We start from the raw sequence: 72,089 nt of genomic DNA, 5'->3' as shown, positions 1-72,089 counted from the left end.
CCCCCATCAATGAACCTTCCCTCCACACCTCCATCAGTGAGCTTTCCCTCCGCAGCTCCATCAATGAGCCTTCCCTCCTCACCTCCATCAATGAGCCTTTCCTCCCCACCCGCATCAATGAGCCTTCCCTCCCAACCTTCATCAGTGAGCCTTCCCACCCCACTTACATCAGTGAGCCTTCCCTCCTCACCTCCATCAATGAGCCTTCCCTCCCCACCTCCATCAATGAGCCTTCTCTCCCCACCTCCATCAATGAGCCTTCTCTCCCCACCTCCATCAATGAGCATTCCCTCCCCACCTCCATCAATGAGCCTTCCCTCCCTACCCCCATCAATGAACCTTCCCTTCACACCTCCATCAGTGAGCCTTCCCTTTGCATCTCCATCAATGAGCCTTCCCTCCTCACCTCCATCAATGAGCCTTTCTTCCCCACCCCCATCAATGAGCCTTCCCTCCCCACCTCCATTAGTGAGCTTTCCCACCCCACTTACATCAGTGAGCCTTCCCTCCGCACCTCCATCAATGAGCCTTCCCTCCCCACCTCCATCAATGAGCCTTCCCTCCCCACCTCCATCAATGAGCCTTCCCTCCCCACCTCCATCAATGAGCCTTCCCTTCCCACCCCCATCAATCAGCCTTCCCACCCGCATTGATGAGCCTTGGCACCCCATGACCGGTTTTCCTTCCTTGGACCACTTTTGGTCAGTCCTGACTGTAGCAATCTTGCGCATCAGAGATGGACGCAGATTCCCCCTTTTATTAAAAGTATTAATTTATCCCATATTCTCCTTCCCCCTCCCTTTCTGAGAGGCACAGTAACAGATGTGTGTGTGTTAAAAGTGTCACAGGCCAGATCCCAGCAGGGAGCCACGTGGTGCCACCCTGCCTGGAGAACGTGTGTAAATTCACACCACGGGAAAAGATAACCCACCCTTCCCAAGAGTTCAAGGCAGTCCCAAGAAGCACAAACCAGATAACATTTTTAAAAGATTTAGTTTTCCCCTATGTGTCATATCTTGGAATATGAGAGACATACATAAAAGGCCGACGATTCCTCCCTAAACAGAGTATTGGTCAGTTACTCAGAGCCACCCCCCTGCTGGGGGACTTTAAAAAACAGGCTAGCAGGCCTAAAGAGTTAGTTGAAGACATCTCCTATCTTTCCATCGTAACATATGGAGATCAAATCTTGCTTCTGCTCTGCAACTTGGATCTGCTGACCCAGGGCTTTGGCAAGTACTTTAACTCTTCCCTTTCTCTCTGATATCTCTTTGCTGTGCTATGGCTCTTTGTGTGTATATATATATATCTTAGTTACATCTTTTTCTGTAAATGTTTTATTGCACCTGTTTGACTCTTTTAGTAATAAATCGTTCTTTCTGAAAGTGTTAAACTGTTTCTAAAGCACTTAATTGCAATTTACGAATTCCTGCCTCTAAAGAGACGCTACTGTGTTTGTTTAATCCTCTGCCCAATCGGCCTGCGGCGACCGTATTGGACAGACGACTTTTCATCCATTACAGTGTTTATTTGATAAAGAGAGTTTCCTCTTTCTCTGTACAAAAAGGAGGTGGTGGCAGTGAAGGGTTAGTTGCGTAATTAACCCGACCCAGTAACAAGTGCATCCAGGCTGCAGGCACAGGTTGAAATCCATTAGCTGGAAAATCGCTGTGTAGGGTGCAGCTGGGTGTGGCATTGTTACGCACGTCACATCGTGGTTTTAGATCGGCCGGTCCTTCGGTCAGGGATTTGGTGAGAAGGTCAGGGGTCTGACGCCGCGATCGTGACACTGACCACTACAGATCAGGAGCATCCCACAAGAGCTGTAGTTTTTGAGATTCTCTGACCCAGTTGCCTAGTCTTTATAATCTCTATATGCCTCTAAATAAATTCAGATATAAATTCAGATATATACGGTACATTTAGATTGCCATTTTCATTTTAGATTTATAAGGTCATTCTCATTCAAAATATATATATAATGGCGCCTATGGAAAAGGAAAAAGAATATCTATATATATATATATATATATATATCTATAAATCACTTATTATAATATACCAGCTGCAAAAAAACCACCAAAATCAATAAGGTGTAATAAATAACTCAAAAAAATTATTTTGCGCTAGTAGATATAAAATTATCTCAATAAATCAAACATATAAATGGTGCAAAAAAAGTATATATGTGAAAAAATGTCCACACTTTAAAAAATATAACACAAAAAACTAGCAAAAAATATATATATAAAGTGACAATGCCACCACTAAAAATAAACTCACCAGAGCTAAAAAATATAATATTTAAACCATATATTGCTCTGGGAACAGTAGTATTAACGATAAGTCATTCATAGATGCATCTTCAAGGAATAGTATTCTGCAGAGACCAGATCCACATAGACCAATTTCAGATGGAGCAAGTTACTTTCAAATTATTTATCATCAAGGAAATCCACTTCTTAAGAAAGCCACCTTCAAACGTATCCAAAGAGGGAAATTCCAGACACTCTGAAGAAACAGAAGAGCTTCATGGTGCAGTATTATTAAAACAACATCTTTATTCAGTACTCATTGTACTTAACTCAAAGGGTGTCCCAGCCGACACCAGCATTAACAGCAATCAAAGCAAAACAGACCCAGCTACTCCGCACATGCGCAGTAGCTCATTGGAAACGTAATGACGTCACATCGATCAAGCTCCGCCCTACGCGTTTCGTCATCGACGTCCTCACGGAGCGGATGGATGTGAGACGTCGCAACCTCATTAATATACACTGCACAGGGAACGATCAGCTGGCATCAATGAAAATCAAGCAGACAAGCCGCTACAATGATGGCAGATGTCCGCAAATGATACACAAATGTTACACAAGTATATAAAATCTTTACAGCATCAAGAAAGGAAAAAATATGTATATATATCTACATAGAGGGAAATTAGTAATTAAATAACAAAATAAATATAAATAAATAATTAACCTTTAAACCCAATCTCAGATTCCCATCAAAATAATTTAAAGGGCCAGTCTACATTAAATTAAGGAAGGACGCTAATAAAAAAGCAAAAAAACATACAAAAATAAAAATTAAAATCCTAAAAAATATCATAAAAATATCACAATTAATAAACAAATATACAGATATTAAAAATTTGTGAGAAAACAGTTCAAATCAATATCAACGTTTAACCCATACGGCTGCAAAGAATTTAACTCATAAATCCAAAACGTCTCTTTTTTGGATATTTCATTAACCAAATCCGAGCCCCTCCAATGGGGTTTCACCATCTCAATTCCATAAAAGGTAAGTAGGCTCGGATCACAGTTATGTACTAATATGAATATTAAAGGTTTTCATTGCATCCCACAAGATATTAAATTGGGTATTGAAGAACTTGAAACAAGAAAGAATATAGTAATTAGAGGTGCTGATAAAGGGGGCAGTATTGCCGTTCTAAATAAAAATGATTATGAGGAAGAAATGAAGAGATTATTACAAATTAAAGATACATATAAAACACTGATAAAAAATCCTACTAAAAAACTCAAAATATTACTTAAACGTCTTATTAATAAGGGGAAAGATTTGGGTGTACTGACTGAAAAAGAGGCCAAATATCTTTTGATAAAACATCCTAAAATACCTACTATATATTATCTACCAAAAATACACAAAAATAAAGAGAAACCACCGGGGAGACCCATTGTGAGCGGGATTAATTCGTTGTTTGCAAGGGTCGGTGAATATGTTGATACCTTCCTACAAAACATTGTTAGGACAAATAAAGCTTTTTTGAGGGATGGTGGACATCTTATCAATATTCTTAAAGAATTACATAATGTTGATAATTGCATGTTGGTGACTATAGATGTAGAATCATTGTATACTAACATTGACCAGATTGATGGAATTAATGCGGTCAAATGGGCCCTTAAACATAAATCATCTCTAAAAAGAACACAGAGGAAGTTTATTGTTGAATTGCTGGAGTTAGCGATGAACAATAATTTCTTCTGGTATAACAATGCCTTCTTTCAGCAATGTAAGGGTGTAGCCATGGGAGCTAAGTATGCTCCCAGTGTGGCTAATTTAGTGATGAATAAATGGGAGGAGGAAAGTATTTTTGGTAAATGGCCAGAGATGGCGCTCTACAAGAGATATATAGATGACATTATAATTAGAGATGAGCGAAGAAATGAAAAATTCGATTCGACTGATTCGGCGAATTCGTGGACAATATTCGATTCGAGTCGAATAAATTCGCTGTGAATTTAACTTAAAAAAGGGTGTTTCTAGGCTTCAGAGAGACTTAATATTAGTGCAGAACACTGTACCTTTAATTTAAATGCCCTTGGAGTCTGCTGGGGAAGAGAAATAATACTGTCTGTCAGTATGACATGCAGATGAGTGCCGTCGATCTTAGAATCACTGCACACTTCACTCCTTTGGCCAGTCACGGGGCCAAAACCAGTGTTTGGAGCCACAGTGTGGCGGTGGAGGCAGCAGCAATGGGAGGCCATACAGCAACCTATGACAAAATGGAAACCAGCAGGAGCGTGAGGAGACCTGAAAGTGGCACATGGCAGAGTGGGAGCAATGGGAGGCGGTACAGGGACCCAGGTCACACTATGGGCCCAGCAGCAGCGTGACCAGGCGGTACGGGGGCCCATGGCCGATATGGGGCTTGGTGGCACCTATGGAAGGCCTGTAATCTGCCAGCAACCTATGACAAAATGGACAACCGCAGGAGTGTGAGGAGATTTCAAAGTGGCACATGGCAGAGTGGAAGCAATGGAAGGCCGTACAGGGACCCAGGTCACACTGTGGGACCAGCATCAGCGTGAACAGGCGGTACGGGGGCCCATGGCCGATTTGACCTCATTCATCCCATAGTCCTGCCGACTCACGAATAGCGTGGCCTCCTCAAAGGGCCTGAGCAAGCGCAGGTGTCACACATGAGCTGCCAATGGCTGACATCTAAGTTACACAGGGAGTACCTTTATCCGCTTTTAACATCAGGAAATCTGTGATGGCCTTTAGCTGTTCGTAAAGGCGGTCTAACATATGTAGGGTTGAATTCCACCTTGTTGCAACGTCACAGCATGAGGAGTCGGTACGGGGGCCCATGGCAGATTACATGTCTGGCAGCAGCTATGTGAGGCCCGTAATCTGCCTGCACCCTATGTCAAAAAATTTAACACACCAGCAGTGTGAAGAGACCTGAAAGTGGCACATGGCAGCAGAGTGTGGCGATGGAGACAGCAGCAATGGGAGGCCGTACAGGGACCCATGAGAGACTCTAGACTTGGCAGCAGCATGAGGAGGCGGTATATAGGGGCCCATGGCAGATTAGGGGCCTGGCAGCAGCTATGTGAGGCCCGTAATCTGCCTGCACCCTATGTCAAAAAATTTAACACACCAGCAGTGTGAAGAGACCTGAAAGTGGCACATGGCAGCAGAGTGTGGCGATGGAGACAGCAGCAATGGGAGGCCGTACAGGGACCCATGAGAGACTCTGGACTTGGCAGCAGCATGAGGAGGCGGTATATAGGGGCCCATGGCAGATTAGGGGCCTGGCAGCAGCTATGTGAGGCCCGTAATCTGCCTGCACCCTATGTCAAAAAATTTAACACACCAGCAGTGTGAAGAGACCTGAAAGTGGCACATGGCAGCAGAGTGTGGCGATGGAGACAGCAGCAATGGGAGGCCGTACAGGGACCCATGAGAGACTCTAGACTTGGCAGCAGCATGAGGAGGCGGTATATAGGGGCCCATGGCAGATTAGGGGCCTGGCAGCAGCTATGTGAGGCCCGTAATCTGCCTGCACCCTATGTCAAAAAATGTAACACACCAGCAGTGTGTGAGGAGACCTGAAAGTGGCACATGGCAGAGTGTGGCGATGGAGACAGCAGCAATGGGAGGCCGTACAGGGACCCATGAGAGACTCTGGACCTGGCAGCAGCATGAGGAAGCGGTATATAGGGGCCTATGGCAGATTAGGGGCCTGGCAGCAGCTATAGGAGTCCCATAATCTGCCAGCACCCTATGTCAAAAAATTCTACACACCAGCAGTGTGTGAGGAGACCTGAAAGTGGCACATGGCAGAGTGTGGCGATGGAGACAGCAGCAATGGGAGGCCGTACAGGGACCCATGAGAGACTCTGGACCTGGCAGCAGCATGAGGAAGCGGTATATAGGGGCCTATGGCAGATTAGGGGCCTGGCAGCAGCTATAGGAGGCCCATAATCTGCCAGCACCCTATGTCAAAAAATTCTACACACCAGCAGTGTGAGGAGACCTGAAAGTGGCACATGGCAGCAGAGTGTGGCGATGGAGACAGCAGCAATGGGAGGCCGTACAGGGACCCATGACAGACTCTAGACTTGGCAGCAGCATGAGGAGGCGGTATATAGGGGCCCATGGCAGATTAGGGGCCTGGCAGCAGCTATGTGAGGCCCGTAATCTGCCTGCACCCTATGTCAAAAAATTTAACACACCAGCAGTGTGAAGAGACCTGAAAGTGGCACATGGCAGCAGAGTGTGGCGATGGAGACAGCAGCAATGGGAGGCCATACAGGGACCCATGACAGACTCTGGACTTGGCAGCAGCATGAGGAGGCGGTATATAGGGGCCCATGGCAGATTAGGGGCCTGGCAGCAGCTATGTGAGGCCCGTAATCTGCCTGCACCCTATGTCAAAAAATTTAACACACCAGCAGTGTGAAGAGACCTGAAAGTGGCACATGGCAGCAGAGTGTGGCGATGGAGACAGCAGCAATGGGAGGCCGTACAGGGACCCATGAGAGACTCTAGACTTGGCAGCAGCATGAGGAGGCGGTATATAGGGGCCCATGGCAGATTAGGGGCCTGGCAGCAGCTATGTGAGGCCCGTAATCTGCCTGCACCCTATGTCAAAAAATGTAACACACCAGCAGTGTGTGAGGAGACCTGAAAGTGGCACATGGCAGAGTGTGGCGATGGAGACAGCAGCAATGGGAGGCCGTACAGGGACCCATGAGAGACTCTGGACCTGGCAGCAGCATGAGGAAGCGGTATATAGGGGCCTATGGCAGATTAGGGGCCTGGCAGCAGCTATAGGAGGCCCATAATCTGCCAGCACCCTATGTCAAAAAATTCTACACACCAGCAGTGTGTGAGGAGACCTGAAAGTGGCACATGGCAGAGTGTGGCGATGGAGACAGCAGCAATGGGAGGCCGTACAGGGACCCATGAGAGACTCTGGACCTGGCAGCAGCATGAGGAGGCGGTATATAGGGGCCTATGGCAGATTAGGGGCCTGGCAGCAGCTATAGGAGGCCCATAATCTGCCAGCACCCTATGTCAAAAAATTCTACACACCAGCAGTGTGAGGAGACCTGAAAGTGGCACATGGCAGCAGAGTGTGGCGATGGAGACAGCAGCAATGGGAGGCCGTACAGGGACCCATGACAGACTCTAGACTTGGCAGCAGCATGAGGAGGCGGTATATAGGGGCCCATGGCAGATTAGGGGCCTGGCAGCAGCTATGTGAGGCCCGTAATCTGCCTGCACCCTATGTCAAAAAATTTAACACACCAGCAGTGTGAAGAGACCTGAAAGTGGCACATGGCAGCAGAGTGTGGCGATGGAGACAGCAGCAATGGGAGGCCATACAGGGACCCATGACAGACTCTGGACTTGGCAGCAGCATGAGGAGGCGGTATATAGGGGCCCATGGCAGATTAGGGGCCTGGCAGCAGCTATGTGAGGCCCGTAATCTGCCTGCACCCTATGTCAAAAAATTTAACACACCAGCAGTGTGAAGAGACCTGAAAGTGGCACATGGCAGCAGAGTGTGGCGATGGAGACAGCAGCAATGGGAGGCCGTACAGGGACCCATGAGAGACTCTAGACTTGGCAGCAGCATGAGGAGGCGGTATATAGGGGCCCATGGCAGATTAGGGGCCTGGCAGCAGCTATGTGAGGCCCGTAATCTGCCTGCACCCTATGTCAAAAAATTTAACACACCAGCAGTGTGAAGAGACCTGAAAGTGGCACATGGCAGCAGAGTGTGGCGATGGAGACAGCAGCAATGGGAGGCCGTACAGGGACCCATGAGAGACTCTGGACTTGGCAGCAGCATGAGGAGGCGGTATATAGGGGCCCATGGCAGATTAGGGGCCTGGCAGCAGCTATGTGAGGCCCGTAATCTGCCTGCACCCTATGTCAAAAAATTTAACACACCAGCAGTGTGAAGAGACCTGAAAGTGGCACATGGCAGCAGAGTGTGGCGATGGAGACAGCAGCAATGGGAGGCCGTACAGGGACCCATGAGAGACTCTGGACTTGGCAGCAGCATGAGGAGGCGGTATATAGGGGCCCATGGCAGATTAGGGGCCTGGCAGCAGCTATGTGAGGCCCGTAATCTGCCTGCACCCTATGTCAAAAAATTTAACACACCAGCAGTGTGAAGAGACCTGAAAGTGGCACATGGCAGCAGAGTGTGGCGATGGAGACAGCAGCAATGGGAGGCCGTACAGGGACCCATGAGAGACTCTAGACTTGGCAGCAGCATGAGGAGGCGGTATATAGGGGCCCATGGCAGATTAGGGGCCTGGCAGCAGCTATGTGAGGCCCGTAATCTGCCTGCACCCTATGTCAAAAAATGTAACACACCAGCAGTGTGTGAGGAGACCTGAAAGTGGCACATGGCAGAGTGTGGCGATGGAGACAGCAGCAATGGGAGGCCGTACAGGGACCCATGAGAGACTCTGGACTTGGCAGCAGCATGAGGAGGCGGTATATAGGGGCCCATGGCAGATTAGGGGCCTGGCAGCAGCTATGTGAGGCCCGTAATCTGCCTGCACCCTATGTCAAAAAATTTAACACACCAGCAGTGTGAAGAGACCTGAAAGTGGCACATGGCAGCAGAGTGTGGCGATGGAGACAGCAGCAATGGGAGGCCGTACAGGGACCCATGAGAGACTCTGGACTTGGCAGCAGCATGAGGAGGCGGTATATAGGGGCCCATGGCAGATTAGGGGCCTGGCAGCAGCTATGTGAGGCCCGTAATCTGCCTGCACCCTATGTCAAAAAATTTAACACACCAGCAGTGTGAAGAGACCTGAAAGTGGCACATGGCAGCAGAGTGTGGCGATGGAGACAGCAGCAATGGGAGGCCGTACAGGGACCCATGAGAGACTCTAGACTTGGCAGCAGCATGAGGAGGCGGTATATAGGGGCCCATGGCAGATTAGGGGCCTGGCAGCAGCTATGTGAGGCCCGTAATCTGCCTGCACCCTATGTCAAAAAATGTAACACACCAGCAGTGTGAAGAGACCTGAAAGTGGCACATGGCAGAGTGTGGCGATGGAGACAGCAGCAATGGGAGGCCGTACAGGGACCCATGAGAGACTCTGGACCTGGCAGCAGCATGAGGAAGCGGTATATAGGGGCCTATGGCAGATTAGGGGCCTGGCAGCAGCTATAGGAGGCCCATAATCTGCCAGCACCCTATGTCAAAAAATTCTACACACCAGCAGTGTGTGAGGAGACCTGAAAGTGGCACATGGCAGAGTGTGGCGATGGAGACAGCAGCAATGGGAGGCCGTACAGGGACCCATGAGAGACTCTGGACCTGGCAGCAGCATGAGGAGGCGGTATATAGGGGCCTATGGCAGATTAGGGGCCTGGCAGCAGCTATAGGAGGCCCATAATCTGCCAGCACCCTATGTCAAAAAATTCTACACACCAGCAGTGTGAGGAGACCTGAAAGTGGCACATGGCAGCAGAGTGTGGCGATGGAGACAGCAGCAATGGGAGGCCGTACAGGGACCCATGACAGACTCTAGACTTGGCAGCAGCATGAGGAGGCGGTATATAGGGGCCCATGGCAGATTAGGGGCCTGGCAGCAGCTATAGGAGGCCCATAATCTGCCAGCACCCTATGTCAAAAAATTCTACACACCAGCAGTGTGTGAGGAGACCTGAAAGTGGCACATGGCAGAGTGTGGCGATGGAGACAGCAGCAATGGGAGGCCGTACAGGGACCCATGAGAGACTCTGGACCTGGCAGCAGCATGAGGAGGCGGTATATAGGGGCCTATGGCAGATTAGGGGCCTGGCAGCAGCTATAGGAGGCCCATAATCTGCCAGCACCCTATGTCAAAAAAATTCTACACACCAGCAGTGTGAGGAGACCTGAAAGTGGCACATGGCAGCAGAGTGTGGCGATGGAGACAGCAGCAATGGGAGGCCGTACAGGGACCCATGACAGACTCTAGACTTGGCAGCAGCATGAGGAGGCGGTATATAGGGGCCCATGGCAGATTAGGGGCCTGGCAGCAGCTATGTGAGGCCCGTAATCTGCCTGCACCCTATGTCAAAAAATTTAACACACCAGCAGTGTGAAGAGACCTGAAAGTGGCACATGGCAGCAGAGTGTGGCGATGGAGACAGCAGCAATGGGAGGCCGTACAGGGACCCATGAGAGACTCTAGACTTGGCAGCAGCATGAGGAGGCGGTATATAGGGGCCCATGGCAGATTAGGGGCCTGGCAGCAGCTATGTGAGGCCCGTAATCTGCCTGCACCCTATGTCAAAAAATTTAACACACCAGCAGTGTGAAGAGACCTGAAAGTGGCACATGGCAGCAGAGTGTGGCGATGGAGACAGCAGCAATGGGAGGCCGTACAGGGACCCATGAGAGACTCTGGACTTGGCAGCAGCATGAGGAGGCGGTATATAGGGGCCCATGGCAGATTAGGGGCCTGGCAGCAGCTATGTGAGGCCCGTAATCTGCCTGCACCCTATGTCAAAAAATTTAACACACCAGCAGTGTGAAGAGACCTGAAAGTGGCACATGGCAGCAGAGTGTGGCGATGGAGACAGCAGCAATGGGAGGCCGTACAGGGACCCATGAGAGACTCTAGACTTGGCAGCAGCATGAGGAGGCGGTATATAGGGGCCCATGGCAGATTAGGGGCCTGGCAGCAGCTATGTGAGGCCCGTAATCTGCCTGCACCCTATGTCAAAAAATTTAACACACCAGCAGTGTGAAGAGACCTGAAAGTGGCACATGGCAGCAGAGTGTGGCGATGGAGACAGCAGCAATGGGAGGCCGTACAGGGACCCATGAGAGACTCTGGACTTGGCAGCAGCATGAGGAGGCGGTATATAGGGGCCCATGGCAGATTAGGGGCCTGGCAGCAGCTATGTGAGGCCCGTAATCTGCCTGCACCCTATGTCAAAAAATTTAACACACCAGCAGTGTGAAGAGACCTGAAAGTGGCACATGGCAGCAGAGTGTGGCGATGGAGACAGCAGCAATGGGAGGCCGTACAGGGACCCATGAGAGACTCTGGACTTGGCAGCAGCATGAGGAGGCGGTATATAGGGGCCCATGGCAGATTAGGGGCCTGGCAGCAGCTATGTGAGGCCCGTAATCTGCCTGCACCCTATGTCAAAAAATTTAACACACCAGCAGTGTGAAGAGACCTGAAAGTGGCACATGGCAGCAGAGTGTGGCGATGGAGACAGCAGCAATGGGAGGCCGTACAGGGACCCATGAGAGACTCTAGACTTGGCAGCAGCATGAGGAGGCGGTATATAGGGGCCCATGGCAGATTAGGGGCCTGGCAGCAGCTATAGGAGGCACATAATCTGCCAGCACCCTATGTCAAAAAATTCTACACACCAGCAGTGTGAGGAGACCTGAAAGTGGCACATGGCAGAGTGTGGCGATGGAGACAGCAGCAATGGGAGGCCGTACAGGGACCCATGAGAGACTCTGGACCTGGCAGCAGCATGAGGAGGCGGTATATAGGGGCCTATGGCAGATTAGGGGCCTGGCAGCAGCTATAGGAGGCCCATAATCTGCCAGCACCCTATGTCAAAAAATTCTACACACCAGCAGTGTGAGGAGACCTGAAAGTGGCACATGGCAGCAGAGTGTGGCGATGGAGACAGCAGCAATGGGAGGCCGTACAGGGACCCATGAGAGACTCTGGACTTGGCAGCAGCATGAGGAGGCGGTATATAGGGGCCCATGGCAGATTAGGGGCCTGGCAGCAGCTATGTGAGGCCCGTTATCTTGCAGCACCCTATGTCAAAAAATTAAACACACCAGCAGTGTGAAGAGACCTGAAAGTGGCACATGGCAGCAGAGTGTGGCGATGGAGACAGCAGCAATGGGAGGCCGTACAGGGACCCATGAGAGACTCTAGACTTGGCAGCAGCATGAGGAGGCGGTATATAGGGGCCCATGGCAGATTAGGGGCCTGGCAGCAGCTATAGGAGGCACATAATCTGCCAGCACCCTATGTCAAAAAATTCTACACACCAGCAGTGTGAGGAGACCTGAAAGTGGCACATGGCAGCAGAGTGTGGCGATGGAGACAGCAGCAATGGGAGGCCGTACAGGGACCCATGAGAGACTCTAGACTTGGCAGCAGCATGAGGAGGCGGTATATAGGGGCCCATGGCAGATTAGGGGCCTGGCAGCAGCTATGTGAGGCCCGTAATCTGCCTGCACCCTATGTCAAAAAATTTAACACACCAGCAGTGTGAAGAGACCTGAAAGTGGCACATGGCAGCAGAGTGTGGCGATGGAGACAGCAGCAATGGGAGGCCGTACAGGGACCCATGAGAGACTCTGGACTTGGCAGCAGCATGAGGAGGCGGTATATAGGGGCCCATGGCAGATTAGGGGCCTGGCAGCAGCTATGTGAGGCCCGTAATCTGCCTGCACCCTATGTCAAAAAATTTAACACACCAGCAGTGTGAAGAGACCTGAAAGTGGCACATGGCAGCAGAGTGTGGCGATGGAGACAGCAGCAATGGGAGGCCGTACAGGGACCCATGAGAGACTCTGGACCTAGCAGCAGCATGAGGAGGCGGTATATAGGGGCCTATGGCAGATTAGGGGCCTGGCAGCAGCTATGTGAGGCCCGTAATCTGCCAGCACCCTATGTCAAAAAATTAAACACACCAGCAGTGTGAGGAGACCTGAAAGTGGCACATGTTTGAGGCATGATTCATGGCGGATTTAGTCAGTTGTGTCAGGAACTGGTGGTTTGAAATCCAGACTAATCCACGCCTGATTCATTTTCACAAACGTGAGTCTCTCCACACTTTGGGTGGACAGTCGTGTCCTCCGCGGAGTTACAATACCTCCTGCCGCACTAAACACGCGCTCCGATGCCACGCTACTGGCCGGGCATGACAGCCTTTCAAGGGCAAATTCAGCTAGTTGGGGCCAAAGGTCAAGTTTCGTTGCCCAGTAGTCAAGGGGATTGTCTACCTCGGTTGGCAGGGTGCTGTCCAAGTAGGCCCAAGCCTGTTGTTTGAGCTCCTGCTCCAGGTCCACCTGATGCTGCTGCTGCTGCTGCGGCTGGTTAGTAGTTTCCTCACTGCGCTGGTGAAGAAAGCTACTCATCATCGACTGCAGACTGAGGCAGCCGCTGCTGGTGGAGCTGCCACTGCTCCTACCACCCCACCCCTCCCCTGCTGCCATGCCAGCGGAACGCGAGCGCACAGGGCCCACAGTGTCTGAGGATGGACGTTGGCGCACAAAGGCAGAGACCAACTGACTACATAGGTGGTTTTTATAGTACGTAATTTTGGCCTCCCTCTCAGCAGGTGTGAAAAAGGCCACCATTTTGGACCGGTAGCGAGGGTCCAACAAGGTGGACAGCCAAAAGTCATCCCTCTGTCTGATGGTTATTATTCGGCTGTCGCTACGCAAGCAACCGAGCATGCTATGGGCCATTTGTGCCAAGGAATGCGAGGGACTCCCTGCCTCCATCTCCACAGCATACTGCCACGGTGCGTCTGGGTCCTCTGTCTCCTCCTCCTCCTCCTCTACCAGATGCTCCTGCTCCTCCACTCCTGTCCGCTGAGTGGAAAAACCACCCATTTCACTCAATAATTCCTGAGCACAAATGTCCTCCTCTACCTCCTCCTCTTCTTCCTGTCCTGCCCCCACAGGGGTCATGTGGCGTTGAGATCTGTGCGCCACGTCTACCGCACCCTGACCAGCCATTGTTAACAGCATTTGTTCCAGGACGTGCAACAGAGGAATGACGTCGTTCATCCCATAGTCCTGCCGACTCACGAATAGCGTGGCCTCCTCAAAGGGCCTGAGCAAGCGGCAGGTGTCACGCATGAGCTGCCAATGGCTGACATCTAAGTTACACAGGGGAGTACCTTTATCCGCTTGTAACATCAGGAAATCGGTGATGGCCTTTCGCTGCTCGTAAAGGCGGTCTAACATGTGTAGGGTTGAATTCCACCTTGTTGCAACGTCGCAGATCAGGCGATGCTGTGGAATTCCGTTCTGCCGCTGCAGCTCAATGAGGGTGTTCTTTGCGGTGTAGGAATGGCTGAAATGCATGCACAGTTTACGTGACATTTTAAGGATGTCTTGCAGTGGGATGGTGGATTTTAGGAACCGCTTGACAACCAGATTGAACACGTGAGCCATGCATGGCGCATGGCACAACCTTCCTTGACGCAGAGCAGACACCATGTTCTTTCCGTTGTCAGTCAACATGGTTCCGATTTTTAGTTTGCGCGGAGACAGCCATCTGTCGATTTCTCTGTTCATTACACTCAGCAGTTCCTCCCCTGTGTGACTACGTTCGCCAAGGCATACCAGGTGCAGCACAGCGTGACACCGTTGCGCCCTGCACATGTGATATGCCGGTCGGGTAATGGGACTTGGCACGGGGGTGGCGGCTGAGGACACGGCGGAAAAAGAGGTGGTAGAGGCGGACATGCTTGCTGGACCAAGGACGTGCAAACGTGGAGGCAAAAGCGTCGTGACCTGTCCAAGTTGCTGGTGCGGCTGTGCCGGCACCACGTTCACCCAGTGGGCCGTAAATGACATGTACTGTCCCTGACCGTAGTTACAGCTCCACACGTCGGCGCTGCCGTGCACTTTGGCAGAGACCGACATGCTCAAAGACTGGCCCACCATCTCTTCTACATGTGAATGCAGGGCTGGCACTGCCTTTTGGGCAAAGAAATGACGGCTTGGCACTCTCCACCGCGGCGCGGCACAAGCCATCATTTCTCGGAAAGGTGCTGAGTCCACCAGTTGGAAAGGGAGGGACTGCAGCACCAGCAACTTGGACAGGAGGACGTTCAGCTTTTGCACCGTCGGGTGCGTGCTCGCAAACTGTTGTCTCTTGGATACGGATTCCAAGAAAGACTGTTGACGGAATCCGAGAAGAGGAGTAGCAGGAGAAGGAGCATCTGAACGAGCGGAAGATGCCAATGAGCGACAACTCCCCTCAGCAGAGGTGTTGGAGCCTTGACTGGCTGATAGAGGGCGATTGACGACGTCGGGTGACGGAGCAAGTAACGGAGCGGGTGATGGAGCGGGGGCTGGGGCAGGCAGAACCGCCGTATGTTTATCACGGTTTTCCCAGGCCACCGAATGGTGACGCTGCATATGCTGACGCAACGCTGTAGTCCCAACATGGGCCCCCTGGCCACGCTTGCATTTCTGGCCACATAGTCGACATACGGCTACGTTTACTTCCTCGGGCGGCTTGAGGAAAAATTGCCACACCACCGAGTAGGAAACTTTGCCCCCGCTACTCTTCACTGGCTGACTGCTACTTCCTCCGTGCGCAACGGCACCACTACTGGCCGTGGTGGTAGGCTGCAGTGGAGCTGGTGCTCTACTCCGTGGACGTTTGGCTCCACTGACACTGATGCGACCCTGCTGCTGTCTCCTGGGCAACCCACCGACTGTTTTGCTCGCTGCCAAGCTGCCACCCTCTTCTCCTGATGATGCGGAAGAAATTGCCTGATGACGACGAGGCTGCCAAGTGCGATCAACCTCCTCATCATCAAGTAGGGTCTCCGCCTCACTACTAGCCCCCTCGGCTGCGTCTGGGTCAGGAGACAGACCTGTCTCTAGACCGGCTACCGAGCCACTCTCCTCGCCAGTACTTGTTCGCTTGGCTGCTGAAAAGGCCGATGTCTCCCCCCGTTCCTGACCGCCCTCTGTTAGCTCTTCCTCACTGTACAGTGGGGCTGAGCCCACAGCATGCGATACTTCGCTTGGTGAGGGAACAGCAAAGGACAGGGGCAGGTAGAGGACACGTGATTTCAGTGGGCTTGGTCCCGGGCCATGCCAACTAACGGTTGTGTCTGACGTACCCACCGACCGTTGGCTGTAGGTGTCAGAGGTGACCTGGGAAGAGGAAGACGACCGAGCCAACCAATCAATGACGGCAGGGTTGTCGGTGGAGACACGACCGCTGGATGACACCGGGAGCACTGGCCTCTGGCTGCGAATACTGCTGCCTCGACCCCTTCCTCTGCTGCCACGTCTGCTCGCTCCTAAAACATTGCCTCCTCTGCCACTCCTCTGCATGTTGTCTGACATACTATTTAATTCAACGATTAGGTGTCCCTGAGTAACAATTCTCTGGCACTCAGTAACAATTCTGTCTGTCCCTGAGTATGAATTCTGTGGCCCTGAGTAACAATTATGTGTCTGTGCGAGTAACAATTCTGTGTCTGTGCGAGTAACAATTCTGTGTCTGTGCAAGTAACAATTTTGTGTCTGTGCGAGTAACAATTCTCTGGCACTCAGTAACAATTCTGTCTGTCCCTGAGTAACAATTCTCTGGCACTCAGTAACAATTCTGTCTGTCCCTGAGTATGAATTCTGTGGCCCTGAGTAACAATTCTGTGTCTGTGCGAGTAACAATTCTGTGTCTGTGCAAGTAACAATTTTGTGTCTGTGCGAGTAACAATTCTCTGGCACTCAGTAACAATTCTGTCTGTCCCTGAGTAACAATTCTCTGGCACTCAGTAACAATTCTGTCTGTCCCTGAGTATGAATTCTGTGGCCCTGAGTAACAATTCTGTGTCTGTGCGAGTAACAATTCTGTGTCTGTGCAAGTAACAATTTTGTGTCTGTGCGAGTAACAATTCTCTGGCACTCAGTAACAATTCTGTCTGTCCCTGAGTAACAATTCTCTGGCACTCAGTAACAATTCTGTCTGTCCCTGAGTAACAATTCTCTGGCACTCAGTAACAATTCTGTCTGTCCCTGAGTATGAATTCTGTGGCCCTGAGTAACAATTCTGTGTCTGTGCGAGTAACAATTCTGTGTCTGTGCAAGTAACAATTTTGTGTCTGTGCGAGTAACAATTCTCTGGCACTCAGTAACAATTCTGTCTGTCCCTGAGTAACAATTCTCTGGCACTCAGTAACAATTCTGTCTGTCCCTGAGTAACAATTCTCTGGCACTCAGTAACAATTCTGTCTATCCCTGAGTATGAATTCTGTGGCCCTGAGTAACAATTCTGTGTCTGTGCGAGTAACAATTCTGTGTCTGTGCAAGTAACAATTTTGTGTCTGTGCGAGTAACAATTCTCTGGCACTCAGTAACAATTCTGTCTGTCCCTGAGTAACAATTCTCTGGCACTCAGTAACAATTCTGTCTGTCCCTGAGTAACAATTCTCTGGCACTCAGTAACAATTCTGTCTGTCCCTGAGTATGAATTCTGTGGCCCTGAGTAACAATTCTGTGTCTGTGCGAGTAACAATTCTGTGTCTGTGCAAGTAACAATTTTGTGTCTGTGCGAGTAACAATTCTCTGGCACTCAGTAACAATTCTGTCTGTCCCTGAGTAACAATTCTCTGGCACTCAGTAACAATTCTGTCTGTCCCTGAGTAACAATTCTCTGGCACTCAGTAACAATTCTGTCTATCCCTGAGTATGAATTCTGTGGCCCTGAGTAACAATTCTGTGTCTGTGCGAGTAACAATTCTGTGTCTGTGCAAGTAACAATTTTGTGTCTGTGCGAGTAACAATTCTCTGGCACTCAGTAACAATTCTGTCTGTCCCTGAGTAACAATTCTCTGGCACTCAGTAACAATTCTGTCTGTCCCTGAGTAACAATTCTCTGGCACTCAGTAACAATTCTGTCTGTCCCTGAGTAACAATTCTCTGGCACTCAGTAACAATTCTGTCTGTCCCTGAGTAACAATTCTCTGGCACTCAGTAACAATTCTGTCTGTCCCTGAGTATGAATTCTGTGGCCCTGAGTAACAATTCTGTGTCTGTGCGAGTAACAATTCTGTGTCTGTGCAAGTAACAATTTTGTGTCTGTGCGAGTAACAAATCTCTGGCACTCAGTAACAATTCTGTCTGTCCCTGAGTAACAATTCTCTGGCACTCAGTAACAATTCTGTCTGTCCCTGAGTAACAATTCTCTGGCACTCAGTAACAATTCTGTCTGTCCCTGAGTATGAATTCTGTGGCCCTGAGTAACAATTCTGTGTCTGTGCGAGTAACAATTCTGTGTCTGTGCAAGTAACAATTTTGTGTCTGTGCGAGTAACAATTCTCTGGCACTCAGTAACAATTCTGTCTGTCCCTGAGTAACAATTCTCTGGCACTCAGTAACAATTCTGTCTGTCCCTGAGTAACAATTCTCTGGCACTCAGTAACAATTCTGTCTATCCCTGAGTATGAATTCTGTGGCCCTGAGTAACAATTCTGTGTCTGTGCGAGTAACAATTCTGTGTCTGTGCAAGTAACAATTTTGTGTCTGTGCGAGTAACAATTCTCTGGCACTCAGTAACAATTCTGTATGTCCCTGAGTAACAATTCTCTGGCACTCAGTAACAATTCTGTCTATCCCTGAGTATGAATTCTGTGGCCCTGAGTAACAATTCTGTGTCTGTGCGAGTAACAATTCTGTGTCTGTGCAAGTAACAATTTTGTGTCTGTGCGAGTAACAATTCTCTGGCACTCAGTAACAATTCTGTATGTCCCTGAGTAACAATTCTCTGGCACTCAGTAACAATTCTGTCTGTCCCTGAGTAACAATTCTCTGGCACTCAGTAACAATTCTGTCTGTCCCTGAGTAACAATTCTCTGGCACTCAGTAACAATTCTGTCTGTCCCTGAGTAACAATTCTCTGGCACTCAGTAACAATTCTGTCTGTCCCTGAGTATGAATTCTGTGGCCCTGAGTAACAATTCTGTGTCTGTGCGAGTAACAATTCTGTGTCTGTGCAAGTAACAATTTTGTGTCTGTGCGAGTAACAATTCTCTGGCACTCAGTAACAATTCTGTCTGTCCCTGAGTAACAATTCTCTGGCACTCAGTAACAATTCTGTCTGTCCCTGAGTAACAATTCTGTCTGTCCCTGAGAATGAATTCTGTGGCCCTAAGAATTCTCTGGCACTCAGTAACAATTCTGTCTGTCCCTGAGTAACAATTCTCTGGCACTCAGTAACAATTCTGTCTGTCCCTGAGTAAAAATTCTGTGGCCCTAATAACGTTTCTGTGGCCCTAAGTAACAATTCTCTGGCACTGAGTAACAATTCTGTCTGTCCCTGAGTATGAATTCTGTGGCCCTAACTAGCGTTTCTTTGTCCCTAAATAACGATTCTGTGGCCCTCATTAACAAGTCTGTGTCCCTGAGTAATGGTTCTCTGTCCCTAAGTAACTTCTCTCTGTCCCCAATTCTCGTTTCTGTGGCCCTAACTCTGTCCCTGTCCCTAGTACAGAGCGGTCTGCCTCTGTTCAATGACTGCAGGCAAATGAAGATTTCCAAAATGGCCGCTATATATACCTCGACCATTACACAGTGCTGGCTGGCTGGCTGCTGATTGGCTGATGCGATCACATGTCGTTGAGGAATGCATTATGGGGCAGCGCGCCTTGTCTGCGCGCCTTCCCCGACATCCCCGCTCCGTCGCCGCACATGTCAGCCGCCATTTTCGGAAAAATTTCGATTCGCGCGTCCGAATTAGGCTGTTTTTCGGATTCGGCACGAATCGAAATTTTTCCGATATTCGACTCGAATTCCACTTCGGATACTTCGATTCGCTCATCTCTAATTATAATGTTATGGGATGGATCCAGGGAAAAGCTTGATTCCTTTATGGAATATATCAATATGAATAGTTATGGATTGAAGTTCACCGTTACTAGTGATTTTCAGCAAATTAATTTTTTGGATCTGATCCTATATAAAGATAATGGACAAATTCTTACCAAAACTTATTTCAAAGAAGTAGATAAAAATAGTTACATACCTACATCTAGTGGACATCATCCTAATTGGCTATATAGTACCCCTAGGGGTCAATTTACTAGGATAAAGAGAAATTGTAGTAATAATAAAGATTTCTTTGATCAAACTGAGTTGCTAATTGAAAGATTTATAGAGAAAGGGTATGATAGGAGTTTTTTGGTTAATGAAAGAAATTCGATAAATAAAAGAGATAGAGAGATGCTTCTTAGAAATAGAAAGACACATTTGGGATTTGAAAATAATGTACCCTTTATCACCAATTATAATATGCAATATAAGAATGTTGAACGAATTTTCAAAAAATATTGGCCCATTTTATTAAAAGATGATATACTGAATAAATTTTTATCTAAGACACCGAAATTTATTTACAGAAAAAATAGGTCTTTAAGGACGAGATTAGCCCACAATGTTATCGAACCCCCGAGAAAGATCGACTTGTTTTCAAATCTAAAAGGTTTTTTTCCTTGTAGGAAGTATAAAGTATGTAGGACTGTAAAGGATATTAATAACAAAAAGAGGAAGTCATTTTGTTCTTCACTTTCTGAGAGAGAATATAAGATCAACTCTTTGATTACATGTAATTCTACACATGTGATTTATGCTTTGGAGTGTCCGTGTCACTTTAGATATATTGGTAGAACTGGAAGATGTTTAAAAACAAGAATAGGTGAACATATAAGGAATATAAAAAAAGGATTCGACAAACACAGTGTATCAAAACACTTTAACCGTATCAATACCGTGCAATTTCCCCCCTTCCTGCCCAGGCCAGTTTTCAGGTTTCAGCGCTCTCACACTTTGAATGACAATTGTGCGGTCATACAACATTGTACCCAAACTAAAATTTTATCATTTTCTTCACACAACTAGAGCTTTCTTTTGGTGGTATTTAATCACCGCTGGGGTTTTTATTTTTTGCTAAATTAACAAAAAAAGACCAAAAATTTTGAAAAAAAACACATTTTTCTTTGTTTCTGTTATAAAAGTTTACAAATAAATAATTGTTCTTCATAAATTTAGGCCGAGATGTATTCTGCTACATGTCTTTGGTGAAAATAACCCAAATTAGGATGTATTTTTTAGTTTGTAGGAAAGTTATAGAGTTCACAAACTATGGTATAGATCTGAATATTGATCAATCCTGAAGTACTGACAGCCAATCTAATTTCTTGAGTGTCCAAGAATGTCAGAACAGTACAGATATCCCCCAAATGTCAGAACAGTACAGATATCCCCAAATGACCCCTTTTTGCAGAGTAGACAGTCCGACGTACTTCATAAGAGGCATGGCGAGTTTTTTGAAGTTGTATTTTTTTGTCATACTTTTTCGGAAAATGAAAAAATTCAAAAAATTATTTTCACTATTTTTTTTTTACATACTGTCACCAGTGCAGTACAGCATCATCATATAACTGGCATGGCGGTGAACAGGGACACTGACTGGTGACAGTATGAAAAAAAAATATATATATATATTTTTTTTTAATTTTTTTATTATATTTAATTTTTTATTAAATTTTTTTTTATTTTTTTCAAGATTTTTTTTTCATATTTTACTATGACCAAAGTAGTACAATGTTACCATGTTTATTTATTTATTTTTACACAATTTGCTTATAGCAAAGAATTACTTTGCAATAAGCAAGCATTTACCTGAATGAAATCGATTCATTCAGCTTTTTTTTTTTTTTTTTTTGTGCTTAGCTGTGATTTGGTCACAGCTAATCACATGACATGTGCATGTGATTAGCTGTGACCATTCACAGCTAGGCACTAGTATACAATGGATGGCATCATGAATGAAGCCATCCATTGTATACAACTGTCATGTGACCTGCTGTGATTGGTCACAGCAGGTCACATGGTACCAGCAACGGGAGCCGGTACTCGGATCTGTCATCGGCCGTGTCCGAGGTGCACGGGCGTTGACAGATCGCACTGCTGCGCCGCTCTGCATTAGCGCAAACGGCGCATGTGCGGGAGCACGCCAAATGGCGTGCACCCGGAATGAAGAGACACATTTGAAGCCGCCAAACGGCCATTGGCCGGGCGGCTAATGGTTAAACTAGTACATAACTGTGATCCGAGCCTACTTACCTTTTATGGAATTGAGATGGTGAAACCCCATTGGAGGGGCTCGGATTTGGTTAATGAAATATCCAAAAAAGAGACGTTTTGGATTTATGAGTTAAATTCTTTGCAGCCGTATGGGTTAAACGTTGATATTGATTTGAACTGTTTTCTCACAAATTTTTAATATCTGTATATTTGTTTATTAATTGTGATATTTTTATGATATTTTTTATGATTTTAATTTTTATTTTTGTATTTTTTTTGTTTTTTTATTAGCGTCCTTCCTTAATTTAATGTAGACTGGCCCTTTAAATTATTTTGATGGGAATCTGAGATTGGGTTTAAAGGTTAATTATTTATTTATATTTATTTTGTTATTTAATTACTAATTTCCCTCTATGTAGATATATATACATATTTTTTTCCTTTCTTGATGCTGTAAAGATTTTATATACTTGTGTAATATTTGTGTATCATTTGCGGACATCTGCCATCATTGTAGCGGCTTGTCTGCTTGATTTTCATTGATGCCAGCTGATCGTTCCCTGTGCAGTGTATATTAATGAGGTTGCGACGTCTCACATCCATCCGCTCCGTGAGGACGTCGATGACGAAACGCGTAGGGCGGAGCTTGATCGATGTGACGTCATTACGTTTCCAATGAGCTACTGCGCATGTGCCGAGTAGCTGGGTCTGTTTTGCTGTGATTGCTGTTAATGCTGGTGTCGGCTGGGACACCCTTTGAGTTAAGTACAATGAGTACTGAATAAAGATGTTGTTTTAATAATACTGCACCATGAAGCTCTTCTGTTTCTTCAGAGTGTCTGGCATTTCCCTCTTTGGATACGTTTGAAGGTGGCTTTCTTAAGAAGTGGATTTCCTTGATGATAAATAATTTGAAAGTAACTTGCTCCATCTGAAATTGGTCTATGTGGATCTGGTCTCTGCAGAATACTATTCCTTGAAGATGCATCTATGAATGACTTATCGTTAATACTACTGTTCCCAGAGCAATATATGGTTTAAATATTATATTTTTTAGCTCTGGTGAGTTTATTTTTGGTGGTGGCATTGTCACTTTATATATATATATTTTTTGCTAGTTTTTTGTGTTATATTTTTTAAAGTGTGGACATTTTTTCACATATATACTTTTTTTGCACCATTTATATGTTTGATTTATTGAGATAATTTTATATCTACTAGCGCAAAATAATTTTTTTGAGTCATTCTCATTCAAAGTTAAGATTTTATTATTGCTTACCACTGAGGGTGCGTCTCTCGCCTCAATTCAAGGGCAAGTTGAACCCAACACAACCATAAATGCACAAATTGTGAATTTTAATGCAAACCCCATGGAAATCAATAGAAGGCGAAATTTGAAAATCAATTCTTATGGGGTATCATGCAGAGGAATGTCGTGGGTAAGAAGAGCTTTAGAAGCTTTCACATGAGGATGACTTTTTGAGGCTGAGGCTAAGCTTGTGGTGGGGACTAAATTGAACGGAGCATGAGCACAGGAAATGAAACCTGGAACCAAAATAAGTTGAGAAGACAGTTGGTGAGGAACTTTAATACATTGTGAGGAAAAGAGGCTCGGTGTCCAGTTAGGGTAGATATTCCTGCTATTATCTTTCCTATATTCTTTTTTAGGCTCAGTTCACACTACTGCGACCTAAAAGTCACGCAACTTACAGTGCGACTTTGCCAGGTGACTTCCTGGCAATTTGCTGGTGACTTGATGCAACTTGAGTACGACTTTCATGCCATGCAGCTTGCCTGGTTAGTCTTCTTGTAATGTCGGATCCAAATCACATCCATATAGATGAGGATCCGACTTGGAGGCGACTTCCATTAAAGTCTATGGGCACAAGTCGGATAGAAGACATCTTGAAGTAGCACAGGAACCTTTTCTAAAGTCGGAGCGACTTCAGTAGTGCTAGTTAGGACAGTTCTCATCGACTAACATGGGATTTCACGTGTCATGTGACTTGGGGTCTCACAAGTCGGATCCCAAGTCGCGGCGGTGTGAACTGAGCATTATTGTTGTCATTATTTTTACTATTTGTGTTTTATAGCAATGCAACGTTGTGTTTGCAGTATGTTTCTGTATGAAATATAATCTTTTATATACAGTACATTTGTTTTCTTTTTCTTTTTTTTGAAGCTGACCACCTTTGAATCTGTAGGAGAAGGTTATTATCGATTGTTTGTGCGTGTGTTATCTCTAATTGTATTATTCTACCTACCAAAAGCTTTTAGAAAAACTTGGTCTGGGGGCAGTGAGGATCTCCCAGGCAGACGCTTCCCGTATGCCCTATGAAAACAAAAGAACTTCATTTGGAAGGTTTAAAAAAAACAATTGTTACCATTTCCAATAACTCCACTTCTCTACAATTTATCTGTGTCACGGATTCCCCACACGCCACGCCCACAGCGACTAGCTAACTGAGGGGCGCACGTGCGGCCGTGACTTGGGGTAAGAGGGAATAAAGGGGACTCAACTTTGAATATATAAAACCGTATACAAGACCAGCCGTGATGTACTTTCACAGCCCGCACTACCTCTTGGCCACCACCGGAGGGAGACTCCACTCCAATCCAGATGTGACCACACACACTGGCAGATACAAATCTTATATACAATCTGGTGCACTGATTAGAGTTGAGGAGCAGCTTAGCAATCACACACCCTTCTAGGATCCCTCCAACTATCCTACAGCTAGAACCCCAGTGTTAATCACTCTTCCACTGTCCACACACCCCCACACCAGACACACCACAAACGGTAGCTGGCCACCACCCAACAGTTTATCCGCAGAACGGTCTGTTGGGACACCACACACACACAGATCTCCGTCTGGCAGGTCTGCTACCTTTGCAATCTGCACGCAATCTGCCCACACGCAGTGCAATTGCATACAGATTGGCAATGAGCTTGACCGAGCAAATAAAAGGCACTAAAATACAATATTTATTTATTTCAGGTACTTATATAGTGCCATCAATTTACGCCGTGCTTTACATCTATATTGTACATTCACATCAGTCCATAACCCTCAAGGGGTGTACAATGAAAGGTTCCTAACTTACAGTCATACATACACATATTAGGGCCAATTTAGACAGGATCCAATTAACCTACCTGCATGTCTTTGGAGTGTGGGAGGAAACTCACACAGGCACAGGGAGAACATGCAAACTCCAGGCAGGTGGTGCCGTGGCTGGGATTCGAACCAACGACCCTAGTCCTGCCAGGCGGAAGTGGTAACCATTTAGCCACTGTGCTGCCCTGTACAATCTAATTTCTCCAATCTAATCTCTCCGGAGATATGAGCCCGAGCTTAAGTACACAGAAGTCACTTATTAATTTTAAGATTTAATATCTCGAAAGTGGGCAGTGCATAAAATATGTACAAAGTATAAAAAGTTATAGAAAATACAAAAAATACATGAAGACACACAAGTGACTATTCACTATAAAATAAAAGGGAATAAACAGAGATAAAACTTTTACCAAGAGTTATCCTGCGACTGGAGCAAGTCAGAAAAAGTCTGCAATCCATTAGACGATCGAACCAGCTCCATACGAATCACAATGTCCCAATGTCCGGGGACTCAATTTATGAGGATATGGACGTTTAGTCCTCGGCCAATTGACCCTGGGGGGGTTTTCCTTTACCCGCCCACAGGATGTTCTGGGTGCTGACCTGCCCAAAGTCAATTGGACCAAGACTGGCTTGAATCACCAAGTCGGGGATTGGATTTCCGACACCAGCGCATCAGTCCGATCGCTGTTCCGCTATCGCACTCCAATGCCACATAACCATTTGCTGCATTTTTCTGGCATTCTGCATAGGCCACAAATATAGTTTTTATATGCCGATCTGGTCTACAGAGTGCTCCATCAGAAGGAAGTATTTTCATCTCTCTGCAACTAATATTTTAGCTCTTATGAGGGATGAAACATACTCCTTTGATGTATGTATATACTTTTAGAGCTCCATAGACAGCTCGGAGACCCCCTGGTGTCATGAAGCCAAAACGTCTGCGTTTCTCTTTTCAGCTTCAGGAAGATGGCAGAGTCTGATGACATATAGGTGACAAAATCTTATTAGCACCCAGGTGCCACTTCCAGAGGAAGCTAGGTCCCTTCAGATGCTAATTTGATGACCATCTGTCTCTGAATACCTTATTTCTTTAATGACAAGGAATGAAACTACATTTAGGATTACATTGTCAAATTTTCTACAGGTCACATCTTATCAACTCAAATCTGTACATTTATGTCACATTTATGTCACAATCTGTAATTGGATCTTTGGTTTGTCTGGCAGCTTCATTTGTCAGGCCAAAAGGAATAAAAATGGTAAGAAGGTAAGTATGTATAGGGGCTTATAAAACCCACCTCTCCCTGGGGTCAAAGCATGCAATAAATAATTAATCTGGGGGAGTAGAAAAAAATATTTAGCAAGGCAAACCATCAGCTTCTTTCAGAGCGTTCCCATACAGGTCCTGAACTGTATAAATGTTATTAGAAATGCTTTCAGATGTAATTGCTGGCTGGGTTATTGGAGGCGTTGGTGGTGGGACTGGGGGGTTGGGGGGGTATATGCCATTGTCACCCTTGGTGTACTGCTACAGCCAGAATGCTCATTCAATGGCCAGAAACTATGTTCTCTTTATAAGAACTGGGACCGTGTCTCTTGGGTCCAAATAGACAAAGGGCCCCTCTGGGCTTACAGGATAAATGTTATTGGGCTGATAGACTACCGTGATGACCACTTGGGATCAAATATAGTTACATAGTTAGTCTGGCTGAAAAAAGACAAAAGTCCATGCAGTTCAACCATAAAAAAATTAAAAAGTTATAATCCTACACCCACAGTTAATTCAGAGGAAGGCAAAAAACCCAGCAAAGCACGATCCATATTGCTCCTGCAGGCGAAACAATTCCTTCCTGATCCCCTGAGAGGCAATCGGATATTCCCTGGATCAACTTTACCTATAAATGTTATATCCTGTTATATTCTGTGTATCCAAGAAAGAATCCAGGACATTCCTACACCAATCCACTGAGCTGGCCACAACCAACTCTTGAGGGAGTCTATTCCACATTCTCACAGCTCTTACTGTGAAGAAACCTTTCCGTGTTTGGAGATTAAATCTCTTTTTGTCCAGATGTAAAGAGCGCCCCCCCATCACTGATGTATTTATACATGGAAATCATATCCCCCTAATGTATTATACATGGAGATCATATCCCCCCTTATGTATTATACATGGTGATCATATCCCCCCTTATGTATTATACATAATGATCATATCCCCCCTTATGTATTATACATGGAGAGCATATCCCCCCTTATGTATTATACATGGAGATCATATACCCCCTTATGTATTATACATGGAGATCATATCTCCCCTTATGTATTATACATGGAGATCATATCCCCCCCATATGTATTATACATGGAGATCATATCCCCCCTTATGTATTATACATGGTGATCATATCCCCCCCTTATGTATTATACATGGAGATCATATCCCCCCTTATGTATTATACATGGAGATCATATCCCCCCTTATGTATTATACATGGTGATCATATCCCCCTTATGTATTATACATGGAGATCATATCCCCCCCCTTATGTATTATACATGGAGATCATATCCCCCCTTATGTATTATACATGGTGATCATATCCCCCTTATGTATTATACATGGAGACCATATCCCCCTTATGTATTATACATGGAGATCATTTCCCCCCTTATGTATTATACATGGAGATCATATCCCCCCTTATGTATTATACATGGAGATCATATCCCCCTTATGTATTATACATGGAGATCATACCCCCCTTATGTATTATACATGGTGATCATATCCCCCCCTTATGTATTATACATGGAGATCATATCCCCCCCTTATATATTATACATGGAGATCATATCCCCCCTTATGTATTATACATGGAGATCATATCCCCCCCTTATGTATTATACATGGAGATCATATCCCCCCTTATGTATTATACATGGTGATCATATCCTCCTTATTTATTATACATGGAGATCATATCCCCCCTTATGTATTATACATGGAGATCATATCCCCCCTTATGTATTATACATGGAGATCATATCCCCCCCTTATGTATTATACATGGAGATCATATCCCCCCTTATGTATTATACATGGTGATCATATCCTCCTTATTTATTATACATGGAGATCATATCCCCCCCTTATGTATTATACATGCAGATCATATCCCCCCTTATGTATTATACGTGGAGATCATATCCCCCCTTATGTATTATACATGGAGATCATATCCCTCCTTATGTATTATACATGGAGATCATATCCCCCCTTATGTATTATACATGGAGATCATATCCCCCTTATGTATTATACATGGAGATCATATCCCCCTTATGTATTATACATGGAGATCATATCCCCCCTCATGTATTATACATGGAGATCATATCATCTCTTATGTATTATACATGGAGATCATATCCCCCCTTATGTATTATACATGGAGATCATATCCCCCCTTATGTATTATACATGGAGATCATATCCCCCCTTATGTATTGTACATGGAGATCATATCTCCCCTTATGTATTTACACATGGCGATCATATACCCCCTTATGTATTATACATGGAGATCATATCCCCCCCTTATGTATTATACATGGAGATCATACCCCCCCCCCCTTATGTATTATACATGGAGACCATATACCTCCTTATGTATTGTACATGGAGATCATATCCCCCCTTATGTATTATACATGGAGATCATATCCCCCCTTATGTATTATACATGGAGATCATATCCCCCCTTATGTATTATACATGGAGATCATATCCCCCCTTATGTATTATACATGGAGATCATATCCCTCCTTATGTATTATACATGGTGATCATATCCCCCCTTATGTATTATACATGGAGATCATATCCCCCCCTTATGTATTATACATGGAGATCATAGCCCCCTTTATGTATTATACATGGAGATCATATCCCCCCTTATGTATTATACATGGTGATCATATCCCCCTTATGTATTATACATGGAGATCATATCCCCCCCCTTATGTATTATACATGGAGATCATATCCCCCCTTATGTATTATACATGGTGATCATATCCCCCTTATGTATTATACATGGAGACCATATCCCCCTTATGTATTATACATGGAGATCATATCCCCCCTTATGTATTATACATGGAGATCATATCCCCCCCCTTATGTATTATACATGGAGATCATATCCCCCCTTATGTATTATACATGGAGATCATATCCCCCTTATGTATTATACATGGAGATCATACCCCCCTTATGTATTATACATGGTGATCATATCCCCCCCTTATGTATTATACATGGAGATCATATCCCCCCCTTATATATTATACATGGAGATCATATCCCCCCTTATGTATTATACATGGAGATCATATCCCCCCCTTATGTATTATACATGGAGATCATATCCCCCCTTATGTATTATACATGGTGATCATATCCTCCTTATTTATTATACATGGAGATCATATCCCCCCTTATGTATTATACATGGAGATCATATCCCCCTTATGTATTATACATGGAGATCATATCCCCCCCTTATGTATTATACATGGAGATCATATACCCCCTTATGTATTATACATGGTGATCATATCCTCCTTATTTATTATACATGGAGATCATATCCCCCCCTTATGTATTATACATGCAGATCATATCCCCCCTTATGTATTATACGTGGAGATCATATCCCCCCTTATGTATTATACATGGAGATCATATCCCTCCTTATGTATTATACATGGAGATCATATCCCCCCTTATGTATTATACATGGAGATCATATCCCCCCTTATGTATTATACATGGAGATCATATCCCCCTTATGTATTATACATGGAGATCATATCCCCCTTATGTATTATACATGGAGATCATATCCCCCCTCATGTATTATACATGGAGATCATATCATCTCTTATGTATTATACATGGAGATCATATCCCCCCTTATGTATTATACATGGAGATCATATCCCCCCTTATGTATTATACATGGAGATCATATCCCCCCTTATGTATTGTACATGGAGATCATATCTCCCCTTATGTATTTACACATGGCGATCATATACCCCCTTATGTATTATACATGGAGATCATATCCCCCCCTTATGTATTATACATGGAGATCATACCCCCCCCCTTATGTATTATACATGGAGACCATATACCTCCTTATGTATTGTACATGGAGATCATATCCCCCCTTATGTATTATACATGGAGATCATATCCCCCCTTATGTATTATACATGGAGATCATATCCCCCCTTATGTATTATACATGGTGATCATATCCTCCCTTATGTATTATACATGGAGATCATATCCCCCTTATGTATTATACATGGTGATCATATCCCCCCTTATGTATTATACATGGAGATCATATCCCCCCCTTATGTATTATACATGGAGATCATAGCCCCCCTTATGTATTATATATGGAGATCATATCCCCCGCTTATGTATTATACATGGAGATCATATCCCCCCTTATGTATTATACATGGTGAATTGATCATATCCCCCCTTATGTATTTATACAAGGAGATCATATCCCCCTTATGTATTATACATGGTGATCATATCCCCCCTTAAATTTATAAATGGATATTATATCCCCCCTTATGTATTATACATGAACATCGTATCCCCCTTATGTAATATGCATGGAGATCATATCCCCCCTTATGTATTATACAAGGAGATCATATCCCCCCTTATGTATTATACATGGAGATCAGATCCCCCTTATGTATTTATACATGGAGATCAAATCCCCCCTTATGTATTATACATGGAGATCATATCCCCCCTTATGTATTTATACATGGAGATCATATCCCCCCTTATGTATTTATACATGGAGATCATATCCCCCCTTATGTATTTATGCATGGAGATCATATCCCCCTTATGTATTATCCATGGAGATCATATCCCCCTTATGTATTATACATGGAGATCATATCCCCCCTTATGTATTATACATGGAGATCATATCCCCCCTTATGTATTATACATGGAGATCATATCCCCTTTATGTATTATACATGGAGATCATATCCCCCCTTATGTATTATACATGGAGATCATATCCCCCCTTATGTATTATACATGGTGATCATATCCCCCTTATGTATTATACATGGAGATCATATCCCCCCTTATGTATTATACATGGTGATCATATCCCCCCTTATGTATTATACATGGAGATCATATCCCCCTTAAGTATTATACGTGGAGATCATATCCCCCCTTATGTATTATACATGGTGATCATATCCCCCTTATGTATTATACATGGAGATCATATCCCCCCTTATGTACTATACATGGAGATCATATCCCCCCTTATGTATTATACATGGAGATCATATCCCCCCTTATGTATTATACATGGAGATCATATCCCCCTTATGTATTATACATGGAGATCATATCCCCTTTATGTATTATACATGGAGATCATATCCCCCCTTATGTACTATACATGGAGTTCATATCCCCCCTTATGTATTATACATGGAGATCATATCCCCCCCTTATGTATTATACATGGAGATCATATCCCCCCTTATGTATTATACATGGAGATCATATCCCCCCTTATGTATTATACATGGAGATCATATCCCCCTTATGTATTATACATGGAGATCATAGTCCCCCTTATGTATTATACATGGAGATCATATCCCCCCCTTATGTATTATACATGGAGATCATAGCCCCCCTTATGTAGATCATATCACCCCTTATGTATTATACATGGAGATCATATCCCCCCTTATGTATTATACATGGAGATCATATCCCCCCTTATGTATTATACATTGAGATCATATCCCCCCTTATGTATTATACATGGAGATCATATCCCCCCTTATGTATTATACATTGAGATCATATCCCCCCCTTATGTATTATACATGGTGATCATATCCCCCTTAATCTCCTCTTCTCAGTTGAGAATAAATTCAGTTACTCTAGTCTTTCCTCATAGCTGAGCTCCTCCATGACTCTTATCGGTTTGGTTGCCCTTCTCTGTACTTTGTTTTAGTCCAGAACATGGCGGTATTCAGTCCCCTCACCTATGGCACTGTGCTGCGCTGACTGACTAAACACTAAAGTTTTATGCACTTATCGCTTCCTCTGCCGGCTTCTGTGTTTACCAGGGACAGCACTTCCCTGCCAATGGCTCAGGCACAGAACCCTCCTTGCCCCTATAAAGCAAGGGGGAGGTGAGCCACGCTGGCACTGAGGACGTCTCCCTGGCACTCTCAGGTAAGTGAAAAGTATACCTTATGGCACGCTCCAAGCTATGGATGGAAGGAAAAGGATCAACCCACCAGAAAGTGAGAAGAGGGGAGCATGAGTCCGAGCGATTCCAGTGTCAGCCAATACAACTGAAGGGATGGATGCTGCTCAACCGACCCCAGCTGACCAATGTTGAGGATGGCCTCAGCCACCGTATTGGCCACGCCCTCTGATGTGTTTCACCCCTCCCACCGGGGGCTTGGTCACAGGGGTCTCACAAGTCGGATCCCAAGTCTTGGCAGTGTGAACTGAACCCTACTGTTGTTGTTATATTTACATTTTGTGTTTTATAGCAATGCAACGTTGTGTTTGCAGTATGTTTCTGTATGAAATATAATCTTTTATTTACATTTGGAGTTTTTTTCTTCTTTTGAAGCTGACCACCTTAGAATCTATAGGAGAACTTTATTATTGATTAATGTTTGTGCTTGTATTATCGCTAATTGTATTTTTCTACCTACCAAAAGCTTTTAGAAAAACTTGGTCTGGGGGCAGTGAGGATCTCCCAGGCAGACGCTTCCCGTATGCCCTATTAAAACAAAAGAACTTCATTGGAAGTTTTAAAAAAAACGATTGTTACCATTCCTATTACTTCACTCCTCTACAATTTACCTGTAATTGGATCTTTGGTTTGTCTGGCAGCTATATTTGTCAGGCCAAAAGCAATAAAAATGGTAAGAAGATAGGTATGTATAGTTGTGAATGGGGGCTTTTAAAACCCAACTCTCCCTGGGGACTAGACATGCAATAAATAATTAATCTGGGGAGTAGAAAAAAATATTTAGCAAGGCAAACCATCAGCTTCTTTCAGATCGTTCCCACACAGGTCCTGAACTGTATAAATGTTATTAGAAATGCTTTCAGATGTAATTACTGGCTGGGTTATTGGAGGCGTTGGTGGTGGGACTGGGGGGTGGGGGGGTATATGCCATTGCCGCCCTTGGTGTACTGCTACAGCCAGAATGCTCATTCAATGGCTAGAAACTTTGTTCTCTTTACAAAAACTGGGACCGTGTTTCTTGGGTCCTAATATACAAAGGGCCCCTCGGGGCTTACAAGATAAATGATACCGGGCCGATAGACTACCGGGATGACCACTTGGGATCAAATATAGTTACATAGTTAGTCTGGCTGAAAAAAGACAAAAGTCCATGCAGTTCAACCATAAAAAATTAAAAAGTTATAATCCTACACTCACCGTTGATGCAGAGGAAGGCAAAAAACCCAGCAAAGCACGATCCAATTTGCTCCTGCAGGCAAAACAATTCCTTCCTGATCCCCCGAGAGGCAATCGGATATTCCCTGGATCAACTTTACCTATAAATGTTATATCCAGTTATATTCTGTGTATCCAAGAAAGAATCCAGGACTTTCCTACAGCAATCCACTGAGCTGGCCACAACCAACTCTTGAGGGAGTCTATTCCACATTCTCACAGCTCTTACTGTGAAGAAACCTGTCCGTGTTTGGAGAATAAATCTCTTTTCGTCCAGATGTAAAGAGCGCCCCCCCCCCATCACTGATGTATTTATACATGGAGATCATATCCCCCTTATGTATTATACATGGTGATCATATCCCCCCTTATGTATTATACATGGAGATCATATCCCCCCTTATGTATTATACATGGAGATCACATCCCCCCCTTATGTATTATACATGGAGATCATATCCCCCTTATGTATTATACATGGAGATCATATCCCCCTTTATGTATTATACATGGAGATCATTTCCCCCCTTATGTATTATACATGGAGATCATATCCCCCCTTATGTATTATACATGGAGATCATATCCCCCCCTTATGTATTATACATGGTGATCATATCCCCCCCTTATGTATTATACATGGAGATCATATCCCCCCTTATGTATTATACATGGTGATCATATCCCTCTAATGTATTATACATGGAGATCATATCCCCCCTTATGTATTACACATGGAGATCATATCCCCCCTTATGTATTACACATGGAGATCATATCCCCCCTTATGTATTACACATGGAGATCATATCCCCCCTTATGTATTATACATGGTGATCATATCCCCCCTTATGCATTATACATGGTGATCATATCCCCCCTTATGTATTATACATGGAGATCATATCCCCCCTTATGTATTATACATGGAATCATATCCCCCCTTATGTATTATACATGGAGATCATATCCCCCTTATGTATTATACATGGAGATCATATCCCCCCTTATGTATTATACATGGAGATCATATCCCCCCTTATGTATTATACATGGAGATCATATCCCCCCTTATGTATTATACATGGAGATCATATCCCCCTTATGTATTATACATGGAGATCATATCCCCCCTTATGTATTATACATGGAGATCATATCCCCCTTATGTATTATACATGGAGATCATATCCCCCCTTATGTATTATACATGGAGATCGTATCCCCCCTTATGTATTATACATGGAGATCATATCCCCCCCTTATGTATTATACATGGAGATCATATCCCCCCTTATGTATTATACATGGAGATCATATCCCCCTTATGTATTATACATGGAGATCATATCCCCCCTTATGTATTATACATGGAGATCATATCCCCCTTATGTATTATACATGGAGATCATATCCCCCCTTATGTATTATACATGGAGATCGTATCCCCCCTTATGTATTATACATGGAGATCATATCCCCCCCTTATGTATTATACATGGAGATCATATCCCCCCTTATGTATTATACATGGAGATCGTATCCCCCCTTATGTATTATACATGGAGATCATATCCCCCCCTTATGTATTATACATGGAGATCATATCCCCCTTATGTATTATACATGGAGATCATATCCCCCCTTATGTATTATACATGGAGATCATATCCCCCTTATGTATTATACATGGAGATCATATCCCCCCTTATGTATTATACATGGAGATCATATCCCCCTTATGTATTATACATGGAGATCATATCCCCCCTTATGTATTATACATGGAGATCATATCCCCCCTTATGTATTATACATGGAGATCGTATCCCCCCTTATGTATTATACATGGAGATCATATCCCCCCCCTTATGTATTATACATGGAGATCATATCCCCCTTATGTATTATACATGGAGATCATATCCCCCCTTATGTATTATACATGGAGATCATATCCCCCTTATGTATTATACATGGAGATCATATCCCCCCTTATGTATTATACATGGAGATCGTATCCCCCCTTATGTATTATACATGGAGATCATATCCCCCCCTTATGTATTATACATGGAGATCAAATCTCCCCTTATGTATTATACACGCAGATCACATCTCCCCTTATGTATTATACACGGAGATCATATCCCCCCTTATGTATTATACATGGTGATCATATCCCCCTTATGTATTATACATGGAGAGCATATCCCCCCTTATGTATTATACTTGGAGATCATATCCCCCCTTATGTATTATACATGGAGATCATATCCCCCCTTATGTATTATACATGGAGATCATATCCCTCTTATGTATTATACATGGTGATCATATCCCCCCTTATGTATTATACGTGGAGATCATATCCCCCCTTATGTATTATACATGGTGATTATATCCCCCCCTTATGTATTATACATGGAGATCATATCCCCCTTATGTATTATACATGGAGATCATATCCCCCCTTATGTATTATACATGGAGATCATATCCCCCCCTTATGTATTATACGTGGAGATCATATCCCTCTTATGTATTATACATGGAGATCATATCCCTCCTTATGTATTAGACATGGAGATCATATCCCCCCTTATGTATTATACATGGAGATCATATCCCCCCTTATGTATTATACATGGAGATCATATCCCCCTTATGTATTATACATGGTGATCATAACCCCCTTATGTATTATACATGGAGATCATATCCCCCCATTATGTATTATACATGGAGATCATATCCCCTCCTTATGTATTATACATGGTGATCATATCCCCCCTTATCTATTATACATGGTGATCATATCCCCCCTTATGTATTATACATGCAGATCATATCCCCCTTATGTATTATACATGGTGATCATATTCCCCCCTTATGTATTATACATGGTGATCATATCCCCCCTTATGTATTATACATGGAGATCATATCCCTACCTTATGTATTATACATGGATATCATATCCCCCCTTATGTATTATACATGGAGATCATATCCCCCCTTATGTATTATACATGGAGATCATATCCCCCCTTATGTATTATACATGGTGATCATATCCCCCCTTACGTATTATACATGGAGATCATATCCCCCTTATGTATTATACATGGATATCATATCCCCCCTTATGTATTATACATGGAGATCATATCCCCCCATTATGTATTATACATGGTGATCATATCCCCCTTATGTATTATACATGGTGATCATATTCCCCCCTTATATATTATACATGGTGATCATATCCCCCCTTATGTATTATACATGGAGATCATATCCCCCTTATGTATTATACATGGAGATCATATCCCCCTTATGTATTATACATGGAGATCATATCCCCCTTATGTATTATACATGGAGATCATATCCCCCTTATGTATTATACATGGAGATCAGATCCCCCCCTTATGTATTATACATGGAGATCATATCCCCCCCCCTTATGTATTATACATGGAGATCATACCCCCCCTTATGTATTATACATGGTGATCATATCCCCCTTATGTATTATACATGGAGATCATATCCCCCTTATGTATTATACATGGAGATCATATCCCCCCTTATGTATTATACATGGAGATCATATCCCCCCTTATGTATTATACATGGAGATCATATCCCCCCTTATGTATTATACATGGTGCTCATATCCCCCTTATGTATTATACATGGAGATCATATCCCCCCCTTATGTATTATACATGGAGATCATATCCCCCCTTATGTATTATACATGGTGATCATATCCCCCTTATGTATTATACATGGAGATCATATCCCCCCCTTATGTATTATACATGGATATCATATCCCCCCTTATGTATTATACATGGAGATCATATCCCCCCCTTATCTATTATACATGGAGATCATATCCCCCTTATGTATTATACATGGAGATCATATCCCCCCCTTATGTATTATACATGGAGATCATATCCCCCTTATGTATTATACATGGAGATCATATCCCCCTTATGTATTATACATGGAGATCATATCCCCCCCTTATGTATTATACATGGAGATCATATCCCCCCTTATGTATTATACATGGTGATCCTATCTCCCCTTATGTATTTATACATGGCGATTATATCCCCCCTTATGTATTATACATTGAGATCATATCCCCCCTTATGTATTATACATGGAGATCATATCCCCCCTTATGTATTATACATGGAGATCATATCCCCCCTTATGTATTATACTTGGAGATCATATCCCCCCCTTATGTATTATACATGGAGATCATATCCCTCCTTATGTATTAAACATGGAAATCATATCCCCCCTTATGTATTATACATGGTGATCATATCCCCCCTTATGTATTATACATGGTGATCATATCCCCCCTTATGTATTATACATGGAGATCATATCCCCCCCTTATGTATTATACATGGAGATCATATCCCTCCTTATGTATTAAACATGGAAATCATATCCCCCCTTATGTATTATACATGAAGATCATATCCCCCCATTATGTATTATACATGGTGATCATATCCCCCCTTATGTATTATACATGGAGATCATATCCCCCCTTATGTATTATACATGGAGATCATATCCCCCTTATGTATTATACATGGAGATCATATCCCCCCCTTATGTATTATACATGGTGATCATATCCCCCTTAATCTCCTCTTCTCAGTAAAGAATACATTCAGTTCCTCTAATCTTTCCTCATAGCTGATCTCCTCCATGCCTCTTATCAGTTTGGTTGCCCTTCTCTGTATTTTCTCCAGTTCCCCAATGTTCTTTTTGTGAATTGGAGCCAAAATATAAAACTAGTATAATTTTTTAACTGAAAAACTAAATTGGTTTAAAATCCGTAGGGATTTTTTGGTTTTGTCCAGAACATGGCGGTATTCAGTCCCCCCACCTATGGCACTGTGCTGCGCTCATCGACTAAACACTAAAGCCAGTACAGTAAGTTTTATGCACTTATAGCTTCCTCTACCGGCTTCAGTGTTTACCAGGGACAGCACTTCCCTGCCAATGGCTCAGGCACAGAACCCTCCTTGCCCCTATAAAGCATGGGGGAGGTGAGCCACGCTGGCACTGAGGACGTCTCCCTGGCACTCTCAGGTAAGTGAAAAGTATACCTTATGGCACGCTCCAAGCTATGGATGGAAGGAAAAGGATCAACCCACCAGAAAGTGAGAAGAGGGGAGCATTAGTCCGAGTGATTCCAGTGTCAGCCAATACAAGTGAAGGGATGGATGCTGCTCAACCGACCCCATGAGACCAATGTTGAGGAATGGCCTCAGCCACCGTGCTGGCCACGCCCTCTGATGTGTTTCACCCCTCCCACCGGGGGCTTGGTAACAGGGGTCTCACAAGTCGGATCCCAAGTCGTGGCAGTGTGAACCGAGCCCTACTGTTGTTGTTATTTTTACATGTTGTGTTTTATAGCAATGCAACGTTGTGTTTGCAGTATGTTTCTGTATGAAATATAATCTTTTATTTACATTTGGAGTTTTTTTCTTCTTTTGAAGCTGACCACCTTAGAATCTATAGGAGAACTTTATTATTGATTAATGTTTGTGCTTGTATTATCGCTAATTGTATTTTTCTACCTACCAAAAGCTTTTAGAAAAACTTGGTCTGGGGGCAGTGAGGATCTCCCAGGCAGACGCTTCCAATATGCCCTATGAAAACAAAAGAACTTCTTTGGAAGTTTTAAAAAAACGATTGTTACCATTCCTATTACTTCACTCCTCTACAATTTACCTGTAATTGGATCTTTGGTTTGTCTGGCAGCTACAATTGTCAGGCCAAAAGCATTAAAAATCAAAGGTATTTATGTATAGTTGCGCATGGGTGCTTTAAAGATCAACTTTCCTTGGGGACTAGACATGCAATAAATAATTAATCTGGGGGAGTAGAAAAAAATATTTAACAAGGAAAAACCATCAGCTTCTTTCAGAGCGTTCCCACACAGTTCCGGAACTTTATAAATGTTATTAGAAATGCTTTCAGATGTAATTGATGTTTGAGTTATAGGAGGCGTTGGTGGTGGTGTGACTGGGAAGGGGGGGGGATATGCCATTGCCACCCATGGTGTACTGCTACAGCCAGAATGCTCATTCAATGGCCAGAGGCTACGTTCTCTTTACAAGAACTGAGACCGTGTTTCTTGGTTCCAAATAGCAAAGGGCCCCTCTGGACTTACAAGATAAAATGTTGCCGGGCCGGTAGACTACCATGATGACCACTGGGGATCAAATATAGTTACATAGTTCATTTTGTTTTTGCCCAGAACATGGCGGTATTCAGTACCCCCACCTATGGAACTGCACTGCACTCAGCGACTAAACACAAGAGCCAGTACAGTATGTTTTCTGCACTACTAGCTTCCTCTGCCGGCTTCTGTGTTTACCAGGGACAGTACTTCTCTGTCAATGGCTCAGGCACAGAACCCTTCCTGCCCCTATGAAACAGAGCAGTTGAGCCATGCTGGCACTGAGGACGTCTCCCTGGTACTCTCAGGTAAGTGAAAAGTGTACCTTATGGCGCTGCTCCAAGCTATGGATGGAAGGAAAAGAATCACCCCACCAGCAAGTGAGAAGAGAGGAACATGAATCTGAGTGATTCCATTGTCAGCCAATACAAGTTAAGGGATGGATGCTGCTCAACTGACTCCAGGAGTCCAATGCTGAGAAATGGCCTCAGCCACTGTACTGGCCACGCCCCATGATGTGTTTCACTCCGCCCACCGGGGGGCTTGGTCACAGAAGACCTCTGTGACCAAGCCCCCGGTGGGCGGGGCGAAACATGTCAGAGAGTGGTGCCAGTATGGCAGCTGAGGCCATTTCTCAACATTGGATTCCTGGGGTTGGTTGAGCAGCTTTCATCCCTTCACTCTCAGGTAAGTACTAGCTGCTCTTCCACAGCAGCCCTCCTCCATGATACTTTGTATTGGGAAAGAGAGGGAAGTTTGGTGGTGGGAGGAGCTGTGTACTGGGGGGATGGAGGGATGGAGCTTAGTACAATGGGCAGAGTTTAGGGGGAGCAGGCAGGGCCGGTGCTACCACTAGATGAACTAGGCAGCTGCCTAGGGCGCACTGATGCTTGAGGTGCAGTCACAGGTTTTGGTTTCCCTACTTTCCACCATGGCTGGATCTAGGGGGTGCTGGGAAGGACTTCACTCCCCAAAAAATTTCAATTGTGCCCCCCCGGGCCAGTCTTTCCATGGAAGTTTTGCCTGGTTCAATTCATTCATTCCCTGCTGCAGAGAGATGAACGGTCATTGGAGAAGATAGGGGGTGGGGTAATCAAACTGTGTACAGCCCAATCCAAGAGAGATCCTGTGTCATCTGCTTTATAGAGGATCGCTCTATTGACAGGAGGGAGAGCATAGCCCACACCTTTACCTAGTTTTCCGCCTGTAAGGGGGCTAACAATCATTTGTGCTGAGATGAGAGGTTTATGCAGGGGGGGGGGGGATGGGGCTATTTGTACTGGGAAGGGTAATAGGGTTGATGAGGGGGGGTATTTGTGCTAAAAGGGGGGAAAGATTTGGGTAAGATGGGAGAATTTAATTCTGGGAAGGGTAATTTGGGGGGGTTTAGTTAGTGGAGGGATTTGGGGGGAATTTGTCCTAGATGGGGGGGATTGATTTAAGAGGACTGGTGCTGGGAGGACGGATTGGGAAGATTTGTGCTAGGAGAGGGGATTGGGGGGGGGAATTTGTGTAAGGAGGGGGGAGGGGAGATTTGTGTTTGGAGGGGGGATTGGGGGAATTTATAACAGAAGAGGGGATTTTTGCTAGGAGAGAGGATTGGGGGGAGAAGTGTGCTAGGAGGGGGAATTGGAGGGTTGTGGTAGGAGAGGGAATTGGGGGGAATTTTGCTAGGGGAGGGGGCGAGAGGGGATTTGTGTTAGGAGGGGGGATGGGGGGGATTGAGCTAGGAGGGGGGATAAGACGGGTTGTGCTAGGAGGGGGGATTTGTGCTAGGAAGGGTAATTTGAAGGAGGTTGTGCTAGGAGCAGGGATTGGGGGGATTTGTGCTAGGTGGGGGGGATTTGGGAGATAGAATTTGTGCTAGGGATGAAAATTTGAGGGGAAAGAGGATGTGTGCTAGGAGGAGTGAAGTTCACTACAGGTGAAGTTTTTTTTTTTTTTTTTTTTTTTGGGGGGGTGCAAGTAGTTGGTCTTGCCTAGGGCACAAAATAGTCTAGCACTGGCCCTGGGAGCAGGGCCGCTCTCAGAAATTTTGGGGTCCCTTACACAGCCCCCCTGGGCCTAACCACCAACATTCCCCAAGGCCAGCCCACTGGCTGTCCCACCAAATCCGACAACCCCATATATTCAGCAAAGAGACAGTCCAATCCAGCAAAAAGACATCCCCATCCAACAAGGAGACATCCCTATATATTCAGCACAGAGACATCCCAATCCAGCAAAGAGACCTCCCAATCCAGCAGAGACAGCCCCATATATTGACCAAAGAGATATCCCAATCCAGCAAAGAGACATCCCCATTTTAATCTTTCGTTATTTGGAGATTCGGATGTATCCCGAATTTCTTAAATTACAATAGTAACAAATTAGAAATAACGAAACATATTTACAGTACGTCAAATGGAATTCAAAAACGAAATTAAATTTGAAAACAAGAATGGAATAAAATGGGATAGAAAATTTAAGAAAAAATAGAGGGGGGCGTGGACTGGTCCCAGTCTAGAATGGTCGCCTGGTAGAAGAGCTCCTGCTAACAGAGGTCCCTTTGCAAGCTAAAAGCAGAGGATCGCTTACTCACCGCGAGACCCGGGCACCCAGTTGAGCCACAATATACCGGAGCTACTCAGCGAAGAGACGCTGCCTCTTGGTCACAGGCCGCATCCCGCTCTGCCAGTACAAGCCCAACGGCGGCCAGGCACACACGTTCTCCCTCCTCTGATTCTTATCCTGGCAAGCCATTAAATATGCATGATCTCCATACAATCGCTGCCGACATTAAAGACACACTCTCAGCTGCCATTTCAGACCTTCGCCTGGATATACAAGTGGTCGCCACGCGGCTTGAGGATGTTGAAGAACCTGCTGCCCGCCATGACACTGCAATACGCAGAGTACAGCAAATGACAGATTCTCATGCCCTGCATATCCATGAACTGCATAGACATCTGGAAGACCTGGATAATCGTGGGCGCAGCCATAATTTGAGGGTGAGAGGTTTCCTTGAGACGGTTGAACCGAACCAGCTGCCATACACTGTTCTCACTGTGTTTAATGACCTTCTGGAAAGACCCCTGGAATCCCCTACAGATTACAAATGTCTACATCTTGCCCTGAGACCCAGGAGCAAGGACATAGATCCTCCAAGGATTGTAATCTGCTGCCTGGTCAGTTTCCAGATTAAGGAAGAGATATTGCGGAGGGCTCGTGACCGCAATCGCATTATATTTATTGGCATGGAAATCAAAATTTATCAGGACTTATCTCATATCACTTTACAACATCGGAGGAATCTCCGACCTCTTCTAGATTTACTACGTTCCAGGAATATCACGTACAGATGGAAGTTCCCATTCTGTCTCTCTGCCTCACATATGGGCCTCACTGCTAACCTACGCATACCAGAAGACCTCCGCCAGTTCTACGAACAGCTGGACATACCCCTCATGGAAGTACCAGATTGGTAGAGCTCCCTACACCTACCATCGCTACTATCCTCGCCCTATCAGGGTGATCATGGGATCAGCAGTAACCATAAAAATCACAGACGCAGAATGACGCCACCATCTTCTCCACCGCCTTCTATACGCGCCTTCTTCTCCACCTCCCGGCCTCTCCGGCACACTGCAGTGCTTGGCACATGTGATTGACCTGATCATGTACAGTTCTTCTGGGTACAGTGACTCGTCTTCCCCATGCATAAGCCCCTGCTACTCCCCTCTTCAAACTTTTCCCTGCGACAATTTATGATTTCAAAGATATCATCAGCCTCATTCCTCAACTGCTCACCTCAACGGAACTGATCATCAAAGTATCCATACGCTTGCTTTCCTTGTCTTTACTATCAAGCCTTGTTTGGACAAGTAGATTCATGGAATTCTGCGCTTGTTGGTGCCTCATTCCTACCGTAGACTTCATCAGCTTCCACCATCCTAACCACTTTATCTGGTAAATCTATGTGTTAGCTTTGTGTGTGTTTTTATTCAAATGATTTAGGACACCATACAGGTTCCTCTCCATATCCAGATGAATATGCATGTCCAACTTGTTATTCTGCTGACCTGTCCTCTCCATATCCTCTATTCAAAACTAAAAAATCAAATCTCGCCCCTCATTGGCCTACCTCATCGCAGACTATCCCCTCTTCAGTCTATCATGAATGCTGCTGCCAGACTCATCCACCTTACTAACCGTTCTGTATCTGCCACCCCTGTCCGCCAATCCCTCCACTGTCCTCCATTCTGTGTCCTCCACCCCTCTCTGCCAATCCCTCCACTGGCCTCCACTCAGTGTCCTCCACCCCTCTCTGCCAATCCCTCTACAGTCCTCCATTCTGTGCCCTCCACCCCTCTCTGCCAATCCCTCCACTGGCCTCCACTCAGTGTCCTCCACCCCTCTCTGCCAATCCCTCCACTGGTCTCCATTCAGTATCCTACACCCCTCTCTGCCAATCCCTCCACTGGCCTCCACTCAGTGTCCTCCACCCCTCTCTGCCAATCCCTCCACTGGTCTCCATTCAGTGTCCTCCACCCCTCTCTGCCAATCCCTCCACTGGCCTCCACTCAGTGTCCTCCACCCCTCTCTGCCAATCCCTCCACAGTCCTCCATTCTGTGTCCTCCACCCCTCTCTGCCAATCCCTCCACTGGCCTCCACTCAGTGTCCTCCACCCCTCTCTGCCAATCCCTCCACTGGTCTCCATTCAGTATCCTACACCCCTCTCTGCCAATCCCTCCACTGGCCTCCACTCAGTGTCCTCCACCCCTCTCTGCTAATCCCTCCACTGGTCTCCATTCAGTGTCCTCCACCCCTCTCTGCCAATCCCTCCACTGGCCTCCACTTAGTGTCCTCCATCCCTCTCTGCCAATCCCTCCACTGGCCTCCAATCAGTGTTCTCCATCCCTCTCTGCCAATCCCTCCACTGGCCTCCCATTGCCCAAGGGATAAAATTCAAAACAATAACATATAAAGCCATTTATAATTCTGCCCCAAATTACATCACCGATCTTGTCTCCAAATATCACCCAAACCGTCCTCTCAGTCCTCTAGCTCCCTTGTCTCCTCCTCCCATGCTCCTCTCTAGAACTTCTCCAGAGCCTCCCCCATCCTCTGGAACTCTCTACCCCAATCTATCGGACTATCGCCTACTCTGCTCACTTTCAGGCGATCTCTGAAAACTGATCTCTTCAGGGAAGCCTATCCTGCCTTCAGCTAATAACTGAATCTTCTATTCCTTCTTCCAGTCCATCCCCCAAAGTTATTACCTTTTGTACCACTAGTCCCTCCCTCTTAGATTGTAAGCTCCAAGGATCAGGCCCTCCTAACCCTCTTGTATTGAACTGTATCGTTGCTGTATTGTCTCCCGTTATATTGTAAAGCGCTGAGCACACTGTTGGCGCCATCAATCCTGTATAATAATAATAACAACTAAGCATGAGCACAGTGGCTAAGTGTTTAGCACTTCCGCCTGGCAGTACTAGGGTTGTTGGTTTGAATCTCATCCACCTGCCTGGAGTTTGCATGTTCTCCCTGTGCCTGTGTGGGATTCCTCTGGGTACTCTGGTTTCCTCTCACACTCCAAAGACATGCTGGTAGGTGAATTGGCTCCTGTCTAAGTTGGCCCTAGTATGTGTATGTATGAATGTAAGTTAGGGACCTTAGATTGTACGCTCCTCAGGGGCGGGGACTGATGTGAATGTACTATATATGTATGGAAATTGATGGCGCTATATAAGTACAGTTGCAAGAAAAAGTATGTGAACCCCTTGGGATTACGTGGAGTTTTGCATGAATTGGGCATAAAATGTGCTCTGAACGTCATCTAAGTCACAACAATAGAAGAACACAGTCTGCTGAACATAATACTACACAAACATTAGATGTTCCCATGGTTTAATTGCACATAACATGTAAACATTCACAGTGCAGGGAGGAAAAAGTATGTGAGGCCCTAGCTTAATGACTTCTCCCAGAGCTAATTGGAGCCAGGAGTGAGCCAACCTTGACTCCAATCAGTGTGATGATATTGGATGTGTTGCTGACAGCTGTCCTGCCCTTAAAAAACACACACCTGTTTTGGGTTTACTGGTTTCAAGAAGCACTCTCTGATGTGAACCATGCCTCGCAGAAAAGAGCTCTCAGAAGACCTACGATCAAGAATTGTTGACTTGCATGAAGCTGGAAAGGGTTACAAAAGTATCTCCAAAAGCCTTGATGTTCATGTGTCCACGGTAAGACAGACTGTCTACAAATGGAGAAAGTTTAGCACTGTTGCTACTCTCCCTAGGTATGGTCGTCCTGTAAAAATGACTGCAAGAGCACAGCGCAGAATGCTGCATGAGGTAAAGAAGAATACCAGAGTGTCAGCTAAAGACCTACAGAAATCTCTGGCACATGCTAACATTTTTGTTGACACATCTACAATAAGGAAAACATTAAACAAGAATGGAGTACATGGGAGGACACCACGGAGGAAGCCATTGCTATCCAAAAAGAATATTGCAGCACGTTTGAAGTTTGCAAAAGAGCACCTGGATGTTCCACAGCACTACTGGCAGAATATACTGTGGACAGATGAAACCAAGATTGAGTTGTTTGGGAAGAACACATAACACTATGTGTGGAGAAAAAAAGGCACAGCACACCAACATCAAAACCTCATCCCCACTGTAAAACATGGCGGAGGGAGCATCATGGTTTGGGGCTGCTTTGCTGCCTCAGGGCCTGGACGGATTGTTGTCATTGATGGGAAAATGAATTCCAGAGTTTATCAAGACATTTTGCAGGAAAACGTACGACCATCTGTCCGCCAACTGAAGCTCCGCAGAGGATGGGTGATGCAACAGGACAATGACCCAAAGCATACAAGTAATTCTTCAAAACAATGGCTGCCACAGCACAGAATACGCCTTCTGGAGTGGCCCAGTCAGAGTCCTGACCTCAACCCGATTGAAATGCTGTGGCATGACTTAAGAGAGCGATTCACACCAGACATCTCAAGAATATTTCTACACTGAAACAATTTTGTGAAGAGGAGTGGTCCAAAATGACTCCAGATCGTTGTGCAGGTCTGATCTGCAACTACAGGAAACGTTTGGTTGAGGTTATTGCTGCCAAAGGAGGGTCAATCAGTTATTAAATCAAAGGTTCACATACTTTTTCCTCCCTGCACTGTGAATGTTTACATGTTATGTGCAATTAAACCATGGCAACATCTAATGTTTGTGTAGTATTATGTTCAGCAGACTGTGTTCTTCTATTGTTGTGACTTAGATGACGTTCAGAGCACATTTTATGCCCAATTCATGCAAAACTCCACGTAATCCCAAGGGGTTCACATACTTTTTCTTGCAACTGTACCTGAAATAAATAAAATGAGGGATATGGGATGACATTGTAACTATGTTTTCTCTCCTGCTCTTTCCCTATTCCCCCCCCCCCCCCCCCCGTACCCTGCCCTCCCCCCCTTTTCCATTGTCCGCTGCACTTTTCCTCCTTCTCAATAGTCTATGGAGGACAATATGGCAACCTATCTGAGCAATGGAAGTCGTTGATGCTAATCTATTGTTTATGCAGCTGCCTTGCACCCTTGTCTACCTCATGTATGGGGCCCTGCACTTCTCTAACCTTTCTACATCATCGGTACTGTTTTTTGATCTTTTTTTTTCCTCCGGGCATCTGATTGATTTTCATGCTTTTCATGTCTTGCCTTTGTTGGGTAAGTACCGAATGGTTTACTTGTTATTTAATTTATGTGTTTTGATCTTTAATGTTTTCCGCGTGATTCTGAATTTCCATGAAACACATCCAGTTTAAAATTCCCCCGCCCCTTGTGAAGAGTATGGTAACTCATTGACTCATGTCCCACTCCCGGGTCAGGAACGGAGGAAATGATTGCCTTTGTTTGGCCTTTTGGCACACCTACGCATGTTAACAGGGGAGAGAAGGGAGAAACGTCTTGATATTGATTTCCAACTCCAACCTAAGGCGCCTTACGAGACTAATCCCCCCCCCTAGAAAACGATCGCAACAAGCGAATACAGTGCAAAGGAATATCTGTATATGTGTGCGGGGCTGCTGTTAGAAACCATGGGGCCCCATACAGCCAAACTGACAGCCCCCCCCCTCAAAAAAAAACAAACACAGTTTACTATACTTCAGTTATGAATGAACACAGTGAGTGATTGGTACTGATTGATCATTGTGTTCATTCAGGAAAGGGAGGGGCTGGTAAATGTGACATATTTACTGGAACCTTCCCCCACTCTGCATCCTGTAGAATCCTCTTGTTCTATTGCCTGCAGCTGCCAGTGGGAAGGAAGGAAAGGAGGGTAGTCGGCAGCACTGCGGGGGTGGGGGCACAAATGGGGGCCAGGAAGTGGTGTATTTTGGTCTTGTGCTGCCCCCTAGGCAACAAAACAATTGAAGCCCACCCCACCCCAGGGGAGAGAGCTTGGCACTGACCAACACCACCAATCCTACACCCCCCCCCTCGTGGAGAGAGCCTGACATTGACCAACAAACACCCAAGAGAGCCCTCTACTAACCTACAACCACCACCACCCCCTTCCCGGAGTGAGAGAAAGACACTCACCTTCACAGCTCCGGATATCCCCGGGAACAAGAGTCGGGTCTGCATACATCATCAAGCAGCCTGCGGCCTCTCTCAGATCCCACCTGGTCCCCTTGGTGCATGTGTCCATTCTTCCTGGGGGCAGTGCTGCCCCCTGAAAAATGTTGCTATAGGCAAATGCCTTGTTTGCCTTGTGGTAAATACTCCCATGGGGCCAGGGCAGCAAGGGTAAACACAAGGAGGGTGATGTGGGGCAATTACTGGAACCAATCCCCTGTATGGCTCTCTCTGCAGCAGCTGAAAGTGATGGGAGGGAGAAGAGCTGCTGCAGAAAGAACCAAACAGGGGGTTCCAGTAATCGCCCCTCCGCTGTTCCGATCACCCTCCTTGCATACACCTGATTCACTGCCTGGGCCCCTCTGCTGGCCTGGGCCCCCTACAGGAGGACTGGTGGTACCCCCTTATCCACAGCCCTGTATGTGTGTGTAGTTGTATGACTGTAGACTTACCCTAGTCTCCTGTGAGAGTCACATAGCACCCCACATACCAGATCCTCTAATTAAGCAATGTACTAGATCTCTGTGAGCTAGAGACGAACCGTTGTTCTCGATTGCCACCTACCACATCTCCACCCGGCCGATTCTGTGAATCTTGACGGACTCCTTCCTGACCTACTGCACCTTCTTAGAGCAAATTAGCCGGTCTTCACTAGCTCACTAGATTACTAGATTACTAGATCTTCTTCCATTTCTTCTGGCTTCTCTACTCCCTCAGCTCCTCTCACTCTCTACTCCTACCCCTCTTCTTTTTTTTTTTTCTTCCTCTCTCCCTTCCCATTCACCCACGCTCTACCCAGAAACCCCTTGCACCCTTTTATTAGTGTGAACAGTTCTCTTTGACACTTCCTCTTCTCACCATACCTCTAGGGGGAAACACAATCTTCTCTTCCACAACCGTTTCCACAGAGAGAGCAGCTATGGCACCACATACGCCAACAGATTGTCCTGACACCATAAAAATTGTTTCCTTGAACGTCAATGGCATAAATGTTCCTGAAAAGCGTTCCCAAATATTGACATCTATGCGTAGTCTTAAAGCAGATTATTATTATTATTATACAGTTTTTATAAAGTGCCAATAGTTTGCTCAGCGCTGTACATTACAAAGGGGGACAGAACATGTGACAGAACAATACCAATACAATGCAAAACATTAGGGGATCGAGGGCCCTGCTCTTTCAAGCTTACAATCTAGGAGGGAGGGGATGGTGGCACAGGAGGAGATAGCTGTGGGGGATGGAGTGGTAGGAAGAGTGGAGGAGGTTGGCAAGTTAGCAGGGGGTGGGGTAGGCTTCCCTGAAGAGATGGGTTTTCAGGGTGCACCTAAAGGAGAGGAGAGTAGGTGATAATCTGATGGGTTGGGGCACGGAGTTCCAGAGGATGGGTGATACCTGGAGAAGTCCTGGAGGCGGGCATGGGAGGAGGAGACCAGGGAACTAGAGAGAAGCAGGTCTTGTGAGGAGCGGAGTGTGCGTGTTGGGTGGTACTTGGATATTAGGTCAGTGATGTAGTTCGGGGCAGTATGGTGGACAGCTTTGTACGTCAGTGTTAGGATTTTGAATTTGATCCGTTGCGCAATCGGAAGCCAGTGGAGGGATTGGCAGAGGGGGGTGGAGGACACTGAGTGGAGGCCAGTGGAGGGATTGGCAGAGGGGGGTGGCGGAGATGGAGCGTTTGGAAAGGTGAATGAGTCTGGCAGCCGTATTCAGGATGGACTGAAGTGGGGATAGCCAGCGGCGAGGCAGGCCAGTGAGGAGGGAGTTGCAGTAGTCAAGTCGTGATATGATGAGGGAGTGGATGAGCTGTTTAGTGGTTTCTGGGGTTAGGAACGCGCGTATTTTGGCGATGTTGCGGAGGTGGAGTCTGCACGAGTTTGTTAAAGATTTGACTTGGGGCTGGAAGGATAGGTTGGAGTCCAGAATGGCACCAAGTACTCTGGCCTGCGGGGCGAGTTTGATGGTGGCATTGTTGGATGTGATGGAGAAGTCAATGGGGGGTGGAGTCCGGGCTGGGGGAAAGACAAGAAACTTGGTTTTGGAGAGGTTCAGTTTAAGGAAGTGGAGCGACATCCAGTCAGATATGTCGCTCAGTAGGTGTGTGATTCGGGTGGAGACTGAGGGGGTGAGGTGGGGGGTTGAGAGATAGATTTGTGTGTCGTCGGCATATAGGTGGTAGTTGAAGCCATGAGTGTATGAGTTGGCCAAGGGAGGAGGTGTAGATGGAGAAGAGAAGGGGCCCGAGGACGGAGCCTTGAGGGACCCCAACAGAGAGGGGGAGTGAGGGGGAGGTGGTAGCATTATAGGTAACGCTTAAAGAGCGTTGTGACAGGTAAGATGAGAGCCAGGAGAGAGCAGAATCTCTGAGGCAGAGGGAGTGTAGTTTTTTGAGGAGGAGGGGGTGGTCGACTGTGTCAAAGGCCGCAGAGAGGTCAAGGAGTAGGAGCACTGAATAGTGGCCATTAGCTTTGGCGGCTAGCAGGTCATTGGTGAGTTTGAGTAAGGCAGTTTCGGTGGAGTGTAGGGGAGGGAAGCCGGACTGTAGGGGATCGAGGAGGTTGTTGTCATTGAGGTGAGAGCTTAGGCGGGTGTAGACTAGGCGCTCGAAGAGTTTGGATGTAAATGGGAGCAGGGAGATGGGTCTGAGGTTGTTCGGGTCATTGGGGTCCAGGGAGGGCTTTTTAAGTATGGGGGTGATGTGTGCATGTTTCAGAGGGGAGGGAAAAGTGCCGGAGGAGAGGGAGAGATTAAAGATGTGGGTGAGGGAGCATAGGATGGAGGGGGAGGGAGGTCGTAGGAGTTGTGAGGGGATAGGGTCGAGGGGGCAGGTGGTGAGGCGGGCATCAGAGAGGATCTTGGAGACTTCCTCGATGGTAGTAAGGTCAAAGGTGTGGAGTGCTGAGGGTGCTTCAGTATGAGGAATGTAGAGTGGGGTGGAAGTCAGAGCAGTGGTGGGGCCATGGGAGAGGGGTGATGAGGGGGAACGGGTTTGGAGGGAGTTTGAGCAGTGACGAAGTCCCTGCGGGTTATGTCGAGGGAGAGGGATGATGAGGGGGTAGCTGTGTGAGAGGGGACGCGTTGAGAGGGAGTGTGAGTTGCGGCAATGTCCTTGAGAATTGTGTCAATCTTGTTTTTGAAGTGATTGGCAATCTCAAGGGCAGTGAGTGAGGTGTTGGGTGGAGGTGGGGGTGGAGAGAGTAGAGAGTTGAAGGTGAAGAAGAGTCGGCGAGGATTGGTGTAGAGGGCCTTGATGAGGATCAGGAAGTAGGCTTGTTTGGCTGCGTGGAGGTGTAGGTGTGGAAGGCAGATTTGTAGGCTTGTTGGGATTTGGTTTTGTGCCATAGTCACTCCAGGGCACGACTGTGTTGTTTGAGGGTTTTGGTGTGATCATTCTGCCAGGGCTGGAGCGGTCAGGGTCTGATGTTGCGTGTGGTTAAATAAAGTATCCTCTATGTATCCTCCATGTATACAATGTAGTATATATAGTATCATTTATGTATACAATGTATTATATAAAGTATCCTTGTGATGGACAGCAGAAATATTCTTTTATTTTTGTGTTGTTTTGTTTGTGGCCAAACAGTCAGCTTGTCTGCTTTGTCTACAATTTGGAGTTCCTGTGCCCCACAGGGGGTGGGAAATGGGATTGATCTAAGCAGGGAGTGCAGTCAGCATGGTCTTTTGTGGCTGTGAAAGGCCAGACCAGACCTGTTCTCACTAGGAATTTGGGGCTTGGACAATTGAAAGGGCCATGCTGTCTCTTGATGAATGAGAGAGCTTGAGTGAGGATCTCAGAGTCACTCCTGGCTGAACCCTAACTAGGAAATGCATTGAACTGTGCTTTCTGCACTGCTGGGACTTGTGGTCCTATATTGTCGGTGTAGTCTTGAAGCTGCGGCAAAGACACACAGCCCTTTGAAGACCCGTGACCTGTTGGTCCCCTGTTCTTGGAAGAAGGACTGTGTGAGGTCTGACCTGAGGCCAGACCCCACAGCCAAGAACCCGCTGAGTCCCTGCAAGCCTGCTGTTGTCCCTGGAAAGCTGATCGCTGTGAGGGTCCCTGTCCGCAAGCTTGCTGTTGTCCCTGGAAAGCTGATCGCTGTGAGGGTACCTGTCTGCAAGCCTGCTGTTGTCCCTGGAAAGCTGATCACTGTGAGGGTCCCTGTCCGCAAGCCTGCAGTTGTCCCTGGAAAGCTGATTCCTGTGAGGGTGCCTGTCCGCTGACTGCTGTTGTCCCTGGAAAGCTGATCGCTGTGAGGGTCCCTGTCCGCAAGCCTGCTGTTGTCCCTGGAAAGCTGATCGCTGTGAGGGTCCCTGTCCGCTGACTGCTGTTGTCCTGGAAAGCTGACCACTGTGAGGGTCCCTGTCTACTGGCTGCTGCTGTCCCTGAAACCGTGAGTGTTCCTGCACATTGCCCGCTGATTGCCCCTGGAAGCTACCTGCCATGAGTGTCCCTACAAGCCACCTGTGGCAGAGTGTTTGAACTGTCCCTATTGTGCGCCATATTACTCTTGTCTGGACAGCCTTAGTGTGTGCCCATATCACCCTTGCCTGGACTGCCCTGTTGTACGCCCATATTCCCCTTGTTTGGACTGCCCTATTGAATGCCCAGATTATTGCTTGACCGAACTGTCCCTATTGTGTGCCCGGATTATTATTGCCTGGACTGCCCCATTAAGTGCTCGGATTACCGCTACCTGGACCGCCTACCGTGGGCCGAAGTACCTTTGTTTGGACTCCTCCCTCTTCCCCCCCCTTTGGGTACCCGGACGCTACCCTTGTTACCCTTGCTAAGTGCCTCACCTATTTCAATAAAACTTTGTGTGTTTATCATCCTCTGTGTGCGTTCTGTCCTGCCTACGCTTCCGTCACAATCCTCTATGTATACAATGTATTATATAAAGTATCCTCTATGTATACAATGTATTATATAAAGTATCCTCTATGTATACAATGTATTATATTAAGTATCCTCTATGTATACAATGTATTATATAAAGTATCCTCTGTATACAATGTATTATATAAAGTATCCTCTATGTACACAATGTATTATATAAAGTATCCTCTACGTATACAATGTATTATATAAAGTATCCTCTATGTATACAATGTATTATATAAAGTATCCTCTATGTATACAATGTATTATATAAAGTATCCTCTACGTACACAATGTATTATATAAAGTATCCTCTACGTACACAATGTGTTATATAAAGTATCCTCTATGTATACAATGTATTATATAAAGTATCCTCTATGTATACAATGTGTTATATAAAGTATCCTCTATGTATACAATGTAGTGGTGCTTTTACTCTGTGCGGTTAGTATTTTGAATTTTTATACATTAGGCTAGTGGAAGCCAGTGGAGGGATTGGCAGAGAGAGGGGCAGCAGTCGCTGATCTGTTGGTAAGGTGGATGAGTCTAGCAGCAGTCGCTGATCTGTTGGTAAGGTGGATGAGTCTAGCAACAGTCACTGATCGGTTGGTAAGGTGGATGTGTCTAGCAGCAGTCGCTGATCAGTTGATAAGGTGGATGAGTCTAGCAGCAGTCGCTGACTGGTTGGTAAGGTGGAGGAATCTAGCAGCAGTCGCTGATCGGTTGGTAAGGTGGATGAGTCTAGCAGCAGTCGCTGATCGTTCGATAAGGTGGATGAGTCTAGCAGCAGTCGCTGATCGGTTGGTAAGGTGGATGAGTCTAGCGGCAGTCGCTGATCGGTCGATAAGGTGGATGAGTCTAGCAGCAGTCGCTGATCTGTTGGTAAGGTGGATGTGTCTAGCAGCAGTCGCTGATCAGTTGATAAGGTGGATGAGTCTAGCAGCAGTCGCTGACTGGTTGGTAAGGTGGAGGAGTCTAGCAGCAGTCGCTGATCGGTTGGTAAGGTGTAGCAGTCTAGCAGCAGTCGCTGATCGGTTGGTAAGGTGGATGAGTCTAGCAGCAGTCGCTGATCGTTCGATAAGGTGGATGAGTCTAGCGGCAGTCGCTGATCGGTTGGTAAGGTGGATGAGTCTAGCGGCAGTCGCTGATCGGTCGATAAGGTGGATGACCCAACCTATTAAATTAATAATTAATAAATAACAAACTTAAAAAACTGTTACACAAAACCACTTTTGTGCTAATGAAATAATAATAAAAAATAAATAAATGAATAAATAAATAAATAATTTTAGAATTAATAAGTCAAGTGACAAAAAAATCCCAAAGTAACAGTCCCGTGACAAAATTAATTATATTGTAATTATATTGTAATTTTCATTGGATTCTTCCGTGCCTTTGATCCCTTCACCATCCACCAGTGCAAAACCAACATTAACCTCACTCACCAGATAATGGTGAGTCAAACGCCTTTCAGGGATATTAAGGGCTCCTGGACCCCCTTTACTTTATATAAGACCTCCAAATAATGCCTCCTCTCGGATATGGATACCTCTTCTGGTTACTCCTCTCACCGAATCCCCCAAGGAAAATCAGGAAGAAGAAAAAACCATAGTGTAATACCGTAGTGGTTTCTCATCAAAAGAATCTCTCCTGACCACTCACATTTTAGCAGGATATAACCCGCATTTTATTGAAACAAAAACGATCTTTCCTTAAAAACGATCCATTTTTCATGTACAGCGACTTTTGTATAAAGACCCCACAGCCTGGTATACAGCAGGATGGCAGACCTCAGATGCAGACTCATCCACTATGCAAAGATGGCCCCTTGGAACGCACCGCTCGGCGTGCGTTCCACTCACCGGAAATTACGTCAGACGCCGGAACAGGCAACCGGAAGTGCGTCACCTGTGTACAGCAGCATCTCACGGGGAATTGTGTGTGTAATAAGAGAGTCCTGGGCACTGAGGTTTTTTCTTTTCTACATAGATAAGGTGGATGAGTCTAGCAGCAGTCGCTGATCGGTTGGTAAGGTGGATGAGTCTAGCGGCAGTTGCTGATCGGTCGATAAGGTGGATGAGTCTAGCAGCAGTCACTGATCTGTTGGTAAGGTGGATTAGTCTAGTGGCAGTCGCTGATCGGTTGGTAAGGTGGATGAGCCTAGCGGCAGTCGCTGATCGGTCGGTAAGGTGGATGAGTCTAGCATCAGTCGCTGATTGGTCAGTAAGGTGGATGAGTCTAGCATCAGTCGCTGATCGGTCGGTAAGGTGGATGAGTCTAGCGGCAGTCGCTGATCGGTTGGTAAGGTGGATGAGTCTAGCAGCAGTCGCTGATCGATTGGTAAGCTAGATGAGTCTAGTGGCAGTCGCTGATCGATTGGTAAGTTGGATGAGTCTAGCGGCAGTCGCTGATCGAATGGTAAGCTGGATGAGTCTAGCGGCAGTCGCTGATCGATTGGTAAGTTGGATGAGTTTAGCAGCATTCATAATAGACTGAAGGGGAAGTAACATAACTTTGTAATAAATGGCAAACCTAACAGACATTAAACCGTCACGCTGTACGGGCAGCCCTGTACTGTGGGCGGGCAACAAGGAGTAAATAAATATCAGACAGCCTTGGATTTCTGTGCTCTCCTTGGTCAATGTCATAGACATTTGCCTTTGTTTTCCCTCCAGGATCCTCTGATATCTGTATAAAACTCCGGCAGGATGATTTCTGGGTCCCCTTTGGTTTTCTTTCTTCTCCTCGTGGAGTCGGGTGTGCTCAGCATGGGTAAGTCTTCTTTATGTTACAAGAAAGTCCTTATTGTGGAGAAAATGGGACTTTTATCTACCATGGAAGTTAAACCCTTACTTACACCACATGCAGTGAAGTGCATTTTTTTTTCTGCATCAAAAATGCATTGATAGTAGGCTACATGGTTTCCAATGTCATAGTACACACCAGTGCAGTCAGTTCCAGGAAAAAAAAGTAGAACAGGCTGCATTTTTTCCGCACTGAACTGTACTGGAACGCAGTAAAAAGCATAAAAAATGCACCGGAATGCACCTAAACGCACAAAAAAACCACACTGGAACGCACATGTCCTTATTTAAGTTGAAGAAAAAGGGGGGGGGGAATTAACAGGTATACAGAAGTGCATCTGGAATGCATCCGGACTGCGTTTCCATGGTGTGAACCATCCCTAAGTCTTGGTTTACACTTCTGCAACCTGAAAGTCACTTAACTTACAGTGTGACTTTGCCGGGCAACTTGAGTATTACTTTGAAGCGACTTTCAAGGAATGCCTGGGTAATCTTCCTGTAGCAAATGCTGTATAAAATAAAGAAAAGTGAGCGCACTTCAGTGAGCGGCAAATGCACAAAAAGGAACTACAAGCCCTTCCAACCAGAATAGAAACAATAAAGTGCAGCGCTACAAATAATATCCAAGTGACAATTATATATGCGGTCATCAAATATAGGAATATTGAAGATGATAAACAGTTCAGTGATGGGGGACTCTCAGGGAGTATAGGTGCAATCCAATCCCAGGAATAGATAAATTGCCTGCTTACCAGAAGCGCAATATTAATACGCATGTACAGGTTATATGTAGCCGGGGTCCCATGTAGGCGCTGCTTTATAGTACCCAGATGGTCCGTCGGTGGTAAGACGATGCTGGCCTGGTCGGGTCACACTGCTCCTTGGATCCACGCAGAGAACCTGAAAATGCTGGGGCTGAGGTATGGGAACTCAGTGCCAGATGTAAGGAGTAAAAATACTCATAGTGTAGTATGTTTTAAAATTATTTATTAAATCCAATAACGTAAACCATAAAAGTTACAAAACGCATGCCTGCAGCCTGTAGCCAGTATAAGCAGCTTGAAAAAAAGATTCTATACACTGACCAGTGAATACCAAAGGTGGGCCGCCGGACCTCCTGACCCGGCGGCGTAACGTCAAGGCGTGCGAAGGCTCCTCCTAGACGCGTTTCGTGTCAATACACGTCTACCGTAGGGGTGATGCCATCACATTTGTTCAGTGAATTTTTCATGAATTGACCCCAAAGTGTGATGTGGCTATCAATTAAAAAAAAAAAAGTAAAAGCAGAAATTATTTTTGGCATTATTTAGTTGAGATTTTTTTTGCTATTTTTTGTTTTTGTTTTCACTAGGGGAGAAAACAGAGACAAAACAGCAATCATCAATGCGGTGATGTTCTTTCTTTTCTGCCCGAGATTTTGATTAATTTTGTTTACACACTTTTGTTTCTCTCCTGCAAGGAGAGAAAGATACAATGTATTTTATAAAGTATCCCCTATGTATACAATGTGTTATATAAAGTATCCTCTATGTATACAATGTATTATATAAAGTATCCTCTATGTATACAATGTATTATATAAAGTATCCTCTATGTATACAATGTATTATATAAAGTATCCTCCATGTATACAATGTATTATATAAAGTATCCTCTATGTATACAATGTATTATATAAAGTATCCTCTATGTATACAATGTATTATATAAAGTATCCTCTATGTATACAATGTATTATATAAAGTATCCTCTATGTATACAATGTATTATATAAAGTATCCTCTATGTATACAATGTATTATATAAAGTATCCTCTATGTATACAATGTATTATATAAAGTATCCCCCATGTATACAATGTATTATATAAAGTATCCTCTATGTAAACAATGTATTATATAAAGTATCCTCCATGTATACAATGTATTATATAAAGTATACTCTGTGTTTACAATGTATTATATAAAGTATCCTCTATGTATATGATTGTGTTATATAAAGTATTCTCTATTTTTTCAATGTGTTATATAAAGAATACTCTATGTATACAACGTATTATATAAAGTATACTCTAAGTATACAATTGTATTATATAAAGTATCCTATATGTATATATTGTATTCTATAAAGTATACTCTATGTATACAATGTATTATATAAAGTATCCTCTATGTATACAATGTATTATATAAAGTATCCTTATGTATACAATGTATTATATAAAGTATCCTCTATGTATACAATGTGTTATATAAAGTATCCTCTATGTATACAATGTATTATATAAAGTATCCTCTATGTTTACAATGTATTATACAAAGCATCCTTTATGTATATAATGTATTTTTCTCTCCATTCAGAAGTGAAAGAAAACACATGGGCAGGCTGCACAGTGATTAACCGCTTGCCCGCCAGCCTATAGAAGAACTACTGCTGCAGGGCGGCAGGGGTACACAAAATCATATATATATATATATATATATTGTGGGAACTCGCTTCAACGTGGTAGAGCTTTTAAATGCACACAGCTACTCGCTTATTTTTCAAGGCCTTTTTAGCCCACTTTTATTTACAAGAAAGTTCAAACAGAAGTTTTCCCACACAGGGGTATCGATCATCCACAAAACAAAATTCAGCCTCCTGGCTCTCTCAGATATACAATATTCCTGTCTGTCTCCTGCAGACTTCTTCCCAGATTATGGCCACTAGCACACAGCTAGTCTGGCTTCCACCTCTCCTAGGTGGAACCCACCTGACTCCAAGGCAGTGACCTCCTGTCTTCCAAGTGGAGCCCTCCTGACTCCTATCTGCCGGGGTGGAGCCCTGCTGACTCCTAGCTGCCGGGGTGGAGCCCTGCTGACTCCTAGCTGCCGGGGTGGAGCCCTGCTGACTCCTAGCTGCCGGGGTGGAGCCCTGCTGACTCCTAGCTGCCGGGGTGGAGCCCTCCTGACTCCTATCTGCCGGGGTGGAGCCCAGAACCCTGATACTGACTCTCTGAAAAGGCCTGCACACACCTGTGCAATCAGTCTCCTGGCCATTCCCAAAACCTGGTCCCAGGATTGGAGATTTCATCCCTCCCAGATCTCTTTGAAATCTCTAGGCTCCAGATCCCAAAACAGACCTTACAAACAAAGGAGGAAAGTGAAAAGCCACTTTCCTCCGTATCAAACCTTTACCCTGGAGCCCCTCAACCTGCCTTGTTGAGAATCCAGGGTGACAGATCGCCACACTGTCACATATCCCCCCCCCTTTGTTTTGACCCCGTAGAGGGCAGAACACACGACTTACAGCTTCTGGCACCTCTGTAAGCTTTCACTTACAGGGGTCCAATCTGGTCTGACTATACCTTTCCTAAAGGGGAACTCTACCCAATGATTCCTTTGGTGTCTCTCTCCAAGCCCCATTGTCACTCTGCTATGGGCTCTACTCAGACCTTCCCTATTCTTTTTCCGGGTGCATTTCCATAAACACTTTCTCTGAGATCTTAACGGGGTCCCCCTGGCCTTTCTACCAACCTTTCTGCCCCTTTGCTTCAGGTGATCAGGTTTCCTAATACCTCTCTCAGTATTACTGTCCCAAAGCTGTAGGGGAACTATTTCTACTGTATTTGTACCAGGACCACCCCCCTGATTTCTTGTACCTTTAGCTATCAAACCTGCATGACTCATTACCACAGCATTCAGTTTACCATGAACAGTTATATTCCAGTCAATATTACACCTTTCAATATCTTTTCCAGCATTAGTTAGGACACTGTCTGCAGAGGGCACACACACCATAGGGCAGCCATCACCCACGTGAACCTCACAAAATGCCACTTCACCTGGCGTCATGCAATCTGCAGGCGGCTGTCCCACCATTTTAACTTTTTCTACGCCACTTGGATCTGTATACAAATCCTGTACAGATGAGCTCTCTTCTGATCCATTTTGCCAGTTTTCAGATACCATTTGTCCCTGTATGTCAGATGTCTTATCAGACCTGCTACATAAACCTCTTTTTGGCCCAATGACCCTGATTTCTTTATGCACATCCGTTTGAGCCCTGGTCAGGATCTCTGCTGTTCTCTGGTCCATGCTCGGCCCTTCCATCTCATGTGGTTTGTCCAATGGTGCAGTAAACACGCCCTTCACTGACAACTGACCAGCACCATCCTGGACCATAGCAGCAGAAATGCTTCCCACCTGGCTGTTAGGAGGTGAAACCTTTTTTGACTCATTTCCCAATACTCCAAGACATTTCTCATATATCACATTTACAGGTAGTCCAGCAGCATACCCTGATAAAACTTTTAACATCATCAACAAATTCCGAAACAAACAACTTTGTTTCCCTTTGATCTGTACAGCCAGCCATTCGGTGCTCCACCTAGTGGTACTCCGCAGTACCAGACCATCCGACTGTGGAGGAGACACCCCAGTATACATTGGTTGTACATTCCAAAGTTCAAGCATCTCCTTTAATACTTTGGTTACAACCCAACCACTTGACTCTAAACCTAGGACCTTCCTGACCATATTTATGGCACTGGGAACGCTGAGAGACTCACCTGCGGAGACTTGAGAAATTGAAATTTTTAAAGGGACCTCCTCCAAGCTGGAGATAACCACAGCCTGGTGCTCCACCAAAGCGCTGCCATGTGCTGGGCTCACTCTCAACATCTCAGACTCAGCATCCACAAGCTGCCCCTGATCATTCCCAGTGACAACATCATTTTGACACTCCATGCCAACATCACTTTTGTGGGTCACAGACAAAGTCTCTGCTGTATACACGCCCTTATCTATAGGCTGTTCTATAGATCCTCCTGCTAGCACAGCATAAACAGTGTCCACGTTATTTTTTTGCATAAAAACCTCATCTATCAACGAGATTAGCCTTTTACCCCAACTATCCCAATCCATTGTATATGTGCTCAATTCGCCAGTGCTCCTCAGCACCGATCCATCTGCCCAAGGAGACACATAAGAATAGACAGGCTTAGTTGCAGATCCATGGCACAAATCACTCTGGATCACATCAGACTTGGGTAACACCTGTTTTCCCACTGCAGGTTGCAATACCTCACATCCACCACTTTGCACTGGTGGTGCTTCCTTAACTACCCACACATTTGCATTTTTGCCAGGCTGCATTAACCCGCTGTTCACCTGACCACTTTCAGTATTATTAGACGGCACCAACACACTCCTATGACAAGGTGCAGTTCCACTCTGCTCCACCAGAGTGACATCGCAGTTGTCCAGGGCAACCTCTGGCTCCAATACATGGAGACCCCTGGAGATGTCTAAGGACACCTGTGCTGTCTTACCACCAGTTGCTACGGGAAATGACCCATCTTTAATTACAGCTTTTGCACTGCAAGAGCTCAGGGTTTTCCCAACAGCAGAACATTTCACATCAACATCAGCATTTGTACCTCTTGTGGGCTGTACTAGCCCACTACCAACCTGTGACTGGCACACATTAGTAACATCACTTTCTTTTTGAGAACCATGCACAGGTTTTACTTTAACCCCTAACTCCCCACTGTACAAGGCACTGCACCGGGAATAGTCACTTTCAAAAGCACATTCAGTGGCCCAACTAACTGGGGTCACTCCTACATCAGAATGGACAGTCTCATAACCAGTCCTCCTCAACAGGACAGTCCCAGCCATGGTTTTATCACACACAGTCTTACCCACCACAGTAGTAGGTGTCACCATCTTCATTTGCGTGCGTCGTCTCATAAACGCATCCTCAACTGTACTTTCCTTGGCAACTTTTCCCTTGCCCCAAGGTGAAGTAACAGATGCCCCCATAGGCTCCATGGACTCTCTGGCACCCCCTGCAGGCCCAACAGGAACTTCCTCCCTGTTGCCAGAGGCGGCCGCCAACATTTTCAAACAAGAATCTGGGCTTGATGTTGTAGACATTTGCCCAGTATCAGCGGTATTCCAGAGTCTAGGACAGGAAAAGATCCCATGCCCCCACTGACCACATTCCACGCAGGGTATATTTTTGCACTTCTCTTTATTGGGATACTGAGCCACATCTCCAATGCAGCTCCTCCTTCCAGGCAATATTTTTTCTCCGGTCGCCATGGGAGATTGCACTCTCCAAGCAGAACTTTGCTGGCTCTTTCCAACACGCTGTATTGGCTCCTCTTGATGCCACTTGCCATGATCCTTGTACGACATAGCCCCCCGTACACAGACCGCCCGACTGGCCTCCTCTGTGTTGCTATGGGCCTTCACTCTTGGTCCTGGCCTCTGGTCAGCCCCTCTCCTTGCACATAGCATATGCTTCTCTCTGCTGGACCAACTCTCAAGCCGTGACACATTCATATTTTTCACAACAGCTACTGGTTTAACTGCAGCAGCGTTGCCACGGGCGACAACACCCCTCTCCCAGGTACGGACATCCTGAAGCTCTCTCCTTGCACTGAAGGTTGGCTTGCTTTCCTCTGTAGGTTGGTTCAATGCTGCCAGGTGCCGCTTGCACCAGTCCACAGCAGACTCACCCACATCTAAATTTCCCGGCTTGGCTGGGGCATGCGGTATATAACCCCCTAACCACAGGGCTCTATCTCTCGCTTCAGCAAACATTGCCTCCTTTTTCTGTTTTGACCGCCCCATCTTTGCAGTCATGCACACAGCAGTGTGTTACACAGTTCAGCAACACCATGGAACTCTGTCTCTTTAAGGCAAAGTCCTTTTCTTTAGCAGGTTCTCCTCACCTGCACACACAGATAGTGCAGACTTATGCACCAAACAGTTCATATAACTGATGAACTTACTTCAATCACCGGGATCTGCAATTCTGCCCGCATCCTCCACCATATGTGGGAACTCGCTTCAACGTGGTAGAGCTTTTAAAGGCACACAGCTACTCGCTTATTTTTCAAGGCCTTTTTAGCCCACTTTTATTTACAAGAAAGTTCAAACAGAAGTTTTCCCACACAGGGGTATCGATCATCCACAAAACAAAATTCAGCCTCCTGGCTCTCTCAGATATACAATCTTCCTGTCTGTCTCCTGCAGACATCTTCCCAGATTATGGCCACTAGCACACAGCTAGTCTGGCTTCCACCTCTCCTACGTGGAACCCACCTGACTCCAAGGCAGTGACCTCCTGTCTTCCAAGTGGAGCCCTCCTGACTCCTATCTGCCGGGGTGGAGCCCTGCTGACTCCTAGCTGCCGGGGTGGAGCCCTGCTGACTCCTAGCTGCCGGGGTGGAGCCCTCCTGACTCCTAGCTGCCGGGGTGGAGCCCAGAACCCTGATACTGACTCTCTGAAAAGGCCTGCACACACCTGTGCAATCAGTCTCCTGGCCATTCCCAAAACCTGGTCCCAGGATTGGAGATTTCATCCCTCCCAGATCTCTTTAAAATCTCCAGGCTCCAGATCCCAAAACAGACCTTACAAACAAAGGAGGAAAGTGAAAAGCCACTTTCCTCCGTATCAATCCTTTACCTTGGAGCCCCTCAACCTGCCTTGTTGAGAATCCAGGGTGACAGATCGCCACACTGTCACAATATATATATATATATATATATATATATATATATATATATATATATACGTGATTTGCATTTCTGGATAAGGGGCACGCGCACGCCACCCTGCCCATGCTGCCACTAGACATGTCAATCACTGGGTCCCAGCTGGAGATTCCCTGCTGGAACCCAGTGATCACTGTGTAGAAATGACACGGGAGAGTCCTGTGTGTAAACAACATAGGTCTCTCTCCTGCCAGCAAGGACATGCTGCCGAAGCCAGCCAATGAGTACTAAGTGGAGAGGCAGCCCCAAAGAGAGACCCCTAGGTTCAGGGGAGGAAGGAACCTAATGGCCACCCCTCCTCCCCCTAGACATCATAGAGGTAAAATATAGGGAAAATAAATAAAATAAATAAGTGGCCGTACAATTGTGAACTGGCTAGGCCCTGAGACCTGGCAGCAAAAATTGCCCTGGACTTGGCCAAAAGGCCTAGCCCTAAAAAATGCAGTGCAGAAAAAGTATTTTGGAGCTATGACCATGGGCTTTTTCACACAGTGGGGTCCTATACCCGTGTTACTAAGAGCACCCCTGAGATGACCACTCCCAGGAGGTACAGGAGGACTCTCTGCTTTTCCAGCCCATAGCCAGACAAGGTAGACCCATTCAAACCAGGAAGAACTGGGCCCATCTGGTTTTCCCGGGGAAATTACTCCTGGGCCCCAACAGCCTCGGTTTCTGTTCCAGCCAGTACTAGCCTTCAGAGCTCCCATCATACCAGCAGGGGTACTATACATCCAGCCATTCCTACCAAAAGGCAAGAATGATGGTGTAGCACCCCTACTGGACCTGATAAAGACCTACATCCAGGAGGCCGCATATCTGTGTACTGTCAGTGGGAAGGGATTGACTGCAGTTGGGAGTGAGGTCTCCACCATTCAGGCTGAGCACAACCTTGTGGCGCTCTCGTCTTTTTATCCATAGATATAGTGAAAGAGTGAACTTAGCCACTCAGGGACAGGAAGTGTGTTGCTGGCAGGATCACCAGGTGAAAAAAAAAAGAAAAACAAATACAGTCATCGTATCTATGGACTGACAAGGTGCAATTTTTATATTTTCGTTCTTAGGTATAGAAGAGGCTCTATGGCCATGAAGGCGTCTATACCCAGTTACACTTGAAGTTCTCACTCTAACTACATATAAAGCATGAAGTTTATTTGTATAATATCTACTTTTATCATCATCTATATCAGAGGTCTCCAAACTGAGGCCTGGGGGCTAGATGTGGCCCTTTGCTTGCCTTAATCCTGCCCGTGAGACACTATTCCTCCCACTAACATTAACAATGGGACATAATTCCACCTTCTGTCAACCAACAATGCAATACTATTGCCCTCCACTGATACCAGCCATAGGGCACTATTCCTCCAACTGATACCAAAGATGGGGCACTATTCCTCCCACTGACACCAATGATGGGACACTATTCCTCCAACTGATACCAATGATGGGGCACTATTCCTCCCACTGATACCAATGATGGAACACTATTCCTCCCACTGACACCAGCCTTAGGGCACTATTCCTCCAACTGATACCAATGATGGGGCACTATTCCTCCCACTGATACCAATGATGGGGCACTATTCCTCCCACTGTCACCAATGATGGGACACTATTCCTCCCACTGACACCAATGATGGGACACTATTCCTCCCACTGACACCAATGATGGGGCACTATTCCTCCCACTGACACCAATGATGAGGCACTATTCCTCCCACTGACACCAATGATGGGGCACTATTCCACCCACTGTCACCAAAGATGGGGCACTATTCCTCCCACTGACACCAATGATGGGGCACTATTCCTCCCACTGACACCAATGATGAGGCACTTTTCCTCCCACTGACACCAATGATGGGGCACTATTCCACCCACTGTCACCAAAGATGGGGCACTATTCATCCCACTGACACCAATGATGAGGCACTATTCCTCCCACTGACACCAATGATGGGGCACTATTCCTCCCACTGACACCAATGATGAGGCACTATTCCCCCAACTGATACCAAAGATGGGGCACTATTCCTCCCACTGACACCAATGATGAGGCACTATTCCTCCCACTGACACCAATGATGGGGCATTATTCCTCCAACCGATACCAAAGATGGGAACTATTGCTCCCACTGACACCAACGATGGGGAACTATTGCTCCCACTGATACCAACCATGGGGCACTATTCCTCCCACTGACAACAATGATGGGACAATATTCCTCCCAATGACACCAATGATGGAACACTATTCCTCCCACTGACACTAATGATGGAACACTATTCCTCCCACTGACACCAATTATGGAACACTATTCCTCCCACTGACACCAATGATGGAACACTATTCCTCCCACTGACACCAATGATGGGGCACTATTCCTCCCACTGACACCAATGATGGGACACTATTCCTCCCACTGACACCAATGATGGGGCACTATTCCTCCCACTGACACCAATGACAGGGCACTGTGTCTCTAATACAAAAAAACAGGGCATTGTTCACTCCCACCAATGCCGGGACATTTTCTGCTTCCAGTGGCAACAGTCCGGCCCCTAAAAGGGGTGAAGAACAGTAAACTGGCCCTTTGATTAGAAAGTTTGGAGACCCCGGATCTATATCTTCGCCATACTTGTATAACTATTAATTATAGACCTAAAATTAAATAATAATTGATAAAACCATAAATTTGGATAAAATGGCTTTCTATTTTCCCTCTCTATTAGAGACAACGAAGGAATGTGGAGAAAATATAGAAGTCCTCCTTAATAGTCAATTCTCTGAAATACACGAGGTGGACCTGAAAATGAATAATAATAACAAAGCATTGCTGAAGATCACGGATGTGACTGACATGGAGCCTCACTGCTCAGACAATAGGAAGTTTTGTGTCAGAAAAGTCAGAAACCAGCTAACCGTGACTGTGCATAGTGTCACCTTCCAGGAATGTGGGCCATACATCCTGACAATTACAGATACTAATGGGAGCCCTGAACAGCTTACTTTTTATATAACTGTGACAGGTAAGGAAAAGGCAAAATAAAGTAAGCTAAAAGAGATTTTGGTAGCTGGAGGTCGAGCAATCGGGGAAGTAATATACTTAAGGCAGAACTGCAAACAAAAACCAAAAAATTAAAAAAACATTAAGGGCCAGTTCACACCAGATGCAGTCCAGTGCGCTTTTTTTCTGCATCAAAAATGCATGCACAGTGTTCTCCATGTATTCCAATGGCCCTAGTTCACACCAGTGCATTCAGTTCCAGTCAGTTTCCATTGTAGAAAAAATATAGAACAGGCTGCATGTTTTTCTGCACAGAACAGGAACGGAACACGGAAAACTGCATCCAAACTGCACCGGAACTGCGTGTGGTATGAACTGTAAGCAAAAACGTGTCCAAAATGCATTTTTGCAGTGTGAATTGGCCCTAAAAGTTTTTGTTGCAACACAAACCTTCAATGCCTGCCCTGCAGTACTCCTTTACCTCCACTAGATGTCCTCAGTTTTCTCATTTGAATTATGACCAGCATTCATTAACCTACTTCCTCTGAGGTCAGGCTGTCATGGATCCGCCCCCAGCCTGTGACTGGACAGTGAAAGGAGAAGCAGTGCAGTGATGAGCTCATCTCTTCATCACTCTGTTCTCTCCTTCTATCAGCATATTATCAACACATGAAGTGACTGGCTGCTGGTGTTGCCTCTCTATCTCTCAGTTCGAGCTCGGCTGTACAGGAACTGTAAGAGTCTGATACCAAATCAGATCCATGTATTTAAAAAATACCAGTTCCACAGCTTCTACGTGCTAAACTTTATCTATGAAATCAGCGCCCCGAAGATTGATATACTTAAAAAATACAATTAATGATATATTATTGATTACAGAGCTGTAGCCCAACAAAGTTCAATACTCGCTTCAAAAGGTCAGACGGTATAGCCAAAACATTTTGGTAGTTCACTGATCCTCCTTCATCACACCTAGCCCTGATGAAGGGATTTGTGAGCCCCCTGAAACGCGTTGGATATACTTTATGACTTTTTTGAGTGAAAAATTAACATTAACCGGACTAAATCTTCAGTTGTGATGCCGTCATCCTTTTATATAGACATTCAAAGCACTTTGTGAAACTCTAGGAACAGTTAATATTGGGGGGGGGGCTGACAAATCCGCCGTTAGCAGACCTAGTCCTGTTGGAGGGATTTATGAGCCCACGAAACGTGTTGTTTTAATTTTATGACCTTTTGAAGTGAATAATAAACATTCACTGGACTAAATCTTGAGTTGCGATGCCGTCATCCCTTCATATAGACATTTAAAGCACTTTGTGAACTTCTAGGAACAGTTAATATTTGGGGGGGGGGGGGAGCTCACAAATCTTCCTTCATCAGACCTAGTCCTGATAGAGGGATTTATGAGCCCACAAAACGCATTGGTTTAATTTTATGACCTTTTGAAGTGAATAATAAACATTCACTGGACTAAATCTTGAGTTGTGATGCCGTCATCCCTTTATATAGACATTCAAACTACTTTGTGGACCTCTAGGAACAGTTAATATTTTGGAGGGCTCACAAATCTGCTTTCTTCAGACCTAGCCCCGATGAAGGGATTTGTGAGCCCCCTGAAACGCGTTGGTTATGCTTTATGACCTTTTGAAGCAAATAATAAATGTTCAGTGGACTAAATCTTGGGTTGCGGCGCTCTCATCCTTTTCTATTGACTTTACCGAGACTGCTCTGGGGTTTTCAGTTTTCTAGGAACACCCCATCTGAGGGAGAGCGCCCCCAAGGGTTAGAATCCATACCCATTCTCATGCACATTTGGATCCAGCACCCTACCGGCACATTTTGTACCAATGATTCAGAACGTATCCAAGTGAACACAAATTGCAGAAAATGTTACCAGCACACAATCAATATTTACTGTAAACATTGATTGATTGATTGATTGATTGATTGATTGATTGATTCTACCTAGGGCTGTGTGAGCCAAAGCTCTCATCAAGTATGGATGAACTGACATGTGAAGCTGACGTGGAAAGCATTTATGAGCCAACAATTGTCTGGATGGACAGGGATAGAAAATATTATCAAACCAAAACATTTCAGAAAAATACAACAAAAAACTTTCAAAACTTGAACAATTCCCTAAAGTTGACGGACGAGACCAGGAAAGTGGAAATGTGTTGCAACATATTCTATAAAAATAAAGATGGCGAGCGGAAAGAGAAAGTGAATTGCAGGCACCTACCCCATCGTTTTGGTAAGTTCCATTCTCCTCTACTGATCATTTCAATATATAAATGGAGGTTCCTCTACCGTTGGCTATTTCATACAGTATATAAATATATATGGGCCAAGGAAGCAAAGCCAAAGCAGGAACACGTCCCCTTAAAGCGAACCTGTGACCAGCCTAATGCTAATCAGTCACTTCTGGGAGGGGGAGCAGGATGTGCTGGGATGATATGCACAACCTCGGTGCGTCTACTGTGAAGCATCAAGAAAGTGAGTTCTGCTGCCCTCTACTGATCGTTTGAATGTACAGCCAACGAATGGAGGCTTCTTTACCGTGGGCTGTTGTTATGAGAGTATACACAAAAGCTGAAACAAGTCCCCTTAAAGTGAATCTGTGACTAGGCTGGTGCTTCTGAGTCACTGCTGGGAGGAGGGAGCAGGATGTGACACTATAGTCTATGTCAGGGGTCTCCAAACTTTCAAAACGAAGGGCCAGTTTACTGTCCATCAGACTTTAAGGGGCTTAAATATTGGTATTAGTGGGGGGGGGATATTGCCACATTATTGGTGTCAGTGAGAGGACAACAATGCGATACTATTGCCCCTCTCTGACACCAGCCATAGGGCATTATTCCTCCAACCGATACCAAAGATGGGACACTATTCCTCCCACTGATACCAATGATGGGGCACTATTGCTCCCACTGATACCAACCATGGGGCACTATTCCCCCCACTGACACCAATGATGGGACAGTATTCCTCCCACCAATACCAATGATGGGACAGTATTCCTCCCACTGACACCAATGATGGGACACTATTCCTCCCACTGACACAAATGATGGGGCACTATTCCTCCAACTGATACCAATGATGGGACACTATTCCTCCCACTGACACCAATGATGGGGCACTATTCCTCTCACCTACACCAATGATGGGGCACTATTCCTCCAACTGATACCAAAGATGGGGCACTATTCCTCCCACTGACACCAATGATGGGACACTATTCCTCCCACTGATACCAATGATGGGGCACTATTCCTCCCACTGACACCAATGATGGGACACTATTCCTCCCAATGATACCAATGATGGGGCACTATTCCTCCCACTGACACCAATGATGGGGCACTATTCCTCCCACTGACACCAATGATGGGGCACTATTCCTCCCACTGACACCAATGATGGGGCACTATTCCTCCCACGGACACCAATGTTGGAACACTATTCCTCCCACTGACACCAATGACAGGGCACGGTGTTTCAAATAAACAGAGCATTGTTCACTCCCACCAATGCCAGGACATTTTCTGCTCCCAGTTGCAACAGTCGGGCCCCTAAAAGGGGTGAAGAACAGTAAACTGGCCCTTTGATTAGAAATTTGGAGACCCCTGATCAGGGGCGGACTGACGACTCATGGGGCCCCCAGGCAATAGGGGATCATGGGGCCCCTGTGTTCTTGCCCAAACTCAAAAAAGCCTATGAAAAAGGTACCAGGGGCAACTCATGGGGCCCCCTACTTACCCCGGGCCCTCAGGCAGTGCCCGAGTTTCCAAATGGTCAGTCCGCCCCTGATCTATATCTTCGTCATACTTGTATAACTTTTAATTATAGACCTAAAATTAAATAAAAAGTGATAAAACCATAAATTTGGTTAAAACGGCTTTCTATTTTCCCTCTCTATTAGAGGCAATGAAGGAATGTGGAGAAAATATTGAAGTCCTCCTTAATAGTCAATTCTCTGAAATACACGAGGTAGACCTGAAAATGTTGAATAGTAACAAAGTATTGCTGAGCATCACGGATGTGACTGACATGGAGCCTCACTGCTCAGACAATAGGAAGTTTTGTGTCAGAAAAGTCAGAAACCAGCTAACTGTGACTGTGCATAGTGTCACCTTCCAGGAACGTGGACCATACATCCTGGAAATTATCAATAATAATTGGAGCATTGAACTGTTTACTTTTGAAATAACTGTGACAGGTAAGGAAAAGGCAAAATAAAGTAAGCTAAAAGAGATTTTGGTAGCTGGACGTCGAGCAATCGGGGAAGTAATATACTTAAGGCAGAACTTCAAACAAAAACCAAAAAAATTAAAAAACATTAAGGGCCAGTTCACACCAGATGCAGTCCACTGCGCTTTTTTTCTGCATCAAAAATGCATGCACAGTGTTTTCCATGCATTCCAATGGCCCTAGTTCACACCAGTGCATTCAGTTCCAGTCAGTGTCCGGTGCAGAAAAAAAAGTAGAACAGGCTGCATTTTTTTCTGCACAGAACCGTACTGGAACACGGCAAACTGCATCCAAACTGCATCGGAACTGCATGTGGTGTGAACTGTAGGCAAAAACGTGTCCAAAATGCATTTTTGCAGTGTGAATTGGCCCTAAAAGTTTTTGTTACAACACAAACCTTCAATCCCTGCCCTGCAGTACTGCTTTTCATCCAATAGATGTCCTCAGTTTTCTCATTTGAATGATGACCAGCATCCATTAACCTACTTCCTCTGAGGTCCGGCTGTCATGGACCCTCCCCCAGCCTGTGACTGGACAGTGAAAGGAGAAGCAGCGCAGTGATGAGCTCATCTCTTCATCACTCTGCTCTCTCCTCCTATCAGCATATTATCAGCACATGAACTGATTGGCTGCTCTTGTTTCTCCTCCATTCCTGAGTCTGATACCAAATCAGATCCATGTATTTAAAAAATACCAGTTCCACAGCTTCTACGTGCTAAACGTTATCTATGAAATCTGCGCCCCGAAGTTTGATATGCTTAAAATATACATTTAATGATATATTATTGATTACAGAGCTACAATCATTGTTATTTCCCCGACATTCAGCTTTAATTATATTCATTCATTTACATGGCCATGGATAGAGGACAATTGGCCCTCTCTGATGGAGCCCCAGTCATATACAGCTTTT

This window comes from Staurois parvus, unplaced genomic scaffold (assembly GCF_062004578.1).
Source record: "Staurois parvus isolate SC_StPar_1 unplaced genomic scaffold, SC_StPar_1.0 ptg001348l, whole genome shotgun sequence".
Lineage (NCBI taxonomy): Eukaryota > Metazoa > Chordata > Amphibia > Anura > Ranidae > Staurois > Staurois parvus.
The sequence above is the reverse complement of the archived record's forward strand: the minus strand, read 5'-3'. Positions refer to the sequence as shown.